General features: G+C 42.1%; 2 long non-coding RNA genes across 6 annotated transcripts; one reads left to right on the forward strand and one right to left on the reverse strand.

The window, feature by feature from the left end:
- Positions 1 to 33,750: 33,750 nt before the first annotated feature.
- LOC138356370 (uncharacterized) lies at positions 33,751 to 60,436 on the reverse strand. 5 transcript variants are annotated; one of them, XR_011224399.1, is made up of 5 exons: positions 60,336 to 60,436; positions 49,112 to 49,273; positions 47,448 to 47,611; positions 46,105 to 46,203; positions 33,751 to 36,515 (listed from the first exon to the last, which is right to left on the reverse strand). It is a non-coding gene; the product is annotated as an uncharacterized lncRNA (long non-coding RNA). The 5 variants fall into 5 exon arrangements; XR_011224398.1 differs by lacking the exon at positions 60,336 to 60,436 and adding an exon at positions 59,931 to 60,057; XR_011224396.1 differs by lacking the exon at positions 60,336 to 60,436 and adding an exon at positions 57,291 to 57,430.
- On the forward strand, positions 34,030 to 36,591 carry LOC138356371 (uncharacterized). Its single transcript, XR_011224400.1, has 3 exons — positions 34,030 to 34,085; positions 35,836 to 35,911; positions 36,456 to 36,591. It is a non-coding gene; the product is annotated as an uncharacterized lncRNA (long non-coding RNA).
- Positions 60,437 to 62,801: the final 2,365 nt, after the last annotated feature.

Raw genomic sequence — 62,801 nt, forward strand, 5'->3', positions numbered from 1 at the left:
CTGTGGGTGTGTGTAAGTTCCCACTATACTGTGGGAGTGTGAACAGTTCCCACTATACTGTGGGAGTGTGTACAGTTCCCACTATACTGTGGGAGTGTGTACAGTTCCCACTATACTGTGGGAGTGTGAACAGTTCCCACTATACTGTGGGTGTGTGTAAGTTCCCACTATACTGTGGGAGTGTGAACAGTTCCCACTATACTGTGGGAGTGTGTACAGTTCCCACTATACTGTGGGTGTGTGTACAGTTCCCACTATACTGTGGGAGTGTGTACAGTTCCCACTATACTGTGGGAGTGTGTACAGTTCCCACTATACTGTGGGAGTGTGTACAGTTCCCACTATACTGTGGGAGTGTGAACAGTTCCCACTATACTGTGGGAGTGTGTACAGTTCCCACTATACTGTGGGAGTGTGTACAGTTCCCACTATACTGTGGGAGTGTGTACAGTTCCCACTATACTGTGGGAGTGTGTACAGTTCCCACTATACTGTGGGAGTGTTTACATAATATCTACTTCTGTTTTGTGTATTAAAATGACTACTTTTTATGTTAATTTCTTTCTGTAAATGATGATGATGATAAAGTTCAGTAAATGTAAGTAAGAACATAAGAATGAAGGTAACTGCAAAAGACTTATTGGCCCATACGAGGCAGCTCCTCGTATGGAGCTGCCTCTGATAAGTAATTACCAAAGAAGGCACCAAGCCGGGAAGGCTGTGTAGCACAATCAAATAAGTCAACTGCTCCTGAAGAGGACGGTATTACTTACAGTTTACTGAGATTAGTCTCACAAGTACCAGGTAATCCACTTTTAGTGTTGTACAGAATGAGTTTAAGTGAAGGAGTATTACCTGATGATTGGACAGTGTCATTGTTCCCATCCCCAAAGCACACTCAGATAAGCACACCTTTGTAAATGCACGTTAATGACACTATGTAAAGGACACATCGAACACTTTATGTAGGGCATACGTAAATCTGTGTATTTATGTATTTACGTATGTAGCTTAGCCTAGCATTTTAAAAGCACTACAATCACCTTCTGTGGTTGATTGTTCAATAAATCCCTGAACTATATGTTTAACAAATCTCTAACCCTATCCATGGAGTTAGTTAGTTTAGTTCTTATATTATGCACCCTATACCCATCTTGTGGGCGGTAGTGGAAAGGGTTAGAGTCCATGGCGGACAGAAGAAAATGTATATATGCTGGTTAGCATTGTTAATGTGTGGCCACGTCTGTGGTAGAAAATAATACAAAAAATCAAATAAAGGTATTATTGAAACTTTATAGGAAAACATTAAATCCTAAATATATCTTTAATATTATACTTGAAATATTGTATACTTTGCTCTTTCCATCGTACTTCTGCACCTGCTGGCGTTTTTTTTTTTTTTTTATAAATTACACAAATACAAGAACACACAAAACAACGAAAACCTGTACACATCAAGTATACCAATGAAGGAACAGTACACAGGGATAAACAGTCTGTACACTAAACAATAACAGTAACCACAAAACAAACACAAGCACTGAACAAAATAAAAATGCATTGAAGCAATGGGCTAAACAGTACAGGGAATTAAGTGCTAAAACAGTACACGGAAACAATAGGCTAAACAGTTCATATCTACATAGCAACACAGAACATGGCAAAGAAAATTACATGAAAAATAAAGAAAACAATAAAGTACATAAATAACATTTAAACACACCGGGAACCAAGAACACAAAACATACACAGACGTGGACATAGAATCACGTGCACAAAACCACGCCTACCACACACACAGAAGAACAAAGGAGCATAGGACCATACACGCGCTACCCGGGAAAATGACATACACTAAATGAGAAGAAAGTATGTACACACACACTAAACACACTCTAAACAACAAGACAAACACACTCATACCACCCACACCACCACGGCACACCACACAGCACCCAAGCACGCAAAATAATGGGTCACAGGCCAAAGCGAAACACGGCCACAAAAAAAACAGTACAGCAGAAAACCCAGGCCCACGCAGGAGCCAAAACCCCCATCAAAACCACACACCCACACGCATACGGACACAACCGGCACCCGGAGGTACGGAAACACACCACACACACACAGGAGCAGCAGCATCTCAAGGGGGGAGACACACAATCACACACAACCCCCGCCAAGGACACCCAAAGAAGCGGAAAGGGAGCGCATAGCAAAGCAAACCCCAAAGCAAACCCCGAAACCCCCCAACCCTTCTAAACCCCCATCGACACCCCAACCCCACCCAAGACGAGAACATCACCTTGCCACCAAGGCACCCGCCGACCCAAAGGCAACCCCACGAACATAGGCATCTGTGAACCACCGACCAAACTCCTCCGGAAAAGCGCGCTGCAACCACCACCAGGTAAACCGCATGCGCCCCCGTAAAAATCCTAAAATTCGGGCAATCCCAAAACCCTCCCGCCTCCCAACCCACACACAAAACACATAATCAGCAACCAAAACACATAATGTATTACGCACCCGCAGCGGATAAGCCGGAAAATACAAAAACAAAAACTGCAAAACACCACCCCGACAACCCGGACCACAAAACACCTCCAGGACATCCCGAAACCAGTCCACCAACCCCTGTAACCGGACACAAAAATAAAATACATGCACCTGCGATTCACTTAAACCACAATGAACACACGCCCCAGAATCACGCAAGCCAAGCATACACAACCGCTCATTTGTCGCCAGCGACAAATGCAGAACCCGAAGCAGCAATTCACGCTGCTGAGGCGCCAAGAACCGTGCCCCCAAACACGACCACATACCACCCCAATCCCAACACGGGAATAAGCCCTCCACTCGAGGCCGCACCCGGGGCAACAACACCCCATACACAGCCTCGCACGAGAAGGACAGAAACCCAGGATGGCGGCAGAGCTCCCGAAGAATCCCCACGGCCCAAGAATAAACAGGGGGGGTAAACAAGGCCACCTCCTGACAAACCCCCAAATCAACCAAAAAACTGAAGCGAAGCGAGCAGAAAAAAACACCCAGCGTATTCAACCCCCCACCGAGAGCCAGCCCCCGACGCAACGAGACCCAGAAGAGGGCCTTGGCCTTCGTGAAGACGTCAGGAATGCCAACACCCCCCTCTCTCACCCCTAACACCAACGTCGAACGGCGCACCGGTTGATAACGCCCACACCATACATATCTATACACCACACTCTCCAAACTCAAGGCCTTCCGACGATCCAACGGGAAACATCGAGCCACAAACCAGACACGCGACAAGACCTTACACGCAACAAGCAGTCCCCTCTGATAAATCGTCAAGGGACGACGCGACAAAAGGCCAACTGCAACACCAACCGACCGAGAGACAGCACCCCAATTCCACTCCAAGGAGCGGTCATAGGAGGCAAACCAAGTAACCCCAAGAACCCGAATCGAGGAGACCACCGGAAACCACGACCTATCCCACACCAGGCGGGAGGCCCACGCACCGATCCCCATCAACCCCGACTTCGCCCGATTAAGAACGGCCCCCGTAGTGGACTCAAACCGCAGGAGAACGTCCTGGACAGCTTCAACAGAACCCTCCGAAGCTACAAATAGAATGGTGTCGTCAGCATACCCGCAAACGGGTAGCCGGAGATCGGACGGCAGACAAGGAGGCACAATCAAGGAACACGCTTTCACCGCCCGGAAAAGAGGTTCCTGAAAAATCACATACAAAAGCATGGACATGGGACACCCCTGACGAACGGAACGGCAAATAGGAAAAAATGAGCTAAAAAACCCATTCACACAAACGCGACTGCGACTCCGGACATACAACAAACGGACCCACCCCACAAACACCACCGGAAAACCAAGCCTCTCCATAGCACTAAAAACAAACTCTAAAGACACCCGATCAAAGGCCTTGGACCAGTCCAAGCTGGACATAGCCGCCGAAAGCCGATACTCGGACGCATAGAGAAGCACGTCACGAAGTAAGGCATTGCAATGCATCAGGGCACGGCCAGGCACACCACAAAATTGCTCCATAGAGACCACCGACGCAACGACACCCCGACATCGACGCGCTAAAACCTTAGAAAGAATTTTATAATCAACATTTAAGAGCGTAATAGGCCTCCAATTGGAAAACAACTGCAAATCGCCCGGCTTAAGGAGCAGCCGCACGATCCCGTCACAAAAGGAATCAGGCAGAGCACCCAAATGCAAACATGCCTGCACCACTTCCAAAAGCACCTCCCCCAACACATCCCAAAAGGTAAGGTAGAACTCAATGGGCAGGCCATCCGCACCCGGCACTCTCCCAGAACGAAACGACCGAACCACCTCCAGGAGCTCCACCGGGGAAATATCCTGCACCAACCGGTCACACTCCGAGCGCGACAAACCGGGGAAGCACCTGTCCAAAAAGGAACCCGCGAGCACACTATCCCCATGCACCTCCCCATAGAGTGCCTCCAACTCCTGCCGCGTGGTAAGCAGAACACCCTCTGTGCTAGAAATCACAGACCCATCAGGCCGCCGAAGGCCCTTGAGAAGAACGGAACCCCTAGCAGCCTTCTCCCTCCCTAAAAGAAAGGGAGAGAGCCTTTCCCCATCCACCCGCTCAGCTACACGAGCACGCACGCGAACACCGTCAGCCAACACCGCACGCAAATCACAAATACGCTCCTTACACTCAGCAATCACACTAAAGCAGTCAACCCCAGCATTCAACTGCACATATAAAGAAGACAAACGCGCCTGAAGTAACCGCAGCAGACCAAACCTCCCGGCAGCCTCCTGCTTAGCAACAATCCCAAAAAACCTCCGACACTCCACCTTACACCACTCCCACCAAACGAACAAAGAGGAGAAATCAGCCTTCCGGGCAACGATGCCAACCCACCAGGCCCAAAACTGTGCACAAATATGTGGACAACGCAATAACCGACAATTAAGTTTCCACCACCCAGGCCCCACCCGCACCTGACTCCGGACACCAACCCGGACAACCACCAAACAATGATCCGAGAAAGCCACCGGGACCGTGCGAAAATCAAAAACCGAACACTCCCCACCAGAAACATAGAACCTATCCAACCCAGAACTCGCCCCACGCGCAGCAAAGGTATACTCCAACGAGCCGCCACACAAAACAGCCGCATCGCGAAACCCGCACGCACGCAAAACCTCAATTAAAGCGGCCGAAACATTCCGAGGGTGAGCACTAGAGCAATCCCTCACACACGTAACACAATTAAAATCCCCCCCAAAGATCAAATCCCGCGTATCATGCCGCAGGTATGGCAAAAGCCCCTCCCGAAAAAACAGCTCCCGGTCCTGACGATGCGCCACCCCAGAAGGAGCGTACACTGTCAATAACGGAATCACAACCCCCAAATACTCAGCCCGAACAAACAAGACCCGCCCTTCTTCATCCATTTCCGTGTGAAGCACAGAAATAGATGCCCTCCGCAAAAACAACATCAGCGTTCCCCCAAAGGACGTCCTCGGCGGGTTCAACAACATGATACTCAGCACACAACCCCTGCAACACAGACACATCCCGAACATTGTGCTCTTGGATCAGAGCCACATCCACCCGCTGCTCCCGAAGCACATCCACAAGGCCCAATTGGACCGCCAAAGCATTCAGACCACGAACATTCAAAGACGCACAAACAATAGCAGGCGCCATCGAACCCATGAATGACCCCCAGCCCCTCCAGGACTACCAGAGGGCACAGAGCCACCCACTGCAGAGGCGCCGTCATCATCCTGAGGCTCAAACTGCCGCCGCCCCACCGTCGGGGAATCCACCATAATGCCGGGCCTCTGATCCCGCAGGAGGCGGACAGTGCCGGCATCACCCAGCGAAGCACGCCGAGACCCCGCTGCCACTGACCAGGTATCACCAACGTCCACCACCGACGAGGAATTCTTGCTGCCAACCGGCACTGCATCACTTCCGGAATCCATATCAGACACAGGAGAATTAGGAGGAGGAGGGGGGGGCACCACCCAAGGCACAACTCCGCGAAGCCTCAATCCGTTTGCCAGGGGGCTCTCGACTGCGTGAGCGCGCCCCCGCAACGCGCTTCCGGCGAGGAGCAAGGGAGGTCAACGCCCCTTCATGGAACGCACCCTCAGGGGGAGCAGAAAGCGGACTCGCAATGCATGCATCAGGAACGCCGGCACCAACGACGACGCTTCCATCACCCTCAGCGAATGCATCGCCTACAACGGGAGGCACCGAGACGACACTCCCAACACCACGCCCATTCACCAACGAAGCACCAGGAACAGGATGCACCTCCACATCCACCAGAAGTAGAAGACGAGAATCAGGAGCAGCCACGTCCTCCACCACAGCTGGCACAGGAGACACTACAGGCACAGACGAACCAGCAGGCGCAACAGTCGCAGGTGCACCACCAGGCACAACAGTCACAGGTGCACCACCAGGCACAACAGTCGCAGGTGCACCACCAGGCACAGCAGTCGCAGGTGCACCACCAGGCACAGCAGTCGCAGGTGCACCACCATTCACACCCCCACGCCGAGGACCGGCCAGGGATGCACCATCCTCACGGAGGGGGGGAAAATCCCCCACACTGAATACAGAAGCAGTCTCCATTCGAGGAACCTCACACTGGGCAGTGTCATGGCCCTCCTCCCCACAGCGGAAGCACGTGCGGGCCTGCCCTGGATAGAAAACTCGGAGCGGAAGACCACAGCACATAACCTTGGAGGGGATGGGCTCCTTGAGGCGCATATGCAGCGTGCGAGTACCCAGCCGGAGGCCCCGCAGCCGCCCGGCACTAAACAAGTTGTACCGATGACGCAACACCGTACCATACCTCGTAAACACAGAAGAAAGCTCCACCTCAGGAAACGTAATCGGTACCCCGTGCACGCTCACAAAGGTCAGTGGACCCCACGGATCAGAGACAGTCACAGACACAGCTGAATGAGGAAGGGGAGTCGTCCGCTCGTTCCAACACCCCACAAACCGCTCGTATCTAGGTGACGTGGCAAACGTCACCGCCACGCGAGTGGGAGAAAATTTCTCGAGACCGAGGAGATCCTTAATATCCACCTGAAGGACATCCAAAAGCGCAGCCGCCACTAGTTCCCAATCCACCGGCGCAGAGAACTCCAGCCGAGCAGTATTCACACGGCGGATGCGGCCACCACCTGCCGCCGCCATATTGCTGACCTCTGCCTCAGTCAGCTAGCGCCCCACAGCAACGAGCAACCACCACCAGTCATCGACAAACAGCTACTGGCAGCCAGAGCCCGACGTCCACGCCCCCCAGAGGCAGAGGACGGAATCATGGCGGACAGAAGAAAATGTATATATGCTGGTTAGCATTGTTAATGTGTGGCCACGTCTGTGGTAGAAAATAATACAAAAAATCAAATAAAGGTATTATTGAAACTTTATAGGAAAACATTAAATCCTAAATATAATATATCTTTAATATTATACTTGAAATATTGTATACTTTGCTCTCTCCATCGTACTTCTGCACCTGCTGGCAAGTGGTGAGGTGCAGTGTGCAGGTGATGTTCATTACTGGGTGAACTGGCAGGTGGTGCTCACCTGCCAGCTCACCCAACGAAAATTTGGTTTTTAATACACTTACACATTTATTGGGTCTTTCCTTCACCTTCATTCAAGCACTAGGGTATTACAGTAAGTGTTTTAATTATAATATTTATTAACGTTATTATTTTTAATTTTTATTATTATTAGTATTATTATTAACAGGAGAGGAGTGTGTGTGTGTGTGGGGGGGGGGGGGGTATAATGGTACACATGTCCACATCCCAATGCCTCCCTTCCAGGACTGGGGGTGCGGGGGTGTACAATAAACTATACCCACATCCGGCGGCAGCTTGTCGAAGGCGGAAGTGTAGCCTAGACAATTTGTCATGATAATTAGTGATGACTCTTATTTTGATTATGGGTCCGTAATCCAGTTAAGCTTTTATTCTTAATTTATATTACAATGCTGGTAAAATACACTTCTTGATGATGAGTATGGAGTACAATTGAACTCATTGTGTACCCAAGTTCAAGTTCAAGTATGTTTATTGAGATAAGCAATAAATACATCTCAAAGGGATAGAGTAGCTTAGGCTATTTCAACCCCCCTCTAATTCGAGTCCCTCAAGGGGCGCAAAAATGCTGTGAGTACAAATAGACAAATAACATTACAAGAATCCAAACAAGAATTGTGTACCCTATACTCACAGGATGAATATAGGGTACACAATAAACTACCACTCACATCATGGGTATGGGTTGCACAAGAAACTATCGCGCAGAGGATGAATATGGAGAGCAAAGTAAACAAAGATTCACACGATGAGAAAGGGTTGCGCAATGTCCTATGACTCACAGGATGAGTATTAGCTGCACAATAAACTACAGGTCACAGGATAAGTATGGGTTGCACAATAAATTACAGGTCACAGGATGGGTATGGGCTGCACAAACTACCGGTAACAGGATGAGTATGGGATGCACAATAAATTACGGGTCACAGGATGAGTATGGGGTGCACAAACTACCGGTAACAAGATGAGTATGGGGTGCACAATAAATTACCGCACAGAGGATGAGTATAGGGTGCACAAACTGGTTGGGTAAATGGAAATGGTTGGGTACATTTCCTTTCACCTAATGCGACTATTCATGTGTCCGGACACCGGCGATTGTGTGGTATTGGCTATTTATTTAACCATAACTTTGCATTCATTTAATAATTATATTAAGATATGTTTTCCTTGAAATGTAGTTACATTATCGTCTACATGTCTTTATTCTGACATAAAGACCTATGGCGTTACTTTGCATATATGCAAAGTAATTATAAAATTGATTGGCTTGTGTGGAGGCCTTCACACTCCTTGAGCGAGCCATCAAGTAACTATAAAAAGGCATATATCTTCACTTTCACTTCAGTTATATTTATGCCAAAGTATTAACATGCAGCTTATATTTATGTCTTTATGATGACATAGAAAACTTCGTTTATTACAATATCTAGATTAAATTAACATTGATCTTCGGAAGGTCATAGTTCCCATATCGGTGTTCCGAACCTTAATGGAATCTGACCCATATATCAATCAGGTCAACCCATGTGTTGCGTTTCCAAAAGGGTCGCCCATGTTAGAATCGGTGAACGCCCTAGTAATATTGTTGAAAACATCTTAATAACTTATTAAACCAAAGGTCTTTTTATGTCAGAAGAACGGCAGAAACTGGATCTATATATGAAAACTCTTTCAGGACAAAATTTAAAGTAAAACTAAAAATATTTGTAGCTTCTGCCCACCCTTATTGCCTTATATCTTTCAGCCTGGGGGAGGTGATCTACGCGACAAAAAATCGACGCACGCTCCGACTGGACCAGGTATCGCTTACATGGTCAGGAATCAACACTCTTCGGATCCTACAAGCACAGCGCAGGACGCACGCATACCCTAGCCCAGCGAGCGCCCCCCGGCAAGTTCTACCCGGCCCGTGCCCCAAGGAACAGGCAACACTTCTTCAGGGCGATTAATTCGCGCCGCCCTCGCAGAGCTAGGCTCGCCTTCAGCCGACCACGCCCTCTTACCTTTAGAATTGACAGGGCCACTCGGCTCTCTTGACGGGCTCGCCATCGGAGATAATGGCGGGTCCAGCAACCAGCTGGAACACCCAGCTGACTACGTCCGGGACGTTGTTGCTCTGCCACTCTGAGGCCTCCTTGCGGCCAACGGGCCTCGCCCTTCGTGGGGGGGGGGGGGGGTCCGGCCGCTGGCCTGCGGTGGGGTGCAGCGCCGGTCCCCAAGTGTCCCGCTGTCCGCAGCTAATCCTTTGCCCAGTCTAGGTGCTAGTAAGAGTCAGGAAACACTTCTTATTCCTTGGAGGCCGGCCTCACGCCCTGGGAAAAACTTCTCCCATTTGTCATATCAGTTTTCCCCAGTCAGGCCGGATTCAGGAAGGTACTTACGAAGGTTTTTCCTCTTAGCTAAGAGCGTTTTCCGTCTTAGCACCTTCGTGGCGGCTACGTCCGTATTCAATTAACTACCCTAAGTGGAAAAACCTTCGTAAGTTCATTCCGGGATTTAAGTGTGGTTTCGACCACTCGTAGCTTTACGTAAACTGGATATAAGTCATTTTTTCTCTACTACATAACACTGGGATCGATTTATGATATTGGAACATGACCAAAATATTATAGCTGGTAAATCTAGTGAAGAGGAATCCTTCGTGTTAGTTATATATGCATTCTCTGCTTGAAACTTGAAGTAAATATGTGTTTGATGATAGTAGAATTAGTTTTATCATAGCAAGATATTATACCAGTAGTTATTAAGTAAATAAACACTGGTGAACATGAAATATGAGAGAAGGTGATGAGCCCTGCCTGATGGGATCATTTACTATCACCAAATGCCCCTGTTCACCTAGTAGTAAGGGTGTACCTTAGCTATACATACCCATTTCTAATTTATTTAGTTTGGTTTTATTTTGAAATTAAATCTAGGTGAGACATAAAATAAAAATATGCTGCACAAATGATGTTAGGTAAGGAAAAGGGTAAAAATGTCAAGAACTTTATTCATTGAATACTTAAAGCTATAATTATGACTATATAGATTATTAAAAAAGAGAGGGAAGTAGGGGTCCAAGACCTCTTCCTGTTATACAATTTGGGTGTGGAACAAGTAATTATCAAAAGAAGGCACCATGCCGGGAAGGCTATGTAGCAGTAAGGCAGTGAGGTGAGGCAGCTACTTATTTGAGAAATGCTTACTTTATTTACCTTATAAGCTGAGGCAACTTATTTTATTTGAGGAATACTCAGCTGATTCCTCTACATTTAGCATGGAACAAATTTGTGTCCAAGACCTCTTCCTGTTACTCAATTTGGTTGTGTGTAACCAAACTAGAAGTGCTCTACAAATCAAGGGACCCAGAATGTGGAATGACCTCCCGAATCATGTCAAAGGCTGTACCTCTCTCAACCAGTTTAAGAGTTAAACCAAGTACTACCTAATTAACTCCATGTAACCTAACTTACCTCCTAAATGTCAACCCATGTCTTGCTATTTTTTAAACAACGCTGTTCACCAACATGTGCAATTGCTGATTTATGCTATGTTAACCCCCTTTATGTATTTTTTATTCCTTCTTTCAACACAATTTATACCTAATCCCGATTACTATTAAGTTTTAGTCTGTGTTTTTTTCCCCCCACACCTTGCCCGAAATGCTATGAGTATTAGTGGCTTTAGGTATTGTATGTACTAGCTCTGCCTATAAATCCAACATTATGTTTGTAAATCAACTGTATGTACTTTTCCTGAATAAAATGTATTTATTATTTCTTTTTTAATCAGTAAGTATTAAAAGAAGGCACCAAGCTGGGAAGGCTATGTAGCACCATTGTGTGTAACAATAAACCAAATTTTTTTTAACAAATAATGCACCTGTATGGGAAAACAAATCCTGTCAGCTGTAAAAATATTGATGCAGTTATTTAAATGTAAAATATAATGAAAGAAATATTACTGGTTTATTTTTATCCTATCTTTTTGTACTGTACAGTATATCCAAGGAAGTGAAAAATTGAGACAATGCACAATTTAATGAATGATTAGCATGGATTAGCAGTTCAAAAGAAATATGACTTGTATTACATATCAACATGAGATCTTAATGATCCATCGTCAACATGATTTAATAAGGATAATACAGTACTGTATTTGTAATAATACTAACTATAATTTAAAATCTTTATTACTGATTTTTTTTATTAAGAAGATTTGGTATACACAGCAATGTGCTGCTACCCTATTCTATATGGAATATTACACAGTGTAGATAAAAAACTAGCTATAAGTTTATCTAATACTCCCATCTCACAGGATGGTTAGACATACTGTACATGGAATCAATTTAGAAAATACCAGCCTCAATACAAAAAACAAATCAACTCTGACTAAACAACTCTAAGCAATTTTCACAAGAGGTAAGCACTGAATCATGGAAACATTATATTATAATTACTCTTACCAGTTTCTACAAAACTCCTCTCAAACAATGTATTTTTAAACATGTTTAGGTATACACAGCAATGTGCTGCTTCCCTATTCTGTATAAAGGACCACACAGTGTAGATCAAAAACCAGCTACAAGCTCATCCAACATCCTCACCTCACAGGATGGCCAGTCATACATGGAATTAGGAGAGAACAAAATACTTAATGCTGATCTATTAGCCTCCACTGGCAAAATCTGGGTGCAGCACAAGAATATCTTCCAATATTCCTGAGTGTATGAAGTAATTACAGAGCTCAAAATACCTCATACCATTTGGTATGAAGTCACTGATAACAGGACAATCACAGATATAGTGTTGGAGAGTATGTTCTCTCAAGTAGGACTGAAAACAGATGTTTTTTTCCACCAAGAGAGCTATAAACCCATGGAACCGCCTACCCGCTGAAGCCGTAAATGCCAAATTCCAGCTAAAAAATATCATTAAGACAATTGGCGGGCCCTTTAACAAGCCGCCGGCTTTCTGTCCTTTTCGAGGTCACTAGATAGTTAGTGGCCCTTGGGTAAATTCAGTAAATATATACAATAATTGTCAGCGCATCTTCCGAGCAACAAGGACAGCTACACAGTATCTCTTAGAATTACGTAGCTAAACAACAAATGTAACATATTTGTTTACTACAATGTCGGTGCTGGCTGTAGAAGTTGAAAAAACATTGTTTTACTCCGAAATATGCTAATTTTATAAGAAAATTCGACGTAAATAGGAGGTTTGTAGAGCTAAGATAAGCCAGCGCTAAATCTTCAATACGAAGAATGTTGCTGCTCTCTGATTGGCCAAACGAAACACGGTAGTGACCTCTATCGGCACGCAGGTGAACCAACAATTTTCTTCCTAAGAGCACTAGAGCAAGTGAGGGGTCATTTATACGCCTTAAGCATAGACACTGTGTCTTCCCATATTAACAGGGACTTGATGAAATAAACGTATAAATGACCCCTCACTTGCTCTAGTGCTCTAGGGTCTGAGCAGGTGGTGGAGCGGGTTAAGGCGTACCTGTTATGCCAGTTGCTGGAAGGCTTCTGTGCTGGCTAGGGTTCGAGTCTCCTGGTGGGAAAGTGTTCTAAAGTTGTATACTTCACTCTCGTGTTTAGGAGAGTTGTGCCTTATATATATATATATATATATATATATATTTTTTTTTTTTTTTTTTTTTTTTTTTTTTTTTTTTTTTTTTTTTTTTTTTGAGATATATACAAGAGTTGTTACATTCTTGTACAGCCACTAGTACGCGTAGCGTTTCGGGCAAGTCCTTAATCCTATGGTCCCTGGAATACGATCCCCTGCCGCGAAGAATCGTTTTTTCATCCAAGTACACATTTTACTGTTGCGTTAAACAGAGGCTACAGTTAAGGAATTGTGCCCAGTAAATCCTCCCCGGCCAGGATACGAACCCATGACATAGCGCTCGCGGAACGCCAGGCGAGTGTCTTACCACTACACCACGGAGACTGCATATATATATATATATATATATATATATATATATATATATATATATATATATATATATATATATATATATATATATATATATATATATATATATATATATATATATATATATATATATATATATATATATATATATATATATATATATATATATATATATATATATATATATATATATATATATATATATATATATATATATATATATATATATATATATATATATATATATATATATATATATATATATATATATATATTTACTCAGTATTAAAACCCCAATATAAGACTGTTAACAGTTAACAGGCATATAGTTATTAAATGAAGTTGAGTGATGTGATGGACATTATCTTGGCTTCATAAGACCGACGCCCGCCAGTGTTTACACTTCGCATCTCAAGGCCCACAAACATGGTCGAACGCACAAAATACTTGACTGGCCAGTTTTTGGGTGGACTCCTATTACATTTACTGTGTGATAGTTACACTTATATATAATAATATGTATTAAGAGTAAACGCTTAACATGTAATAATAATAAAAACAAAGTCAGAAGCTACACGCCTGTCTCTACATGTCTTATGTGTTAATTTTAGGCGCTCCTGTACTTATGCGCTAGCTGGCGTTCACAACTGATGATACAGCGATGACATATTTGTATGTGTGAAAACCCTCCTGGAATTGTCGCTATTAAAGGATCTACTTATCCGGAACTCAGTGCTTAACTTTACCCATTAACTAGGCATTGATGGTACTCTCTCTTTCCTCCATGTCTACGTGAGAACATAAAACAACTTTCACCACAGAAGATTATACTAAACCCACCAACACTAATAATAATAATAATAATAATAATAATAATAATAATTTTTATTTAGGCAAAGGCACATACATAAAGAGATTTTACAAAGTTTGCCGGCTCCATAGATAAGAGCTAGCACATACAATGCCTAAAGCCACTATTACGCAAAGCGTTTCGGGCAGGAAAAAACACTACTGACTAAAGCTTAAAACTAATGGTTAAAAAGAAAAAAATGCGTTGAGTACAAATAAAAATAGAGGTAAAAGAGGGGGGAACATTGTTGAAAAAACAGCACAAATACAATTACAAATTATTACAGAAAATTACATTAAAACAGCGTTGAATTGTAAAAAAAAAAAAACATACATGGGTTGACAATAGAGAGGTAAGGTAGGTTACAGGGAATTTATTAGGTATAGCTTCGTTTTTAACTTAAACTGGTTGAGAGAGGTACTGTCTTTAACATGGTTGGGAAGGTCATTCCACATCCTGGGCCCCTTGATTTGTAGAGCATTTCTGGTTTGATTAAGTCGTACTCTAGGAATATCAAAACTGTATTTATTTCTGGTGTGGTGCTCATGGGTTCTGTTACAACCTTCTATGAAGCTTTTGAGATCAGGATTGGCATTACAATTTAGCGTTTTGTATATGTATAGTACACATGAGAGAATGTGCAGTGACTTAATGTCTAACATATTCAGGGATTTGAATAGGGGTACCGAGTGATGTCTGGGGCCAGAATTGGATATTGTCCTAATAGCAGCTTTGTGTTGAGTAATTAGAGGACGTAAGTGATTTTGGGTAGTAGAGCCCCAAGCACCAATACCATAGTTGAGATATGGATAGATAAGGGAGTAATAGAGAGTCACCAGGGCAGGGCGTGGTACATAATATCTGATCTTAGAAAGAATGCCCACAGTTTTTGAAACTTTTTTTGATATGTTTAGAATGTGTCCCTGGAAATTCAGCTTGTGGTCAATGAGAATGCCAAGGAATTTGCCATCTAATTTGTTACAAATTTGGGTATTGTTTATTTTGAGATTTATTTGATTAGAGGATTTATTGCCAAACAGAATATAGAAAGTTTTGTCAATGTTAAGGGTGAGTTTGTTGGCAGTTAGCCACAGATGGACTTTATTTAGCTCAGTATTTACTGTGGCATTTAGAGCAAGGGGATCAGGACTGGAGTAAATGAAGGTTGTGTCGTCAGCAAATAGGATTGGTTTGAGGTGTTGGGAGGCATTTGGAAGGTCATTAATGTAGATGAGAAAGAGGAGAGGGCCAAGTATGCTGCCCTGGGGAACACCAATGTTGATGGGTAGGGTGGGCGAAATTGTATTATTCACAGAAACACATTGGAGCCTGTCAGTAAGGTAGGATTTGAGGTATTGTAGGGAGTGTCCTCTGACACCATAATGATGTAATTTAAGAAGAAGGTTTTGGTGGTTGACAGTATCGAAAGCTTTACGCAGGTCCACAAATAACCCAACAGGGAACTCATTTTTATCAAGAGCTGTATGAATCGAGTTAAGCATACTAATAAGTGCATCGTTAGTGCTTTTTTTGGGCCTGAAGCCATATTGGCAAGGGCTAAGTATATTGAGTTTGGCTAGATATGAGTAAAGCTGCTTATAGATTAGTTTTTCAAAAATTTTTGACAAGTTTGGCAGGATTGATATAGGTCTGTAGTTGTTAACATCTGTGAGATCACCACATTTGTGGACAGGCGTTACTCTCGCTTTTTTTAGAATATCTGGAAAGGTTTGGAGTTCAAGTGACTTGTTGAAGAGCAAAGCAATAGCAGGGGCTAAAGATCTGGAGGCTTTTTGTAGATTAAAGTTGGTATCTCCTCAAGGGCACCAGACTTGGTTTTAAGGGAAAGGATTATCTCATTGACGTCAATGGAATTAATAGGCTTTAGGTACAGAGACTGGGGATTGTTCCCTGTAAGATAGTCCTTAATGTCAGTACTGGAAGATGGAATATCATTAGCAAGGGATGAACCAATGGAAGAGAAGAACCTATTGAACTCAATAGCAGAATCAGAGGCTGAAAGCTGACCATCGTTATTAGACAGGAGAGTCGGTTTGTCATTTAAAGACTTTTTTGATCCCAATATTTGTGAAATTGTTCTCCATGTTTGTTTAATGTTGCTCTTTATTTGGGTAAATTTATCTTCGTAGTATTTAGTTTTGGCTCGTCTAATTATCTTAGATAGCAATAATGAGTAATTCTTTGAGAATTCTTTGGAGACAATTCCTAACCTATACTTTTTCTCAAGGTCATGTTTTTTATTAATAGATTTAAGTATTCCCTTTGTAAGCCAGGGATTGTTAAGCCTTTTGGTTGTGACTTGTTTTGTAAGCATAGGACAGTGGGTATTATAAAGGCTAAGAGTTATTTGAAGAAAAGATTGAACTGCTAGGTTGATGTCCTCTATGTTACCTAACTCGGACTCCCAGTTGACATTATCAGTAGCAGTTATAAAATTGTCTATAGCAGTTTCATTGTGTAGTCTAAAACGTATCTCTCTTGACTCAAGAGGTGGTTTGCTAATGTTAGTTAAGAGAAATGTGGGGTAATGGTCTGTAGTGCTATCGGTGCTAGTATAATACACTGGAATGTGTATTAATGGTCAGACAGATATAAGAATAGTGGAACGCAATTATACTCAGAGCCCTTACTGATTGTTCTTGCTGGTATAAAATCTACAAGGAACTGGAGAAAAACCTTCAAGTATTAGGTATACGAATTGAGAAATCAGCACCCATATCAGAAGATATTTAGAAAAATTGTATAAGACGCTCTCCATTAGGAACCGTTTTCCATTTGTAGGTAGTAACTAAGTGACTGTAACCTATCCACCGCTGCCCACTGAATGGGGGGCGGTGTGCAGGACAAACATGTCAATTGTGACATTAGCTCTCAACATATGTCAGTTGCTTAATTTAGAAACTGTACTTATGATCGATCTCGAACCCATTAATTATGTGACGCTTATACTGAATTTTGTAATTAGCTCATCAAGACTGTAAATTGCTTAGCTAAATGAATTGTGGGGTTCAGTCCCTGAGCCCATTATGTGCCTCTGTAACCCTTTCCACTACCGCCCACAGAATGGGTATGGGGTGCATAATAAGTGACCTAGGCTAACAACGCTTTCCATAAAACTATTACAAAATCCACTATGAGCTCTTTTTGATGGCAAAGTTTAGCCATTTTGTGTAACAACTGTTATAATCTCATCCCTTTAATAATCATAGTAACCGAAATATTCATATTTTTTATATACAAGAGATGAAACAGAAAGTCATAAGCTAGATCTGTGTGTCGCTCTTGAAGACGTCAGTAAGGAGACGGAGTTTTAGCAAATACCTTCCTGTGATTGGCTGTTGCTGGGAATGCCAACATTCTTTCTATAATTAAATGCAAACTAAGAAATACGTCTTTTTGCACAACAATATCTTTATTTCAAACACAACCTCTTTGTTTTGTACAAGATAGAAACTTCCATCTAACTGAATAATCGCGTCAGTAAGAGAACGAAGCATTGTATCATCGATATTATTCGCGTCAGGCCACCCCACTGATGACGTCACAAGCTAGGTAGCCAGCCCATGTTTCTGTAACACTCGTTACATCCTGCAGTATTTAATTATCACTTTATTAATGCTTTTAAATACTTAACCCTTTACTTTTTATGTAGATTAAAGTTGAAGCAGAATGTCATAAGCAAGGATGGTGTGCGGAATAAAGGTGATTTATTAAGTGGATGGAGCCTTTAGCTGATCCCTTCCTGTGATTGGCTGTTGTGTGAATGTCAACAAAGAGTTTCTACCAAATGATATGCCATTTATTATGCACCCCATACCATCTGTGGGCGGAGCTTGGAACCTCCTACCCGAGCACAACAACCCGCCTTATGGGTTGCTGTTTGGCTATTTGTAGTGCGTTGGAAAAAAACTAGATGGCGCTAGTTGTATTTTGTGGGGTAATTTGTTATAAGTGTAATTTGATGTCAACAGATGGCGTAAGCTGTACCTTATGGCCACTGTTGACCAGCCAGTTGATAGTGTTCTCCTCTGCCGACAGGCCCACAAACATAATCGAACGCACAAAATACTTGAATGTGGCCAATTTTTGGGTGGACTCCTTTACATTTACTGTGTAATAGTTATACTTGTATATAATAATATGTATTAAGAGTAAACGCTTAACATGTAATAATAATAAAAGCAAAGTCAGAAGCTACACGCCTGTCTCTACATGTCTTGTGTGTTAATTTTGGGCGCTCTTGTACTTGTGCGCTAGCTGGCGTTCACACCTGATCTCGCCTGCAAGGACTAGATTTAGTCAATCATAATGATAATAATGTGCATTTATTTAGGGGAATAAATTTTTGGGCCCACTCGGAAATAATGGGGCTCAGAAATAATCGAAACATTATAATAATTAATTTTTGTTGTATTAAAAACACAAAAATACCATAGGGAAACATCGCATCTATTGAAGATACAGCGATGATATATTTGTAAGTGTGAAAACCCTCCTGGAATTGTCGCGATTAAAGGATCTACTTATCCGCAACTCAGTGCTTAACTTTACCCATTAACTAGGCATCGATGGTACTCTCCCTTTCCTCCATGTCAACGTGAGGACCTAAGACAACTTTCACCACAGAAGATTATACTAAACCCACCAACACTGGAATGTGTATTAATGGTCAGACAGATATAAGAATAGTGTATTAAACGCAATTATACTCAGAGCCCTTACTCATTGTCCTGACTGGTATAAAATCTACAAGGAACTGTAGAAAAGCCTTCAAGTATTAGGTACACGAATTGAGAAATCAACACCCATATCAGAAGATATTTAGAAAAATTGTGTAATACGCTTTCCATTAGGAACCGTTTTCCATTTGTAGGTAGTAACTAAGTGATAGTAGCCTATCCACCGCTGCCCATTGGATGGGGGGCGGTGTGCAGGACAAACATGTCAATTGTGACACTAGCTCTCAACATATGTCAGTTGCTTAATTTAGAAACTGTACTTGTGATCGATCTCGAACCCATTAATGATATGACGACTTATACTGAATTTTGTAACTAGCTCATCAAGACTGTAACTTGCTTAGCTAAATGAATTATGGGGTTCAGTCCCTGAGCCCATTATGTGCCTCTGTAACCCTTTCCACTACCGCCCACAGGATGGGTATGGGGTGCATAATAAGTGACCTAGACTAACAACGCTTTCCATAAAACTATTACAAAATCTACTATGAGCTCTTTTTGATGCAAAATTTAGCCATTTTTGTCACAACTGTTATAATCTCATCCCTTTAATAATCATAGTAACCGAAATATTCATATTTTTTATATACAAGAGATGAAACAGAAAGTCATAAGCTAGATCTGTGTGTCGCTCTTGAAGACGTCAGTAAGGAGACGGAGTTTTAGCAAATACCTTCCTGTGATTGGCTGTTGCTGGGAATGCCAACATTCTTTCTATAATTAAATGCAAACTAAGAAATACGTCTTTTTGCACAACAATATCTTTATTCAAATACAACCTCTTCGTTTTGTACAAGATAGAAACTTCCATCTAACTGAATAATCGCGTCAGTAAGAGAACGAAGCATTGTATCATCGATATTATTCGCGTCAGGCCACCCCATTGATGACGTCACAAGCTAGGTAGCCAGCCCATGTTTCTGTAACACTCGTTACATCCTGCAGTATTTAATTATCACTTTATTAATGCTTTTAAATACTTAACCCTTTACTTTTTATGTAGATTAAAGTTGAAGCAGAATGTCATAAGCAAGGATGGTGTGCGGAATAAAGGTGATTTATTAAGTGGATGGAGCCTTTAGCTGATCCCTTCCTGTGATTGGCTGTTGTGTGAATGTCAACAAAGAGTTTCTACCAAATGATATGCCATTTATTATGCACCCCATACCATCTGTGGGCGGAGCTTGGAACCTCCTACCCGAGCACAACAACCCGCCTTATGGGTTGCTGTTTGGCTATTTGTAGTGCGTTGGAAAAAAACTAGATGGCGCTAGTTGTATTTTGTGGGGTAATTTGTTATAAGTGTAATTTGATGTCAACAGATGGCGTAAGCTGTACCTTATGGCCACTGTTGACCAGCCAGTTGATAGTGTTCTCCTCTGCCGACAGGCCCACAAACATAATCGAACGCACAAAATACTTGAATGTGGCCAATTTTTGGGTGGACTCCTTTACATTTACTGTGTAATAGTTATACTTGTATATAATAATATGTATTAAGAGTAAACGCTTAACATGTAATAATAATAAAAGCAAAGTCAGAAGCTACACGCCTGTCTCTACATGTCTTGTGTGTTAATTTTGGGCGCTCTTGTACTTGTGCGCTAGCTGGCGTTCACACCTGATCTCGCCTGCAAGGACTAGATTTAGTCAATCATAATGATAATAATGTGCATTTATTTAGGGGAATAAATTTTTGGGCCCACTCGGAAATAATGGGGCTCAGAAATAATCGAAACATTATAATAATTAATTTTTGTTGTATTAAAAACACAAAAATACCATAGGGAAACATCGCATCTATTGAAGATACAGCGATGATATATTTGTATGTGTGAAAACCCTCCTGGAATTGTCGCGATTAAAGGATCTACTTATCCGCAACTCAGTGCTTAACTTTACCCATTAACTAGGCATCGATGGTACTCTCCCTTTCCTCCATGTCAACGTGAGGACCTAAGACAACTTTCACCACAGAAGATTATACTAAACCCACCAACACTGGAATGTGTATTAATGGTCAGACAGATATAAGAATAGTGTATTAAACGCAATTATACTCAGAGCCCTTACTCATTATCCTGACTGGTATAAAATCTACAAGGAACTGTAGAAAAGCCTTCAAGTATTAGGTACACGAATTGAGAAATCAACACCCATATCAGAAGATATTTAGAAAAATTGTGTAATACGCTTTCCATTAGGAACCGTTTTCCATTTGTAGGTAGTAACTAAGTGATAGTAGCCTCCACCGCTGCCCATTGGATGGGGGGCGGTGTGCAGGACAAACATGTCAATTGTGACACTAGCTCTCCACATATGTCAGTTGCTTAATTTAGAAACTGTACTTGTGATCGATCTCGAACCCATTAATGATATGACGACTTATACTGAATTTTGTAACTAGCTCATCAAGACTGTAACTTGCTTAGCTAAATGAATTGTGGGGTTCAGTCCCTGAGCCCATTATGTGCCTCTGTAACCCTTTCCACTACCGCCCACAGGATGGGTATGGGGTGCATAATAAGTGACCTAGACTAACAACGCTTTCCATAAAACTATTACAAAATCTACTATGAGCTCTTTTTGATGCAAAATTTAGCCATTTTTGTCACAACTGTTATAATCTCATCCCTTTAATAATCATAGTAACCGAAATATTCATATTTTTTATATACAAGAGATGAAACAGAAAGTCATAAGCTAGATCTGTGTGTCGCTCTTGAAGACGTCAGTAAGGAGACGGAGTTTTAGCAAATACCTTCCTGTGATTGGCTGTTGCTGGGAATGCCAACATTCTTTCTATAATTAAATGCAAACTAAGAAATACGTCTTTTTGCACAACAATATCTTTATTTCAAACACAACCTCTTTGTTTTGTACAAGATAGAAACTTCCATCTAACTGAATAATCGCGTCAGTAAGAGAACGAAGCATTGTATCATCGATATTATTCGCGTCAGGCCACCCCACTGATGACGTCACAAGCTAGGTAGCCAGCCCATGTTTCTGTAACACTCGTTACATCCTGCAGTATTTATTTATCACTTTATTAATGCTTTTAAATATTTAACCCTTCACTTTTTATGTAGATTAAAGTTGAAGCAGAATGTCATAAGTAAGGATGGTGTGCTGAATAAAGGTGATTTATTAAGTGGATGGAGCCTTTAGCTGATCCCTTCCTATGATTGGCTATTGTGAGAATGTCAACAAAGAGTTTCTACCAATGATATGCCATTTATTATGCACCCCATACCATCTGTGGGCGGAGCTTGGAACCTCCTACCCGAGCACAACAACCCGCCTTATGGGTTGCTGTTTGGCTATTTGTAGTGCGTTGGAAAAAAACTAGATGGCGCTAGTTGTATTTTGTGGGGTAATTTGTTATAAGTGTAATTTGATGTCAACAGATGGCGTAAGCTGTACCTTATGGCCACTGTTGACCAGCCAGTTGATAGTGTTCTCCTCTGCCGACAGGCCCACAAACATAATCGAACGCACAAAATACTTGAATGTGGCCAATTTTTGGGTGGACTCCTTTACATTTACTGTGTAATAGTTATACTTGTATATAATAATATGTATTAAGAGTAAACGCTTAACATGTAATAATAATAAAAGCAAAGTCAGAAGCTACACGCCTGTCTCTACATGTCTTGTGTGTTAATTTTGGGCGCTCTTGTACTTGTGCGCTAGCTGGCGTTCACACCTGATCTCGCCTGCAAGGACTAGATTTAGTCAATCATAATGATAATAATGTGCATTTATTTAGGGGAATAAATTTTTGGGCCCACTCGGAAATAATGGGGCTCAGAAATAATCGAAACATTATAATAATTAATTTTTGTTGTATTAAAAACACAAAAATACCTTAGGGAAACATCGCATCTATTGAAGATACAGCGATGATATATTTGTAAGTGTGAAAACCCTCCTGGAATTGTCGCGATTAAAGGATCTACTTATCCGCAACTCAGTGCTTAACTTTACCCATTAACTAGGCATCGATGGTACTCTCCCTTTCCTCCATGTCAACGTGAGGACCTAAGACAACTTTCACCACAGAAGATTATACTAAACCCACCAACACTGGAATGTGTATTAATGGTCAGACAGATATAAGAATAGTGTATTAAACGCAATTATACTCAGAGCCCTTACTCATTGTCCTGACTGGTATAAAATCTACAAGGAACTGTAGAAAAGCCTTCAAGTATTAGGTACACGAATTGAGAAATCAACACCCATATCAGAAGATATTTAGAAAAATTGTGTAATACGCTTTCCATTAGGAACCGTTTTCCATTTGTAGGTAATAACTAAGTGATAGTAGCCTATCCACCGCTGCCCATTGGATGGGGGGCGGTGTGCAGGACAAACATGTCAATTGTGACACTAGCTCTCAACATATGTCAGTTGCTTAATTTAGAAACTGTACTTGTGATCGATCTCGAACCCATTAATGATATGACGACTTATACTGAATTTTGTAACTAGCTCATCAAGACTGTAACTTGCTTAGCTAAATGAATTGTGGGGTTCAGTCCCTGAGCCCATTATGTGCCTCTGTAACCCTTTCCACTACCGCCCACAGGATGGGTATGGGGTGCATAATAAGTGACCTAGACTAACAACGCTTTCCATAAAACTATTACAAAATCTACTATGAGCTCTTTTTGATGCAAAATTTAGCCATTTTTGTCACAACTGTTATAATCTCATCCCTTTAATAATCATAGTAACCGAAATATTCATATTTTTTATATACAAGAGATGAAACAGAAAGTCATAAGCTAGATCTGTGTGTCGCTCTTGAAGACGTCAGTAAGGAGACGGAGTTTTAGCAAATACCTTCCTGTGATTGGCTGTTGCTGGGAATGCCAACATTCTTTCTATAATTAAATGCAAACTAAGAAATACGTCTTTTTGCACAACAATATCTTTATTCAAATACAACCTCTTTGTTTTGTACAAGATAGAAACTTCCATCTAACTGAATAATCGCGTCAGTAAGAGAACGAAGCATTGTATCATCGATATTATTCGCGTCAGGCCACCCCACTGATGACGTCACAAGCTAGGTAGCCAGCCCATGTTTCTGTAACACTCGTTACATCCTGCAGTATTTAATTATCACTTTATTAATGCTTTTAAATACTTAACCCTTTACTTTTTATGTAGATTAAAGTTGAAGCAGAATGTCATAAGCAAGGATGGTGTGCGGAATAAAGGTGATTTATTAAGTGGATGGAGCCTTTAGCTGATCCCTTCCTGTGATTGGCTGTTGTGTGAATGTCAACAAAGAGTTTCTACCAAATGATATGCCATTTATTATGCACCCCATACCATCTGTGGGCGGAGCTTGGAACCTCCTACCCGAGCACAACAACCCGCCTTATGGGTTGCTGTTTGGCTATTTGTAGTGCGTTGGAAAAAAACTAGATGGCGCTAGTTGTATTTTGTGGGGTAATTTGTTATAAGTGTAATTTGATGTCAACAGATGGCGTAAGCTGTACCTTATGGCCACTGTTGACCAGCCAGTTGATAGTGTTCTCCTCTGCCGACAGGCCCACAAACATAATCGAACGCACAAAATACTTGAATGTGGCCAATTTTTGGGTGGACTCCTTTACATTTACTGTGTAATAGTTATACTTGTATATAATAATATGTATTAAGAGTAAACGCTTAACATGTAATAATAATAAAAGCAAAGTCAGAAGCTACACGCCTGTCTCTACATGTCTTGTGTGTTAATTTTGGGCGCTCTTGTACTTGTGCGCTAGCTGGCGTTCACACCTGATCTCGCCTGCAAGGACTAGATTTAGTCAATCATAATGATAATAATGTGCATTTATTTAGGGGAATAAATTTTTGGGCCCACTCGGAAATAATGGGGCTCAGAAATAATCGAAACATTATAATAATTAATTTTTGTTGTATTAAAAACACAAAAATACCATAGGGAAACATCGCATCTATTGAAGATACAGCGATGATATATTTGTATGTGTGAAAACCCTCCTGGAATTGTCGCGATTAAAGGATCTTCTTGTCCGCAACTCAGTGCTTAACTTTACCCATTAACTAGGCATCGATGGTACTCTCCCTTTCCTCCATGTCAACGTGAGGACCTAAGACAACTTTCACCACAGAAGATTATACTAAACCCACCAACACTGGAATGTGTATTAATGGTCAGACAGATATAAGAATAGTGTATTAAACGCAATTATACTCAGAGCCCTTACTCATTGTCCTGACTGGTATAAAATCTACAAGGAACTGTAGAAAAGCCTTCAAGTATTAGGTACACGAATTGAGAAATCAACACCCATATCAGAAGATATTTAGAAAAATTGTGTAATACGCTTTCCATTAGGAACCGTTTTCCATTTGTAGGTAGTAACTAAGTGATAGTAGCCTATCCACCGCTGCCCATTGGATGGGGGGCGGTGTGCAGGACAAACATGTCAATTGTGACACTAGCTCTCAACATATGTCAGTTGCTTAATTTAGAAACTGTACTTGTGATCGATCTCGAACCCATTAATGATATGACGACTTATACTGAATTTTGTAACTAGCTCATCAAGACTGTAACTTGCTTAGCTAAATGAATTGTGGGGTTCAGTCCCTGAGCCCATTATGTGCCTCTGTAACCCTTTCCACTACCGCCCACAGGATGGGTATGGGGTGCATAATAAGTGACCTAGACTAACAACGCTTTCCATAAAACTATTACAAAATCTACTATGAGCTCTTTTTGATGCAAAATTTAGCCATTTTTGTCACAACTGTTATAATCTCATCCCTTTAATAATCATAGTAACCGAAATATTCATATTTTTTATATACAAGAGATGAAACAGAAAGTCATAAGCTAGATCTGTGTGTCGCTCCTGAAGACATCAGTAAGGAGACGGAGTATTAGCAAATACCTTCCTGTGATTGGCTGTTGCTGGGAATGCCAACATTCTTTCTATAATTAAATGCAAACGTAGAAATACGTCTTTTTGCACAACAATATCTTTATTCAAATATAACCTCTTCGTTTTGTACAAGATAGAAATTTCCATCTAACTGAATAATCGCGTCAGTAAGAGAACGAAGCATTGTATCATCGATATTATTCGCGTCAGGCCACCCCACTGATGACGTCACAAGCTAGGTAGCCAGCCCATGTTTCTGTAACACTCGTTACATCCTGCAGTATTTAATTATCACTTTATTAATGCTTTTAAATACTTAACCCTTTACTTTTTATGTAGATTAAAGTTGAAGCAGAATGTCATAAGCAAGGATGGTGTGCGGAATAAAGGTGATTTATTAAGTGGATGGAGCCTTTAGCTGATCCCTTCCTGTGATTGGCTGTTGTGTGAATGTCAACAAAGAGTTTCTACCAAATGATATGCCATTTATTATGCACCCCATACTATCTGTGGGCGGAGCTTGGAACCTCCTACCCGAGCACAACAACCCGCCTTATGGGTTGCTGTTTGGCTATTTGTAGTGCGTTGGAAAAAAACTAGATGGCGCTAGTTGTATTTTGTGGGGTAATTTGTTATAAGTGTAATTTGATGTCAACAGATGGCGTAAGCTGTACCTTATGGCCACTGTTGACCAGCCAGTTGATAGTGTTCTCCTCTGCCGACAGGCCCACAAACATAATCGAACGCACAAAATACTTGAATGTGGCCAATTTTTGGGTGGACTCCTTTACATTTACTGTGTAATAGTTATACTTGTATATAATAATATGTATTAAGAGTAAACGCTTAACATGTAATAATAATAAAAGCAAAGTCAGAAGCTACACGCCTGTCTCTACATGTCTTGTGTGTTAATTTTGGGCGCTCTTGTACTTGTGCGCTAGCTGGCGTTCACAACTGATCTCGCCTGCAAGGACTAGATTTAGTCAATCATAATGATAATAATGTGCATTTATTTAGGGGAATAAATTTTTGGGCCCACTCGGAAATAATGGGGCTCAGAAATAATCGAAACATTATAATAATTAATTTTTGTTGTATTAAAAACACAAAAATACCATAGGGAAACATCGCATCTATTGAAGATACAGCGATGATATATTTGTAAGTGTGAAAACCCTCCTGGAATTGTCGCGATTAAAGGATCTACTTATCCGCAACTCAGTGCTTAACTTTACCCATTAACTAGGCATCGATGGTACTCTCCCTTTCCTCCATGTCAACGTGAGGACCTAAGACAACTTTCACCACAGAAGATTATACTAAACCCACCAACACTGGAATGTGTATTAATGGTCAGACAGATATAAGAATAGTGTATTAAACGCAATTATACTCAGAGCCCTTACTCATTGTCCTGACTGGTATAAAATCTACAAGGAACTGTAGAAAAGCCTTCAAGTATTAGGTACACGAATTGAGAAATCAACACCCATATCAGAAGATATTTAGAAAAATTGTGTAATACGCTTTCCATTAGGAACCGTTTTCCATTTGTAGGTAGTAACTAAGTGATAGTAGCCTATCCACCGCTGCCCATTGGATGGGGGGCGGTGTGCAGGACAAACATGTCAATTGTGACACTAGCTCTCAACATATGTCAGTTGCTTAATTTAGAAACTGTACTTGTGATCGATCTCGAACCCATTAATGATATGACGACTTATACTGAATTTTGTAACTAGCTCATCAAGACTGTAACTTGCTTAGCTAAATGAATTGTGGGGTTCAGTCCCTGAGCCCATTATGTGCCTCTGTAACCCTTTCCACTACCGCCCACAGGATGGGTATGGGGTGCATAATAAGTGACCTAGACTAACAACGCTTTCCATAAAACTATTACAAAATCTACTATGAGCTCTTTTTGATGCAAAATTTAGCCATTTTTGTCACAACTGTTATAATCTCATCCCTTTAATAATCATAGTAACCGAAATATTCATATTTTTTATATACAAGAGATGAAACAGAAAGTCATAAGCTAGATCTGTGTGTCGCTCCTGAAGACATCAGTAAGGAGACGGAGTATTAGCAAATACCTTCCTGTGATTGGCTGTTGCTGGGAATGCCAACATTCTTTCTATAATTAAATGCAAACGTAGAAATACGTCTTTTTGCACAACAATATCTTTATTCAAATATAACCTCTTCGTTTTGTACAAGATAGAAATTTCCATCTAACTGAATAATCGCGTCAGTAAGAGAACGAAGCATTGTATCATCGATATTATTCGCGTCAGGCCACCCCACTGATGACGTCACAAGCTAGGTAGCCAGCCCATGTTTCTGTAACACTCGTTACATCCTGCAGTATTTAATTATCACTTTATTAATGCTTTTAAATACTTAACCCTTTACTTTTTATGTAGATTAAAGTTGAAGCAGAATGTCATAAGCAAGGATGGTGTGCGGAATAAAGGTGATTTATTAAGTGGATGGAGCCTTTAGCTGATCCCTTCCTGTGATTGGCTGTTGTGTGAATGTCAACAAAGAGTTTCTACCAAATGATATGCCATTTATTATGCACCCCATACTATCTGTGGGCGGAGCTTGGAACCTCCTACCCGAGCACAACAACCCGCCTTATGGGTTGCTGTTTGGCTATTTGTAGTGCGTTGGAAAAAAACTAGATGGCGCTAGTTGTATTTTGTGGGGTAATTTGTTATAAGTGTAATTTGATGTCAACAGATGGCGTAAGCTGTACCTTATGGCCACTGTTGACCAGCCAGTTGATAGTGTTCTCCTCTGCCGACAGGCCCACAAACATAATCGAACGCACAAAATACTTGAATGTGGCCAATTTTTGGGTGGACTCCTTTACATTTACTGTGTAATAGTTATACTTGTATATAATAATATGTATTAAGAGTAAACGCTTAACATGTAATAATAATAAAAGCAAAGTCAGAAGCTACACGCCTGTCTCTACATGTCTTGTGTGTTAATTTTGGGCGCTCTTGTACTTGTGCGCTAGCTGGCGTTCACAACTGATCTCGCCTGCAAGGACTAGATTTAGTCAATCATAATGATAATAATGTGCATTTATTTAGGGGAATAAATTTTTGGGCCCACTCGGAAATAATGGGGCTCAGAAATAATCGAAACATTATAATAATTAATTTTTGTTGTATTAAAAACACAAAAATACCATAGGGAAACATCGCATCTATTGAAGATACAGCGATGATATATTTGTATGTGTGAAAACCCTCCTGGAATTGTCGCGATTAAAGGATCTACTTATCCGCAACTCAGTGCTTAACTTTACCCATTAACTAGGCATCGATGGTACTCTCCCTTTCCTCCATGTCAACGTGAGGACCTAAGACAACTTTCACCACAGAAGATTATACTAAACCCACCAACACTGGAATGTGTATTAATGGTCAGACAGATATAAGAATAGTGTATTAAACGCAATTATACTCAGAGCCCTTACTCATTGTCCTGACTGGTATAAAATCTACAAGGAACTGTAGAAAAGCCTTCAAGTATTAGGTACACGAATTGAGAAATCAACACCCATATCAGAAGATATTTAGAAAAATTGTGTAATACGCTTTCCATTAGGAACCGTTTTCCATTTGTAGGTAGTAACTAAGTGATAGTAGCCTATCCACCGCTGCCCATTGGATGGGGGGCGGTGTGCTGGACAAACATGTCAATTGTGACACTAGCTCTCCACATATGTCAGTTGCTTAATTTAGAAACTGTACTTGTGATCGATCTCGAACCCATTAATGATATGACGACTTATACTGAATTTTGTAACCAGCTCATCAAGACTGTAACTTGCTTAGCTAAATGAATTGTGGGGTTCAGTCCCTGAGCCCATTATGTGCCTATGTAACCCTTTCCACTACCGCCCACAGGATGGGTATGGGGTGCATAATAAGTGACCTAGACTAACAACGCTTTCCATAAAACTATTACAAAATCTACTATGAGCTCTTTTTGATGCAAAATTTAGCCATTTTTGTCACAACTGTTATAATCTTATCCCTTTAATAATCATAGTAACCGAAATATTCATATTTTTTATATACAAGAGATGAAACAGAAAGCCATAAGCTAGATCTGTATGTCGCTCTTGAAGACGTCAGTAAGGATACGGAGTTTTAGCAAATACCTTCCTGTGATTGGCTGTTGCTGGGAATGCCAACATTCTTTCTATAATTAAATGCAAACTAAGAAATACGTCTTTTTGCACAACAATATCTTTATTTCAAACACAACCTCTTTGTTTTGTACAAGATAGAAACTTCCATCTAACTGAATAATCGCGTCAGTAAGAGAACGGAGCATTGTATCATCGATATTATTTGCGAAAGGCAACCCCCATTGATGACGTCACAAGCTAGGTAGCCAGCCCATGTTTCTGTAACACTCGTTACATCCTGCAGTATTTATTTATCACTTTATTAATGCTTTTAAATATTTAACCCTTCACTTTTTATGTAGATTAAAGTTGAAGCAGAATGTCATAAGTAAGGATGGTGTGCGGAATAAAGGTGATTTATTAAGTGGATGGAGCCTTTAGCTGATCCCTTCCTATGATTGGCTATTGTGAGAATGTCAACAAAGAGTTTCTACCAATGATATGCCATTTATTATGCACCCCATACCATCTGTGGGCGGAGCTTGGAACCTCCTACCCGAGCACAACAACCCATCTTATGGGTTGCTGTTTGGCTATTTATAGTGCGTTGGAAAAAAAAGAGATGGCGCTAGTTGTATTTTGTGGGGTAATTTGTTATAAGTGTAATTTGATGTCAACAGATGGCGTAAGCTGTATCTTATGGCCACTGTTGACCAGCCAGTTGATAGTGGAGGATGACAGTCATTCATGAGGGCATAGCTATACCTGACGAATGTGACTGTCCCTTCACCGAATAGGAACTAATCAGAGCCAAAAAAGGTGGTAAGGACACTGCACCAGGTGCTGATAACATTACATGCTCAATGATCGCACATGCAGGTCCTGCTGGAGAACAAGGAATATTGGACGTCATCAATGCATCTTGGCAGCAAGGCACACTACCAACCTCTTGGAAGAAAGCAGACATCATACCGATTCCTAAGCCGAAAGAACCTGGCAATTACAGACCCATTTCATTAACATCATGCATTAGTAAAACTGCGGAACGGATGGTCTTAAATAGGCTACTGTGGAAGATTGGAGACCTTCATAAACACATATTTGGCTTCACTAGAGGTGTAGGTACTGCCAACTGCATATAGCAACATTACTAGGAACAGTTAACTCGGGTCCAGCTATAGTGGTCTTCCTTGATCTAGAAAAAGCATTTGAACTTGCAAGCCCGCAAGCAATACTACACACCTTAGTTAAAAAAGGTGTAAAGGGAAAAATGCTAGCATGGATTCAAGATTACCTACGTCACAGGTATGCCAGAGTAAAGTTGCAAGGACAAGTGTCGGACTACCACTTGCACGAGAATGGGACTCCACAAGGAGGAGTCCTCAGTCCTAGTCTTTTTAACATCCTTATGGAAAACCTTGTTACCATGACCTTTACAGAAGGGGTTAAATTGCTAAGCTATGCTGATGATATAGCATTAGTCATTACAGGTCCTTCACTTCTAAATAAAGCTCAAGGTGCTTTAGATAAAGTGACATCTGAATGCAGTGTTTTAGGGCTAAAAATATCTGCACAGAAGTCTAAGGCAATGAGACTAGGTGGCAAGGCTCCAGACAGGCACCTACGCATTCAGGACATTAACCTTCAGTGGGTTACACAATATCGATATCTCGGAGTGTGGATTGATTTTAAAATGACATTCAATAAGCAAATTCAATATCTAAAGGAGAAAGCAAAATCACGAATAAATATAATGAGAGCAATCACAGGGCCCCGTCACAGAGTGTTGAGAATGTTTTACATACACGCCGTTCGTTCCCTGGTTGATTATGCAGCGCCTGCCTTACTCACTCTTTCTCCTGGTCAGTGGGCAAACGTTGAGGTTCTTCAAAATGATGCATTGCGAATCATAACAGGTGCTCCCAGATGGACTAAAATACTGAACCTAAGACTAGAAACAAAGCTAACGTCGATTGAAATAAGGGTAAAGGGGATTGCTGCGTGCATGCTGACCAAGATATTGACTAGACCTAGAATCAGTTCCCTTAAAGATATAATCACTGGAGCACTATCTCTGGACAGAAGAGCCTCCAATGGCAACAGGTGGACCCATTGTGCGATAAACACCATCAATACGTTCGATATGGCAAACACAGTCACTGAGAGGGGTGTCGACGACATACATGCAGACTTTGTTATACAAGCCCCTTGGGAATCTCTGCCAGCAGACTAAGATTATGGCTCTTGAAGAAAAGAAGACCCAGACAAATCCTCATCTGCTACGTAACATTGCACAGATGGGTGCTGTGGGTGCAGTTTATAGAATTCCTAACACTGATGTGTCCGAATTCAACTCAAACCTTAGAAATCTAATACTTGATAACAGACTGAACAAAAACCACCTAATTATCGCAGGGGACTTTAATATTGACCTCTGCGAGCCAGAACACCCTACTGCTGTTAGCTTCCTCAACTGTATGAATTCCTGCTTCCTCATACCCTTAATCACTAGACCTACTAGAATCACTGATAGCACTGCCACGACTCTAGATCACATCTGGACAAACATAACCTCTCCGCTTACTTCAGGTATAATCACAATCAGGTATAGTTTTATTACTAAATGTTCATGGATTAGGTTGCATAGTTGAGGAAATGGTGATAAGGTTTGTGATTTTGTGTACCTTGACTTCAGCAGATTTTGATAGTGGTGCAAAATTGATAGGGGCTCGGATCATTGGGAATGTTGACTGAAGTTGATTAGGTCATGGCTATACCAAAGGAAATTAGTATAAATGGGGTTAAGTTGGGAGAAGTGTTGTAAGTAGTGCCTAAAAGCTCTCCTTGGACCTCGGTTATTCGGAAGATTATGGTTTAGACTGCAATAGTTGCAGAATTGGCAAATAAAAAATACCGATGCCCTATATAGTTTTGAAATGGTTAAGACTACCAGAGGCAGTTTAATGCTGACAAATGTAAGGTTTGGGGGCTAGGTAAAGATGAGATAGATGTTGTAGATTGTTAAGAGTATTAAATTTTTTGCAGGTGGTAAATTCTCCCCGAGCTGGCACTGCTCTCCAGCCTGGGATGTTGATTGGTTAGTCTTCAACTGCCTCCCAACATGGTAGTGAGGAACGTGGAAAGCTTCGTGAATTGGCACATGGTATGCCTCCCTTTCAAACCAGCAGCTGGCACAAATGTTGCAGATAACATCAGAATAGTGGATGAAGCCCACACTAAAATGTAAGTGGTACAGTAAATGGACACCCCCCCCCCCTCCCTTTTGACACTGAACAGTTGGGAGGAAGGGGGGGGGGGAGAAAATTACTAAATTTAGTAAAATCACATTGTCTTGGTAGTATAGTTGGGTTAATTATGAATTTTCAGACTAAAAAGCTTGGTACATCATTCAACAGAATAAATTTGTCCCCCTAGTAGTAAGCAGTGGTTGCAAAAGAATAATAATTTGTATATATATTTTGTATTGCTTTTATTCAAATGTTATACATGGTTGTTAAATTTAAAGTTTGTTTGCAATGTTCCAGAAAAATGTTCATGACTAAAGTTGTTGGAAAATAAAATTTGTATAGTATGTTGACTTGAAATGACTCTAGCTTTGTAATTACTAAAAATGGGACAACAAGATGCTTAGTGTGCCATTTAAAACGGCAACTGTTAAACTGGTGGTACAGGTATGAACAAAATAACATCGCTATGCAAATAACTTTTTAGTAATATTTACTGTTCACATGACAGGTTGTGGAATGTCCTGGCAACAAAGAGCTGCAGGAAAATACTTGCAGATCTACAGTAAGTAGTGTTGTGTACATTGGAATTAGAGGGTAGAAGTTAATTGCTAAAAACCTATTAAATATTAGGGTATGGAAGTCTAGGCTTAGGCTAGTCCTTTCAGGAATGTATTGAATAGAATGGTATGTTGAAATTGTGAAAATTGTAATGTGGGGCATTAGATCTTAAACAGCATAGTTGAGGGTGTTTTATTAATAATTGTAATGAAATATAAATCTTGTTTAATTAACATTAAATGTTTGTTAAATAAGCTTTAATCTATAAATGTATAACACTGTTAAGGGGGCATATTACGGGTTTCGTAAAAATTGTTAAATTTGTTTATAAATATATTTATGAAATGGTTATAGAAAGAGCTGCAACTGGTCAAAGTTTCAGCATCACACCCTAAACAGAAAAGGAGAAAAAAAATACACAACGTATTATGCAACGAATTTTCAACATTTTCAAATAATTTCAGGGAACACATGTGTCAACTAAAATCATTTCTATAACACTCAGATATTAAACTAACACATAATAATAGATTGTATTGATCAGTTTTATCAAAGTGTTTAGTGCAATAATATAATTTTTCAAAGTTACCCTTCCAAAAATATGCAATATATGATGTTTATAAATTTTTATAAAATCGACAAATGGACTTTGGACTAAAATGTCTCGATAGGTTTGTAGAAGCACAAACTCTACATATAAGGTGTAATTTGCATGTAAATTGATTAATAAATGAAAGCTGAGAAACGCCTTGAAGTTGTAAATTACTTTCCAGAGTAAAATAAAGATCCAAGTTCGGCCACCTGTAGCTGAGCTTGACTTCGACAGATTTCGTTCATAATTGGCACCCTTGCAGATAGGCATCCATTGAGCAAGGTGTGCAAGTTTCATGCAAATCCCTTGATAACAAACGAGAAAAAAAAATTGGCCAAAAAAAAAAAAAGAGAAAAAAAAATTTTACATATAAATATTTTGCACATACATATTACAATTATTACAAGAGTTTGTGCTTCTACAGCACATAGTAGACATTTTAGTTGACACATGTGTTTCCTGAGATTATTTGAGAATGTTGAACATTCGTTGCATAATACGTTGTGTATTTTTTTTTCTCTTCTGTTTAGGGTGTGATGGTGAAACTTGGACCAGTTGCAGCCCTTTCTATAACCATTTCATAAAAAAATTCATAAGCAAATTGAACAACTTTTAATTTAGTGTGATAAGCCCCCTTAAGGGTAATCGTGAGTCAAAGTTAATGGCAGGAAAAGTTTTGTTCTAAGTGATGGTATTTTTCCCTTGAAAGTAAAAAAAATATTCAATGTTTACTTTAGCTTGGTTTTAAATTTATATAGTTTTCCAGAATGTGGTTTGGAAAGTCCGGAAGTCCCTCTGTCAGTTGGAAGAGTTAAACAGAATCAGGCGAGTTGTAGTAAAGGTTAATCTGAATAGATCTGCATAAAAGTAAAAAAATAGTAATAACTTAAATATAGCATTGGCTAAAGATAAATGTAAATTGCCATTGAAGTGCAGTTGTGGATAGTTTCTCAAATGACATTTACTGAAACTTGGCAAATTGATGCCATATATATTTATATTGCTAAATTAGATCTTTACTACTGCTACTAGAATATGTAGGAAAGGTAAATTCCTTAAAGAAATTTTTTCCATCTGAATTTGTAAAGTACTGAATGCTAATTTGAAAAGTAAAGCAAGATTGGCTTTAAATCTGAAATTAATTTGTTGAAATATTTTTCAGGTGAAAGTGATTATGATGCATGGACTGGCTTGGAGTGAGGCTCCTTTACTCTGCAAAAGGAAATCTACAAAAGTGGGTGAGTTTGAATTTGATGTTTTAGCTATATCAATGACCTAATCTTAATTCTCTTATCTAGTCCATTTATAGGGGTGTAACCATGTCCTACTGTTACAACCCACAGGGGATGATGCAGTTTGTACTGATCCTACCCCATTTCATAAAAGGGGACCAGGCAGTCCTGCAGACTTCCCTGGCTTGGCTTTTTCAGAGCTTTGCTCTACTACCCATCTAATAGATGGACTAGATTTGCATAGGTTTAGGGACCCTTAACAATGGTTACATTGTTAATTCTCACAGGGCTTGTTTGCTGAATGCATCTAAAACTTTAGTGCCTGGCATGCATTGTACAGTGCTTTCAGTAAAGCATATGTACACTGTGTTGATGGCACTAAAGTGGTGGATGTAATGCACCCATTCAGGGAACAAGCTCTGCACTGAAACCAGAGGAAGGGATAGGCTCAGCAAGGCCATCTTAAAAGATAGGCTGTTAGGATTTTTTGGACTTCTTATTAGGCATTGGTGATAATAAGTAGTGTCTCTGTTTAATTTTTCTTTTACAGGTGATTGGCTCTGGAGTTGTCTTGGATCTTCTGTTCATCTAGGAGCATCTGTCCCACAACCTGAAACAGTAATAAATATTAGATGTATTATAAATACTATATGTAAAACCTATTAAATAAAACAATTTTAATGAAACTACTTTATATACCTTATCCTGAAATTATGCTGGATATTATTGTTTACTACTATTGATGCAATGTTTAAACATCTGAAATTTTTTTACTTAAATAAATACTTGGTAAAATTTACACCTATTTGTAACTTGTTACATAGGTGCATGCAAAATGCATTGAAAAGATGTAAAAGTGGACTACCTATTCAATTTACATAAACTAACAAATATTGCAAATCAGTCTGAAATATTAAAGTGGAAGAAACTTTAGTCAATATTTTAGTTTTCATATTTGAAAGTAAATTTAAAGCTATGCAACACCTAAGCTTTGTACAAATTATAATTAAATTAACTAAAGATCATTGTTAAATTTACAAAACATTAGAAAAGTGACACTGAAGCACCTAAACAACATGGTTTTCACAAAGTCTTTGGTAACTTAAATTTAATCAAAGCTCTTAAATGATTTGTCTGCCAAACTTCAGATATTCTGAAATATTTTACCTAGATTAAAACCATCATTGTTTGAAAGGGCAAAACAGATTACTGTCAATTAGTTTGACCTAACATCTGCAAGGTCCTGAAGGAATGGAATTTTTTTTGTAAAACTTTGTTTGCTAAAAAAAACCCTGCCTAATGAACCTGCTCATTTTTTTTTAGAAATGGTAATTGCAACATTACCAAAGGCCATTGTTTTAATGGACAAAGTACCAAATGAAAGACCAAGAAGCAACAAACAGGTACATGGTAGAAAGGACAAAAGAATGGTTACGAGGACCCTTTCATTTGTTAACGAAATGACTGGGAAAAATGCTGTCATACCACAAGGGGTCTTAACCCTTGTCATATACATCACTGACATTAATCTAAATATTACCAACCACAAAAATTGCTGATAACATGTTATAAAAAAAATAAAGAATATAATATTGAGGCCTTAACCCTTAAACTGCGCATGGCGTATATATACGCCCTGAGTAACATGTCCCATGGTGCGCATGGCGTATATATACGCCATAGGGTGCCAGGCCTGATTCAAATGGCCCACGGCTACACAGGGTTCACAGTAGCTTCCTCAGGGCTCTTGTAAACAGATGCCATTTTAAAAAAAAATCGTGGGCAATATTCTCAGGTGTGAGAGGCAGGACTGTTGGAGCAACCAAGGCCGGCGCACGTAGCATGAGCGAACAGCATTGATGTTCAGCTTGTGACCACAGCATCGCCGAAAAATGTCAAAATAAATATATAATTGTTATTATTTAGCGATGACAATATTACAGATGACCAATGACTGATATAAATAACCAGGGTTGTGATAATAGTAGGATTGTTGTAATAATTAGCGCTGTGGGAGGAGTGATGCTGAGAGACGGAGAGAGACAGCATCGTTTACTGACTGTGTGGCCACCTGTTATTGTTTGCATTCACCATACCAGGTCAGTGGTTCTCTATGGTGAACACAAATGTAGATACTTATATATAATGTGTGTATTAGTGTAATAACAGCAAAAGGATTATGCTGGGATGAGCCATATGGGTGACGGAGGTGACGTCGTCGGCAAGATTTGTCTAGCTGTTTAGAGGGTGGCCACTATGCTCTTTGGGCGCACTACATGCTTAGGTGTACAGTTACGGTGCATAAAACATGTAGATATTTATATATAATATGTGTATATAGGGTAATAACACTGCAAAAGGTATTGTTGGGGGAGAAAGTTTAGTGCGTGTGACCTTGAAAGAGTGAGGGAGCCGCCAGCCGCCATCTGTGTATAGCGACGACTCTTAGTGCCTGAACTAACTATATCAGCTTAGCTGTACAGTTGTGGTGAACAAAATATATACATACTTATATATAACGTCTGTATATAGTGTAATAACACCACAACTGGTATTGTTGGGGGAGAAAGTTTAGTGCGTGTGACCTTGAATGAGTGAGGGAGCCGCCATCTGTGTATAGCGACGACTCTTAGTGCCTGAACTAACTATATCAGCTTAGCTGTACAGTTGTGGTGAACAAAATATACACATACTTATATATAACGTCTGTATATAGTGTAATAACACCACAAATGGTATTGTTGGGGGAGAAAGTTTAGTGCGTGTGACCTTGAATGAGTGAGGGAGCCGCCAGCCGCCATCTGTGTATAGCGACGACTCTTATAGTGCCTGAACTAACTATATCAGCTTAGCTGTACAGTTGTGGTGAACAAAATATACACATACTTATATATAACGTCTGTATATAGTGTAATAACACCACAACTGGTATTGTTGGGGAAGAAAGTTTAGTGCGTGTGTTGAGGGAGTGGCAGTGAGTGGCTGGCTGGTGTGTGGCGGTAACTCCTCGTTGCTTTTCGACTCTCAATACCAACTTAGCGGTTCGTTATGGTGACCAAAACATGCCAATACTTATATATAACCTGTGTATAGAGTGTAATAGCAGCAAAACTATTTGTTTATAGTTTTATAAACATAATAATTGAATCACTAATATGCACATCATACTTTTGAGTATAGCGATTATTAACCACTTTTATTATATAAATATATTACAATACACACTATTGAATAATATTACTGCAAAAAAACTAAGAAAAAATCAATCGGAGACATTGAAACAATTAGGTAATAATATCTTTGTGGCAACTCCCATCTGTCAACGCGGGTGACGCTGACCGGGTCTGACGACCGCTCTGTCAACGCCCACTTTTTGCCAGACTTCCTCGGTCAATTGCGCCCAAAATATGTCACCTACGATTTTTTTTTTTATTTTTTCCGTGCTCAGGGGACATAAATTAACGTGTTTAGAAGAAAAAAAATTTTTGAATTTTTTTTTTTCTTGCGCACAGGGGTGTAAATGTCCCAAGGACCCCTGAGCAGTGTAAGGGTTAATGCAGATCTCTAACTACAAATAGTAACAAGACTGGCAATTTCTTAATATAAAACAGAAAAAATTCCAAGACCTTGCATGTGAGCCAGAACAATCCATATCACAACTACCACATTAAAATGAAACAACAATGAAGGTAAGGTAATTACCAAAAAAAGTCACCAAACCGGGAAGGCCATGTAGCACCATCAAAGTGCGAAATAATCAGAGGGCGCTAAATATCACCAAGAATGCCAATACGAGAACAAAAACGCGTAAGGCGAACGATATCAAAAGTATCCGATTCACCTAGAATTCTATCGAGGGACAAGTGACTGCGAGGGACGGTCGGAAAGCAAGACACACGCTCGTCCTGGAAGTCAGGACATTCAACAAGGATATGGACAACGCAATTCGGACAATAAGGAGCAGGGCGGCGCTCCATTAAGTGACCGTGGGTTAAGCGGGTATGACCAACCCACAGCCGTGCCAAAGCAGTGTCCCACTGCCGGTTACGGTGGTAGGAGGAAGGCCACGGGGACACACTAAGTTTGAGAGTACGCAGCTTGTTACCAACCACAGAGGACCAACAACCCTGCCAACGGGCAAGAATGAATAACAGGATAAAAGTCGGAATAAGGAATACACGTACCTTTACGGGAGATGGGACAAGAACGGATAGCTTCCTTAGCGGCAGCATCCGCACGCTCATTGAAACACCAATATGGCTGGGAACCCAGCAAAATTCTACTGATTTAAATTTACTAGAAATAAGAAACAGCCAATGTTGAATCTCAATGACCACCGGATGGACAGGATTAAAGGACCCTAGAGCCATGAGGCCACTACGAGAATCAACTACAACCACAAAGGAGGAACGAGAAAGCAAGAGACGAAGAGCATAGAGAATAGCATAAAGTTCTGCCGTAAAGACGCTAGCCTCCGAAGGGAGGCGACACATGTAAATACGGTCAGGAAAAACAACAGAGTAGCCCACACCATCCGCAGACTTAGACCCATCAGGGAAGATGGAAATAGAGTGGGAGTGCGAAGAAAAGTGCTCAAGGAAGAGGCTTTTCAGAATTGTAGGAGGGGTAAAGGCTTTAGTAATACAAGTCAAGGACGTAGAAAACTTGGAAAGGGGGACTCTCCACGGAGGTAATGAAGGAACAATACGAGGAGAAACATTAGAAATATGAACAGAAAGAGAATCCTGTAAGGGAGATAACTGGACAGAAAGTGGGAGACAATGAAGAGGAACAGGAACCACAGGAGGAGGAAAAGTCAATGCACGACAGAGGCGAGAGGAAGGATGTTGGAAGGACCGCGCAAGATAGTGAAGACAGTAGCGATCACGGCAGTCCTGAAGAGAGAGAAAGCCAGTGTCAACATACAAACTAAGGGCGGGAGTCGAACGAAAGCCACCAGAGCCGAGACGCAACCCAGTATGGTGCAAAGCATCAAGATGGCGAAGAGTAGAAGGAGAAGCAGAAGAGTATGCAGGGCAACCATAATTGAGTTTAGACAGGACGAGAGAGGAGTGCAAATAGAGGAGCGTGCGCCTATCCGCTCCCCAAGAAGTATGGGACAAAACTTTAAGGAGGTTCAGGGCCTTAGAGCATTCAACTCGGAGGCAAGAGATATGGGCTGACCAAGACAAACGAGTGTCAAAGACTAACCCCAAAAGCTTTGCGGAATCCCTGTACACAATGAGATGACCATAAAGCAACAACAATGAAGTAAAGGTCCTTTCAGTAAGAATCTATCATTCACTGAAAGTTGCTGCAGTTAAAAATAAAAGAAAATACAAGTCCCTAGAAATAAACAAGCAACCTTTTTGACTAAGGAAAAGAAGGTAGTTATTCTACTGTATAAATCTAAGTATTCACTTAGATAACTGTATCCAAGCATAGAGGTTCCCCCCCCCTTCCCTTTCAGAAAAACATCTACTTTCGAAAAAGTTTAACATTGGCCAACAAAAATTATTCCAGAACTAAATTGCCTAATACCAGGAACAACTGAGAGCCATGACAAACACTGCAACCCTCTCCTACCCCCAAGTCTTATGCTATTTATGATCCAAGGTAATTTGAGATACTATACTGTACTTCCTACAAACGAGTCTAGTGAGAAGGTGATCTCCTGGCGATTAAATTGAAGCACGATACAGGTGTCAACGAACATCAGTCAGCCCACTTGTCAGCACAGTGGATAACTAATGACATCATAATCTGCAGTGTTGTATGCCTCCCTGTGGCCATTTAAATCAATAAAACACAGGGTTGTGGCAATGTTTACAGCATAAGGCAAGGTATAGAGGAATCCTGGAATGCCATGTAATGTGTAGTCCTTGAATGTGTTTTAGGCAACCAAATAGAATAACAACATTTCTGGTGTTCGGCTATATAATCCGAGTTTCTCATTCGGTATAATGTTTTAAACCTAAATAGGAATTCACTTTAAAGGTCAATTTATTTGCAAAGTGCTAACCAGATTCCAAATTACTGAGTTCTGAAAGTACTACAAGGCAAGTTTAACCGAATGAGTGTTTGCCTATCCATACCCCCATGAGGTATGTGACAACACTGAATAAAGAAAGGGTCTTTGAGCATTCACTGTGCAGGTATTTGACATGACCAATATAGCCAAGTGTTAAAGATCATTCTAAGCAGTTCTGCACAATCCATATACTATCAATTAATATAATTGTACAATGGTGCTTGGTGGATGATATTTCCTATTAAAACTCATTGGACAACTGTTTGTATTAGACATTTTAAACCTACAAATGGTAGCCCTAGATATCGCACTACAGTATTAATTACAAGATGAACAATGTAAAATCAATACCACAACAGCAAAGGATGACAACGGCTTTTCAACAACCGACTAACACGCAGGTCTAACACCAGCCATCCCGAGAGAGGACGTCCCAAGCATGTACACCCCACAACTTTACATCACCTTTGCTACCTCACGCGAGCACGCAACAGCATGAGGATGCCATACTCCCAAACCAACTCCATGCACTTTGAGGCTTTAACAACTCAACATTTAAAAAGTTGATTTAAAAAATCAAACACCTGAATTTTTCCCTAATTAAATTTACTAGGGAAATGCACACCAAGCCATGAAACTTACAATGAAGATGAACAAACTACACACAACTGTCACCAAACTTCCACATACCACCCCCCCTCTCACTCCTGCCCTTCCTCCTTAGATGCTCTGATTGGCTGAGCACCTGAGCCACCACCACTCACCTCTTGTTGTGAGAGCCTAAAGCATGTTTGGTTGCACTTTAAAAGTTCCCGAGTGTACTCGCCTAATTGTGAGTACCTCCTGCCCGGTTCACCATTTTGTTTTTCAATCTACCTCAATTTACCCCTTTACAGTCAAATATTATGCAAAATTCTGTTTAAGACTTGTCCCTTCTTAATTTAAATAACTGCTTTGGCCATCTGCAATCTTTCTAGGTGGGTAAAAATGACTCTTGAGGCCAGAAAGGACTTATCAGACGGCAATCATAACAATACGGTACACACACAAAATCACAACCTGATATACACCAAGCAGAAAATCCACTGGAGCTGTGAGGCGACGTAAACCCTTGCCCAAGGCACTGGCAGCTGCATACTCTACCACAGTATATTACTGACTTTGTAAAAGTCTTACAACCGGATTTCCCCATAAATCACAGCAAATTTTGAGGCCCCTCCTTGAGTCAACGTCTTACGTAAGACCTACAAGCACTCGGGTGAAGGCTGAAGAAGCAGTTCAACACCATACGCCCCAACTTCAAATACACAGTTGAGAGGCGGGACCAAAACGTGATTTTCTGTGTGTGCCTGAAGTTGGGGCATACGGTCTTGCTTCACCCTTCACTTTACCCTTCACCGGCGTACTTCAGGGGTTTTATTTAATACTTGGACTGGCTTCAGTAGGGCCTCCAGACTTTCTGTGGCTTCACAAGTGTCACGTGAATCCCCTGCATAGCAGTGGAACTGCCTTTTCCCTTCACCTTCAATGCCTCTGCACTGGAAGTATTATACATCTACACCAGCCCAGAAGAGTCATCAGTCCTGCCACCTCTCCATACCCCCCAGGGCCTGGCACGGCCTGGTACGACTCAGAGGCAAGCCGGGCGCCACTGCTAATTGGCAGTTTGTCCCCACAAACAAGCAGTTAGCCGCCTTCAACTGACAGTGGTACAGCTCAACACAAAGGCACCGCCAGCCACAACGAGCAGTTTGCTAGTTGACCAGATGTCCACCTCGTGTTGACACTGGATGAGTCATCACCGCCGGACTATATAAAGAGCGCTGCCTCCCTGGAGAGGCAATCTCTCCCTTAGTGCTCTAGGATCACCTTGGTGTCTCTAACCCGTCGTCCACTTCCAGCCAACGTCGTGTGACTGATGCCATGGTGGTATGGTAGCTGTCTTCAGAACACCAGTATATCTTCATACTTTTATTCATTGCTTATAGTTTATTTTTTGCATTTAAGGTCATACTAACTTGTTCACCTTTGCATTACATGATAGTCAAGTATTGTCATGTGTTATTTTTGTTCATTACTATTTCAGTAAATTGTTTAATTATTTATTTGATAATTTTCATTTGTTTCCACCTGCAAGGCCAATAGCAGCATTTCTTTCATTTATGTGAGGGAGAGCCATACCATCTTGGTTCAGTATAGCTGTGATACCATAACCCGTCACACAAGATATCCAGTTGTAAGACTTTTACCATCAGTGGTGGTAGAGTATGCAACTGGCAATGCCTTTGTTACAGGTTCGCTTCATCTCACAGCCCCAGTGGATTTTCTCACACATTTGAATACATGAAACAACTTTATTTGATACATTCCAAACCAAAGTACTGTACAGTACAGTAATTATCAAACCATCAAATGTGTGGGATAATCATAGTGCGCTAAATATCACTAACGTCGCCAATACAAGAACAAAAACGCATACGGCGAACAATATCAAAGGTATTGAATTTACCAAGAATTTTATCGAGGGACAATTGACAGTGAGGGATGGTCGGGAAGCAAGACACGTAAGTCCTGGAAGTCAGGACATGTAGAGACAACGGTTTGGACAATAAGAAGCAGGGCAGCGCTCCATTAAGTGCCCGTGAGTTAAACGTGTATGACCAATATACAACCTCGCCAGAGCCGTTTCCCACCACCGGTTACGGTGGTAGGAGGAAGGCCACGGGAACACACTACTCTTAAGAGCACGCAATTTGTTACCAGTAACAGAACACCAACAACCCTGACAACGGGCAAGAATGGGGAAATGAATAACTGGGTAAAAGTCATAATAAGGAATACCTTTACGGGAGATGGGACAGGTGTCCCATCTCCCGTAAACAGCTTCCTTAGCGGCAGTGTCCGCACGCTCATTTAAGAACGCACCAATATGGGTGGGAATCCAGCGAAATTCCACTGTCTTAAATCTACTGGAGATAAGAAACAGCCAATGTTGAATTTCAACTACCAAAGGATGGACTGGATTAAAGGATTCTAGAGCCATGAGGGCACTGCAAGTGTCAACTACAAACACAGAGGAGGATTGACAGCGAGAAAAGAGTTGATGAAGAGCAGAGAGAATAGCATAAAGTTCTGCCATGAAGATGCTAGTCTCCGGAGGCAGGAGACACAAAGGTGCAGTCAGGAAAAACAACAGAGTAGCCTACACTGTCTACAGACTTAAGACCCATTGGTGAAGACGGAAATAGAGTGCAAGTGTGAAGAAAAGTGTTCAAGGAAAAGGTGATTTAGAACTGTAGGAGGGGTAAAAGTTTTAGTCATGTGGGTCAAGGCTTACAGAATTTAGGAACGGGGACCCCTCCATAGGGGCAAAGACGGAATGACACGAGGGGAAATATTGGTAACACAAACTGAACAAGCATTTTGTAAGAGAGACAACCGTACAGAAAGAGATAGGTGGTGAAGGGGAACAGGAACCACAGGATGGGTAAAGGTCAAGTCATGACATAAGCAAGAGTGAGGGTGCTGTAAGGACCGTGCAAGGTGGAGAAGACAGTAGCGATCATGGCGATCCTGTAGAAACAGAACGCCAGTTTCAACATACAGGCTTAGGGTAGGTGTCGAAGGAAAGGTACCAGAGCTGAGCCGTAACCCAGTATGATGCAGTGTGTCCGGATGGTGAAGGGTAGAAGGAGAAGCAGACGAGTAAACGGGGCCATAATCGAGTTTAGACAGAACGAGAGAGGAATGTAAAGAGAGGAGCAGTGTCGATTAGCTCCCCAAGAAGTATGGGACATGACCTAAAGTTAGTTAAGGGCCTTAGAGCATTCAACTCGGACATAAAAAATATGGGGCGACAAAGACAAACGAGTGTCAAAGATTAGCCCTAAAAGCTTTAGCAGATTCTTTGTACAAAAGGGGATGACCCCTGTTACCTAACAGTAAATAGGTATCAGGGAGTTAGCTGTTACAGGCTGCTTCCTAGGGGGGTGCGTGTGTGGGAGAAAAAAAAATTTAGTAGTTAACCACTGAACTGCTCTGTCTCCAAATAACATCCTGGTGCACAAGAAATAAATTCTTTCCAAAATTTTTTTTTCTCTTTTTATATTGTTAAAATGCAGAGTCTGATCACGGGGAAACTAAACAAAAAATATTGTATGTGACTTACTTTAGCTGCGATGGAGCTGGGAAGTTGAGCAAATTATGGGCGCTGAGCGTTGGAGCGATGGGGGTCTGTCGGCCCCGCCACCCCGTGCGACGGCAGTTGCTGCGAATAAAATGTTGCGCAATTATTTTGAAGTTTCTCATTCATTTCTTCTTTTTTTTTGCTGTAATATTATTTAAAAGTGTGTAATTTGTGGAATTTATATAATTCAAAGTATAGAACATCGCTATGCTCAAAATTATGGGCCTCATATATGCGACATATTCTACAATCAAACAGTGTTTTTGCTGTTATTACACTATATACACACATTGTATATACCCATCTACGTATGTATTCACCATAACGATCCACTATGTTGGTATGGTGAGCCCAAAACACATGAGTGAGCTGCCACACCCTGCCAGTCCTCCCTCCCTCCCTCCAACACATTACTCGCCAACATTCCTCCTCCCAAAATACTGTTATTGTGTTTATTACACTATTTACACACGTTATGTATAAGTATGTACATGTTTTATTCATGTACATACGTACATACTTGCCATCTCCTCACCTCTCTCTCTTGCCTACTTAATGCTCTTGCTTCCCTCATCTCATCACAATCGACTTTATAATGGTCCAGGACGGATCGAAATGTCGTCTATTCAATTTCCAGTGTGTGGTTTGGTCAACAATGAAATCTTCATGCAAGATCTTATAAAGAAAACCCCTAGAACGAGTTTTGCAGATACGAAAGAGTTTAAGGTGAGTAGGGGATGGTTTGAGAAATTTTGAAAAAAGACGTGGTATTCATAGTGTTGTGAGGCATGGTGAGGGTGCCAGCTCAGACAAAGTAGGGGCTGAAAGATTTGTTCGTGATTTTAAAGATTTTGTAGATACTGTATTGATGGATATATTCCACAACAAGTGTTTAATTGTGAGGAGACATGGCTATTCTGGAAAAAATTGCCAAAGAGGACATACATTACCCAAGAGGAGACGTCACTGCCCGGACACAAGCTAACTTGGGCTAACTTGTGTCAGGATAGGCTAACTCTTGTGCTGTGTGGCGATTTGAAAATTAAACCCTTGCTCGTGTATCATTCCGAAAATCCAAGAGTTTTAAAAAATATATAACGTGCAGAAAAACTGTGATGTAGAGTGGTTTGCCCTGCCATCAAAAAATATCTGCAAGAGAAAAGTTTGACACTAAAGGGCCTACTTCTCGACAATGCTCCTGCTCATCCTCCAGACTTGGAGGATGCATTGTTGGGGCCACTTTTTTTTTTTTAGGGATATTCCTGCATGGGCCCTAAGTTTCTGGCTAATGAACCAATGACATGAAGGAGGAGTTTTCAACCTACCTTGTGTTAGGTGTGCAGGGGTCAATAGGCTGAACATAGTGTCAGGAGCAAAGGGGGGCGTTTGCCTCTTCAAACACAATTGTGACCATCTTCATCTCTTCGAACTATCCTAAATGCTCTCTTCACCTGTCTGACCAAATTGGGTGTCCAGACCACCTTTGAATCTGAAATTGTAAAATTAATAGTGATTTCAGAATATTCAGTCCATTTATACTAACAAAATTATATACAGTATACTGTAATTGAAATTTTACAGAATGATAAAGGCAATTTAGTAACATTGTTAAAATGCACATGGGGGAAATACATGAAAATAGGTTAATATTGTTTGTAAGGTTGATGGGAAATGTTTATTACTTTTATGATTTAAAAGATGTATAGCCCTGATACTCCATCCTGGGTGCATTCCACCAGGTAATGACCACAGCAAAAGTTTTCCACGAGGCTCTATTGTCACACAAACTTTTCACATTTTCAAACTTGATTCATCTTTTCCCCTTCGTTCCAGGGGTTTTCTTTAAAAGGTCTTCATGCAAATGCCTTGGTTTCTCACAAATGATGGCCTCTGAAATGCTATCACCTGCTAACTCTTTGTTGTGTATCCAAATTAATAAAAGCTTTTCAACATCCTCAAGTGTTTGTGTTCTTTGTTTCGGGATTGTTGATATGCCTTTTGCCACTTTAACGCTCATAATGTCCTTTTTCTTAGCAAGTACTGTACAGTGCATATTGTTGACATAGATTTGTTGTACTGCCTAGCTAGTTCAACAACCTGTGCACCGTTTTGATGTTTATGAATGCTCTCTTGTTTTTCCTCTATGGTCATTCTCACATGTGTTTTCTTGGCTTGAACCTTACCACTGGCTTTCTTGAGACTCATGGCAAGATATATAATAACAAATTTTATGTTCAAATAGCCAAAAATCCCAAAACAAATGTAATGCTTTATAAAGAATTCAGGCGCGATAGTTACTAGGCAGGAGACACTGGTAAACTGAGGTGCGATCACCATGCCACCACGCGCTAGGTCAGCCCATACGCATATCAACAAACTCATTTCCCGAGGCAAAGTTTGTAACCCGATTCAAATTTTTCAAAGAAATTAGGCTCGTAACCCGAAAAGTTCATAAATATTCATTCGTAAGCCGAGGTGACACTATATATAAGTAAAAAATTAAAATTTTTTAGATACACTGTGCTGTATTGATGGATACATTCCACAACAAGTGTTTAATTGTGAGGAGACATAGCTATTCTGGAAAAAATTGCCGAAGAGGACATACATTACCCAAGAGGAGACGTCACTGCCCGGACACAAGCTAACTTGGGCTAACTTGTGTCAGGATAGGCTAACTCTTGTGCTGTGTGGCGATTTGAAAATTAAACCCTTGCTCGTGTATCATTCCGAAAATCCAAGAGTTTTAAAAAATATATAACGTGCAGAAAAACTGTGATGTAGAGTGGTTTGCCCTGCCATCAAAAAATATCTGCAAGAGAAAAGTTTGACACAAAAGGGCCTGCTTCTCGACAATGCTCCTGCTCATCCTCCAAACTTGGAGGATGCATTGTTGGGGCCACTTTTTTTTTTTTTAGGGATATTCCTACATGAGCCCTGAGTTTCTGGCTAATGTACCAATGACATGAAGGAGGAGTTTTCAACCTACCTTGTGTTAGGTGTGCAGAGGTCAATGGTTGAACATAATGTCAGGAGCAAAGGGGGCGTTTGCCTCTTCAAACACAATTGCGACCATCTTCATCTCTTCGAACTATCCTAAATGCTCTCTTCACCTGTCTGACCAAATTGGGTGTCCAGACCACCTTTGAATCTGAAATTGTAAAATTAATAGCAATTTCAGAATATTCAGTCCATTTATACTAACAAAATTATACATACAGTACTGTAATTGAAATTTTACAGAATGATAAAGGCAATTTAGCAACTTTGTTAAAATGCACATGGGGGAAATACATGAAAATAGGTTAATATTGTTTGTAAGGTTGATGGGAAATGTTTATTACTTTTATGATTTAAAAGATGTATAGCCCTAATACTCCATCCTGGGTGCATTCCACCAGGTAATGACCACAGCAAAAGTTTTCCACGAGGCTCTATTGTCACACAAACTTTTCACATTTTCACACTTGATTCATCTTTTTCCCCCTCGTTCCAGGGGTTTTCTTTAAAAGGTCTTCATGCAAATGCCTTGGTTTCTCACAAATGATGGCCTCTGAAATGCTATCACCTGCTAACTCCTTGTTGTGTATCCAAATTAATAAAAACTTTTTAACATCCTCAAGTGTTTGTGTTCTTTGTTTCGGGATTGTTGATATGCCTTTTGCCACTTTAATGCTCATAATGTCCTTTTTCTTAGCAAGTACAGTGCATATTGTTGACATAGATTTGTTGTACTGCCTAGCTAGTTCAACAACCTGTGCACCGTTTTGATGTTTATGAATGCTCTCTTGTTTTTCCTCTATGGTCATTCTCACATGTGTTTTCTTGGCTTGAACCTTACCACTGGCTTTCTTGAGACTCATGGCAAGATATATCATAACAAATTTTATGTTCAAATAGCCAAAAATCCCAAAACAAATGTAATGCTTTACAAAGAATTCAGGGGCGATACTTACTAGGCAGGAGACACTGGTAAACTGAGGCGCGATCACCATGCCACCACGCGCTAGGTCAGCCCATATGTATATCAACAAACTCCTTTCCCGAGGCAAAGTTTGTAACCCGATTCAAATTTTTCGAAGAAATTAGGCTCGTAACCCGAAAAGTTCATAAATATTCATTCGTAAGCCGAGGTGTCACTATATATAACTAAAAAATTAAACTCAGGATTACTTTCAACCCCCACCCCTTTTGCTCTACTCCATCGCCACCTACCTTCACACCCCCTCCCTTCTCCTCCTCCATCGTCACCTTCCTTTCACCCTCCTCTATGATGTACTCTTTCATAGACACCTACGTTCACTGCATATAATGCTCCCCTCTACTCCTCCATCGTCACCTACTTTCACCCCCCCCCCTCCGCTCTACTCCTCCAGGGTCGCAGACAATTTCACGAGCGTGAGAACTACGAGTTCTCTAACCACTCTCACACTCCTACTCTCTCACCAGTGAGGGGGAGGGAAGGAGGGAGGAAATGAAGGAAGAAAGGTGGGGGAGAGAGAATAGGCAGGGGGGAGGAGGGCCTAGATACATTTCTTCCATATAGATAGGTAGACTGAGGGAGAGCTGCTTGCCAAGAGCCCTATTAGACAGGCTTCCTATTCCTCAACCCTCCCTAATATGCCACATCCTGGTCAGGACAACTTGCTCGATTGTTATTCTTGGTGTGACTTGAGAACTGACCTCGAGGCGGGGCATGGGCATGGATTATCTCCCTGGGGCACGCACCTCCCTGCCCCAGCTCTCTCTCTCTCACATAATCTATCAAGGGTCTAACATGAGGTCATTGTGCCTACCAGAAGTGTATATGTCCAAGGCTGGCCACCTGTCTGGACCATTCAAATGTATAAACACGTAATTAGTCTATTAAAATTATATATAATGCTACAATTATAAATTAATTTGTTCATGGTCATTCGTTTATCAGTATTTTAATATGAGGTATATATACGCATGTATGTATACGTTGACGTACACATATATGATTATGTGTATAGAATGATTATGATTATGTGTAATCATATATGATTATATCTAATGGAATGCATTAGTAAGTGATGTGGTGGAGGCTGACTCCATACACAGGTTCAAGTGTAGATATGATAAGAGCCCAATAGGCTCAGAAACCTGTACACCTATTGATTGACGGTTGAGAGGTGGAACTAAAGAGCCAGAGCTCAACCCCAGCAAGCACAATTAGGCGAGTATATGAACGAATGCACATGTGCACTTTCAAATGAATTAAGATACCTTGAGATACACAATGACTTAGTTTAAATAGTTTAAACACATTATGGTACTGATTTTGACATGCTGATGTCTGGAAGGGAGAGGGGGTGTGGGGGGTTATTGTCTGAGGTGGAGGACCAGAGGAGGGGTCAGTGGAAGGATGGTGGCTGGAGGGATGCCATTGTTCTAATGGTTATGAAAACAATTATTGATGGCAGGAATTCAGTGGGTGTGTACTTCACCCGCACCATCACCATACTGTGCCCTGCTACAACCCCCCCCCCACTCCACCCATGCTGTGCGGGGCGTATTACACATTATGGGATAACCGACTGTCTGTTCATTCCTGTCTGCTCGTTATGCTGCTCTTCCTTTTGAAAATTGTCTGCTTTATCGACTTCCTTCAAGACCACTCGTTAGCCTCTTATCGCGCCCTCTTACCACTCTCAGGGAGCCGGCTCTTCTATACAATAGTTACCACTCAGTCCCCAAGGTGAAAGAGTGTCCGGGCATATGACTTGTTACGTGTACTTATTTGCGATTCGTTTGGGCTGTCACGTGTGGTGATTAGTGTTGGGTAAGGCTAGGTCAGGTCAGGTCAGACTAGGCCAGGTCAGGTCAGACTAGGCCAGGTCAGGTCAGACTAGGCCAGGTCAGGTCAGACTCGGCTAGGTAAGGCTAGGCCAGGTCAGACTCGGCTAGGTAAGGCTAGGCCAGGTCAGGTCTGGTCAGGTCTGGCTAGGCCAGGTCAGGCCATTAGGGTAGCAGCACATTACTGTGTATACCTAAGCTTGTTAATAATAACAAAAAACCAGCGTTGAATGTAATGAAACGCCATTTTCTGGGTGAGACCCGGAGGCTCCCCGGAGCTTTACCGGCTGATATGCTAATGTCAGACTTTGGCATCAGTCATGTGTATGGAGTTCTAGGGCCTACCAGGGACCACGAGCCAGAACCTGGCCCCCTCAGAGAGGCAAGGGGAGCAATGGCCTATAGAAACCCCCGTGTGGTTGGAAGCATTCTATGTCTGCCATCGACCGGGTCAAGCATCCAGAAAGGTAAGCATTCCAAAACAAACCCCTATTCTGGTGAAAATTGCTACCTAAGCCGAACTAGTGGATAGAACTCTTCAACAGAAAACAAGGAAACTAGTATGACGTCATACGTCACCGCGCCGCTGTCTGCGCAGCTCCCCCCTCCCCAGGAGGGGGGAAGGGGGAGCCCCAGACCTCCCACGCCGGCTATCCACCCATCAGTTCTGAGGCTGGATGTCAAAACACGCGAAAAATGCCGACCGGAGGGAGGGAGGGTTGCCGGGGAGCCTCCGGGTCTCACCCAGAAAATGGCGTTTCATTACATTCAACGCTGGTTTTCTGGGGGAAGCCCCGTCGGCTCCCCGGAGCTAACTACCCACAGAGGAAGGTCAAAGGGACAGAACCGGGAGGCGGACACCACGCACCCCCCAAGGAGGCGAGACAACCGGCAGCAAACGCCAACCCAAGGCGCCACAGCCCCGAAAATCCCGGGAACACGAGAACCACGAGCAGCAAGGCCCCTGCACGGACACCAAAAATCCATGCCCGAAAGACCGCAAGGCCACGTCGCCCACACGGCAGCGAGAGCAGCGAAGCCACGAATGCCACAGGCATGAGGGAAGAACACAGGCAGCTTAGCCGCAAGAACACTGCTGACCACCCGGGACACTATCACCCGCGAACCGGGAAGAACAGAACCGGATCAACGCAAAACGCGCTCCGGACCCAAACGCCGTGGCACGCAAACAACAGCGGAGGGCTGCCACTGAACACAAAAAGGACACACCCCCGGCCCGACCAACGAAGCACCAACAATCCCCGGACCCCTCCAGAATGCAGCAGCCCCACCCCGCGCCAGAAAAGATGGAGACTGCTGCCACCAAACAACCAAAACGCTAAAACCGAAGGAGCAAGAAAACTCAGCGACTCGACCCCCAGAGGCAAAGGCCCAAAGGAAAGAGCCAACGAAAAAACACACCGGAACCGAAGGGGCACTACCAACCGAGGAGAAGACAGAGCACGCTGACCAGAGACCAGGATGGTGCAAGCGGCGCACGAACAGGCCGGAGGTGAAACGACGCACAAGACAGCTGACTAACGGTGCAGAAGCAACACCAAGACCGAAAGCAAGCTGAAGCGGCTCCGCCTGCGCCGCACGAAAAGAGGCGACAGTATGTGGCAAGACGACGGCCCCCAACCCCCACTAGAAAACCAAGCCGAGAGTAAACCAAGCTAACAAGAGTAACCACCTAAGAAGGGACAGGAAAAGGAAGGACCGCCAAAATACCCCATACTGCCGTCAAGAGAAGCACGCAGGTGGGACACCTACCACGAAGCCACCCGACCACCAACCGGAGGCGAGACCACGAGGCAGAACATAAGCAGCCCCGACAAGGCCCCTCCGAGCCCAGGAAAAAGGCGGAGCCGCGAGAAGATCTCGGGCGCGACCACCGAAACCCAGGCGGCACAAGGAGATGGAACGTCTGCCGAACAGAAAAACTCCCCAAAGCATGCAAGCCCGCCAGGAGTTCAGAAACGACGGGTCCGACGCGAGACATCGCAAGACCCCCCCCCCCCCAAAAAAAAAAAAAAAAAACGGCAGGGCAAGCTAGGAAACCAAAGAAGGCGGAAGGGTCGCCGCCAGAACAGGACCCGAACCAAGGGGCACGAACAACTGCAATAGACCGAGACAAAGAAGCACATCACAGGACACAGGCTGACCAACGCCTAAGAACACACGCAGAACATCCCTGCTGCAGAGGAGGCAGGAAGAAAGAGCAGAAGCACAAAAAACCCCAGGAGAACAACCAGGGGTGGACAAGCAGGCAGGGACAAAAACCCCACGCAATCCCCAGGCACAAAACGGCAGCAAAGTGCCACTCCACAACCGGACACAGGAACAAGGACACGCCACCGTGAAACACGGTACCAATGCACACGTGCAGCAGCAGCAGCAACAGGCACCACTGCAACATGTAAATAGCAACTCCCCTCTGCAAAGGCAGAGAACGGAGCAGGCAGACCCCAGACAGGGCCAACGGAGACACGACAAAACCCTGCAGGCCCAGAAACCTGCACCAGGCGACCGACGGCGGAGAAACCCCGCTCGATACCTGCTGGATGAGGTACTGGGAGTTCTTTTACACCTGAAGCCCGGCCCAAGGTCAGGCTAGACCGGCCAGAGGATGGCCCACCAGGCAGCTGCTAGGAGCAGGCCACCGGCCCACATACCCCCACAACCAGGACGGGCCGGAACTGCCATACGAAAACAGGCCAGTGCGCCCTGGAAGTCCACGGACGAACCAGCAAGAAGGCTTATGCTCACAAGTAGGTCGTGTAACAAGCACAGACCTCTGATGGTAATACAGTGTTCCCCAAAGGTGCCAATAGCACCACTGCACTCCACTGGTACTATCCCGCAAGTTCTACCAGATAGGCGGGACCCAAGAGCCAGAGCTCAAATCCTGCAAGCACAGCCAGGAGCCTAACCAGGTGAGTACAGAACCAACCCTACAACCCCCACACCTCACAACATTAAAAAAGGAGGGTCCTCTGAATGACTCCAGCATGGGTTGGACATGCACATGAGGGGGACAGGAAGGGGTGATAAAGGGACAGTCACTGGTGTGCGAACGGTCTCAGTCGTACAAAAATATACCTAAATAAAGACAGGTATATAAACACCGCCGCATCCAGCGCCCGGCCAAAAGACGCCAGACCGCAGAAACTCACCTGGCGAATGGTGGCACGAACTTGACACGACTCAACCGTGCCCAGAAGAACTTGGGAGCACCGCCAGGTGAAGACGCCAGAGCCGGACCCTGCCGGACCCGCAGGAGAGCAGGGAGAGGCGAAGGAGGCGGTCCACACCCATGACACAGGGAAAACCGCGGTGTCCTCCCCACAACTGGGAACCAGGACACCCCCGGCGCGAAGGGGCACATACCGCAGCCAGGGAGAAGAACGAGAGGCGAAGCACTGTAGCAAAAAAGGGCGCAAAACACCAGCACTGAAACACCGCCCAGACCAAAACAAACTCCACGGCGCATGCGCATAACACGCTGGCCGAACCGCACACCCTCCCTGCGGGAAGGCGCCAGCCAGGACTACTGCACGAGAAAAGTAGCCAAAAGAGGAAGCAGGAACAATAAAACCGGCCAAAGAAGCAAAGAGCCCAAAAAGGAACCCAACCGGGCGACAAGTAGCCCAACCGGGCGACAAGTAGCCCAACCGGGCGACAAGTAGCCCAACCGGGCGACCAGTAGCCCAACAGGGCGACAAGTAGCCCAACAGGGCGACAAGTAGCCCAACAGGGCGACAAGTAGCCCAACAGGGCGACAAGTAGCCCAACAGGGCGACAAGTAGCCTAACAGGGCGACAAGTAGCCCAACAGGGCGACAAGTACGAGGAGCCAACAGACGTACCAATAATGCAGGAAGTAGCGAAAAACCATCCCGTACCCTCGAGAACACAGAAGCCAACACTAGTCCTGAAGGCACACGAAGGCGCACCCGAGATCAGAAGTCACGCAGAACCCCATCGAACGGGGAAACATGACTAAAACACCGTCCCAAAAAGGGGTGGGAGGAAACATCCACCCACAGGACGGAACCAACCGACTCAAAGGCCAAGGAACCGAGCCCGGGGAGGGGCCGACGTCCAACAGCACGTACGGCGAGTGGGGAGGAAAGACCCCACTCCGCGTAACCGCAAGCCCCGCCTAGAGGGGGATAAAAACCCCCACGGGGTCTAACGGGGCCAAGGCCCCCCCAAGTCAGCCCCTCCCCAGCCCCGGGAACCTACACGACAGGCCCCGGGGCCGAGCCGTTCCCCCAAAGCCCCGGCCGTACCAGAAAACCGGGGCAGCCGTGAAAACACTAAGGAAGGGAGCCCACTGGCAGACTCATACAACACGGCTGGAGGAACAGGCTCAAATGCCCCCCGTCACTACCCCGGAAGGGGAATTCCCCGAGACTGCCCGAGTCTCAACACCAAAAACCCCGCCCCGAACCTACAGACGGTAAGAAACCGGATGCAGGCAGGAAGGGTGAACCAGGGGAAAGACAAGGGGGAGTGGATGGAACCGAAGCAACCAACACCCCCAAGTCCCAAAACGAACTACAACGGGGCAGCCCCGGGGCTCCCGGGGAGGAAACCACGAGAACGTTGCCACCACCAAGGCTCAAGTGCAACGCCCCTGCTGCCCGCACCCGCTTTGTTAGCACAACTGGGTAACCGAGCCACAACGAGCAACCAAACTTGCAGGACTCCGGGTCGAAGGTGTTACCGACCCCACAGGCAGCAGACGGAGGCAAAACAGAGTCACCCAGAGACAAAGGGTGAGAGCAACTCTCAAACTCGCTGGAAGCGAGGGGGGGGACTCTGGGGTCACATCCATCGGACCCGCGCGCCCCCAGGGGTTTCCCAGGGTCCCGAGCGTTTACTTTAAGAGGACTCGCGCTCAGGTAATCCCAGGCAGGGTACTGCTAACCGGCACCCAAAGCTACCAAACAACTTTCTAAGAGCTGAACCCCCGGGACGTGTACACTCACGGGGACCTAGCAGGGGTACCACCAGAAAATACTCAGAACACAAGGGACACAAAGGGCAAGAACGAAGGCAGACCCCCCCACCAGGTAGATAAACAAAAAGAAAAAGAAAACCCCGCAAGAGGACAGCGTACCCAAGCGGAACAGAGCCGGCCGCTATGATTGGTAAAGACAAGCTGCACAGTACCCTGCGCCCCACCAGTGCAAACACTGCCCCTTACTCTAAGGCGAACAAGGGAGACAGAACACCCGAGCACACAAAGAGCGGCCGAAAACCAAGCAGTAAACGGCCAAGAAGGGGCAGGACCCAAGGAACTTGTGGAAGGTGGCCCCAAGCCCCAAGGGCAGTACTTACAGGGCACCTAGGGAAGGGAACCTTAGGCGCATGCAGCCCGAGTACTGGAGAATCACTCCCGGCTCACGCACCACCTAGAAAACAGACACCACACTAGGTACAGTGCTGAAACAACCACTGGAGCCGGAGCACATAACCATTGCCTATAGCATCAGCCGAAGAACTGATGGGTGGATAGCCGGCGTGGGAGGTCTGGGGCTCCCCCTTCCCCCTCCCGGGGAGGGGGGAGCTGCGCAGACAGCAGCGCGGTGACGTATGACGTCATACTAGTTTCCTTGTTTTCTGTTGAAGAGTTCTATCCACTAGTTCGGCTTAGGTAGCAATTTTCACCAGAATAGGGGTTTGTTTTGGAATGCTTACCTTTCTGGATGCTTGACCCGGTCGATGGCAGACATAGAATGCTTCCAACCACACGGGGGTTTCTATAGGCCATTGCTCCCCTTGCCTCTCTGAGGGGGCCAGGTTCTGGCTCATGGTCCCCGGTAGGCCCTAGAACTCCATACACATGACTGATGCCAAAGTCTGACATTAGCATATCAGCCGGTAAAGCTCCGGGGAGCCGACGGGGCTCCCCCCAGAAAAAAAAGTTAGTTTCTATCGATAGGGAGAGCGATGGTTCAAAAATCCTTCTTTAAAATATGAATATCTTTCCTATCTCACTAAGATCTAATCTCTGTGATTAAAATGCAAAATTGACTTTGTCACTGCCTTTTTGATAACGAATACAATCATAAGCTTATTTGTGAATCTCTATTAAACAGTAAATCAGAGAGCGTGTAAGGTTCCATGTTCCATGTCCGTAGAAACAGGGAGATTTTACATAAATACAGTACATGATAGTTTAAGTAGCGAACACATACCAACAAATAACGATTAGTATCTATAACAAAAATATTGTTCTATGGAGTTGATTTAACTTCCAACCATGTATTTTTAAATAATCTTTAACGTTTTCTGGCTAGTTATGTTAGATTTGATTAAAAATACGCATTCTACTTGTTAACATCATAAATTAAATTTGCGATAATTTGAGCAGAGAAGTTCGACGACTGGATCACTGTGTACAGAAGGTTGATATGCCAGCAAACACTTTCCAGAGAGCAATATATCTTGGATAAGTCGCTCCACGATATTGTTGCTTGGACCATCGACTTCCTTTGATATTACATATTTACATCTTATTTTGTTATGAAATGATATTTTTTCAGAGTAAAATTATGTTTTCTCATTTTCTGCATCCAGCATCCACATTATAGTGAGTAAATATACCATATTACTTCATTGCTTACGTAATGCTAGGAAGGTTTGAGTAGCTTTGGGTCTTTAGTGGACAGAATCTCCAATAGATGGGGCAAGAGTCGCCCCATCTCTCTCGACCGGGCAAGACTCGAAACTTAAATTAAAATTGCTATATCATTGGTCTCCAACATGATATATTTTCTTTGATGCACTCACAATAACGATTATAGCTCTGTCTTTCTGGAGGCATGTAATATTTTAGGCTTTATTAGCGTATCTTTGTTAATTACACAACATATTGGCAAGTGCGTAGGCGTCTGCACTCCATGACCGAAAAGCTACTGAACGCCACTATAAAACATATATATCTTCACTTGAGCTTTAAATATGTCTAATGTAATGTATTTAAAATAAAGCTTATATTTCTATCTTTCTTAAGACGTGTAAAACATTTGTGTTTATTAACGAATTTACGTAAAATAAACATTCTTCTGAGAGAGTTGCTCTGTCGCTCAGTCTATGCGGGGGTCGGAGCTCGGCGATTATTAAAATACATGAATCTTCATTAGAACTTTAATTATGTCTATGGTAAAGTGTTTAAAATGAGCCTTATATTCCTATCTTTCTTGAGGCATATAAAAAATTTACGATTATTTACAAATTTACTTGAAATAAGCATTGTTCTGAGAGTGAGTTGCTCCGTCGATCGATCTGTCCGGAGTCGGAGCTCGGCTATTATAAAAGTACACGTATCTTCGCTTTAAATTTAAATATGCCCATGGTAAGGTATTTAGAACGAAGCTTATATATCTGTCTTTCTTGTGACATATAAAACTCTTACGTTTATTAAGGAATCTGCGTGAAATAGGCATGGTTCTGAGATGAATGCTGCGGTTTTCGAGTTTGACGAGCGATGAAAACTGCCACTTTTATACAACTACAAATATCTTCGGTTTTACTTAAAATATTTGTCTGGTAGAAGTTTTACATATAGATCGCGTTTCTGTCTTTCTTCTGACTTATAAATAATTTTGGTTTAATCAGTTATCAAGATGTTTTCAACAATATTCTTTCAGCGTTCGTCTTTTCCAACTTGGGCGACCCTTTTGGAAGCGCGATACTTGGGTTAACCCATCCTATAGTTGGGTCTGTTTCCAACTGGGGTTCGAATATCGGTAAGGAGAGCGTCGGCCATGAAGCCTTGTTTAAAGTATGAATATTTTTCCTCTCTAATAAGGTATAATCTCTGTGATGGATTCACAAAAACTATTTTATATCTGCCTTTCTGATAACATATACAAATATAATCTTTATTTGTGAATATTTGTTAATTAAGCAATATATCAGAGGGCGTGTAGGGTTCGGTGTTCAATGAACGAAAAGGACTGGATCACTGTGTACAGGAGGCTGATATGGCAGCAAACACTCTCCAGGCGACCATATATCTTGGATAAGTCGCTCCACACAATTGTCGCTTGGACCGTCCACTTCCTATGGCGTCACCTCTCACATATTTACGTCTCATTTCATTATGAAATTAGATTATTTCAGAATAAAAATAGGTTTGATCATGTTCTACGTGTAGCACCAACATTATAGTAAGTAAATATACCATATTTCTTCATTACTTACGTAATGCTAGGACGATTTGTGTAGTTTTGGGCCGATATGGGCTGATTTGGGTAATTCTATGGACCGGTTCCCACGGGTCCATAGAATTACCCCAATCATCCCAAATCAGGCCAAAACTACCCAAAACGTATTAGCATTACGTAAGTAATGAAGAAATATGGTATATTTACTTACTATAATGTTGGTGCTACACGTAGAACATGATCAAACCTATTTTTTCTCTGAAATAATCTAATTTCATAACGAAATGAGACGTAAATATGTGAGAGGTGACGCCATAGGAAGTCGACGGTCCAAGCGACAATTGTGTGGAGCGACTTATCCAAGAAATATGGTCGCCAGGAGAGTGTTTGCTGCCATATCAGCCTCCTGTACACAGTGATCCAGTCCTTTTCGTTCATTGAACACCGAACCCTACACGCCCTCTGATATATTGCTTAATTAACAAATATTCACAAATAAAGATTATATTTGTATATGTTATCAGAAAGGCAGATATAAAATAGTTTTTGTGAATCCATCACAGAGATTATACCTTATTAGAGAGGAAAAATATTCATACTTTAAACAAGGCTTCATGGCCGACGCTCTCCTTACCGATATGGGAACTATGACCTTCCGAAGATCAATGTTAATTTAATCTAGATATTGTAATAAACGAAGTTTTCTATGTCATCATAAAGACATAAATATAAGCTGCATGTTAATACTTTGGCATAAATATAACTGAATTGAAAGTTAAGATATATGCCTTTTTATAGTTACTTGATGGCTCGCTCAGGGAGTGTGAAGGCCTCCACACAAGCCAATCAATTTTATAATTACTTTGCATATATGCAAAGTAACGCCATAGGTCTTTATGTCAGAATAAAGCCATGTAGACGATAATGTAACTACATTTCAAGGAAAACATATCTTAATATAATTATTAAATGAATGCAAAGTTATGGTTAAATAAATAGCCAATACCACACAATCGCCGGTGTCCGGACACATGAATAGTCGCATTAGGTGAAAGGAAATGTACCCAACCATTTCCATTTACCCAACCAGTTTGTGCACCCTATACTCATCCTCTGTGCGGTAATTTATTGTGCATCCCATACTCATCTTGTTACCAGTAGTTTGTGCAACCCATACTCATCCTGTGACCCGTAATTTATTGTGCATCCCATACTCATCCTGTTACCGGTAGTTTGTGCAGCCCATACCCATCCTGTGACCTGTAATTTATTGTGCAACCCATACTTATCCTGTGACCTGTAGTTTATTGTGCAGCTAATACTCATTCTGTGAGTCATAGGACATTGCGAAACCCTTTCTCATCGTGTGAATCTTTGTTTACTTTGCTCTCCATATTCATCCTCTGCGCGATAGTTTCTTGTGCAACCCATACCCATGATGTGAGTGGTAGTTTATTGTGTACCCTATATTCATCCTGTGAGTATAGGGTTCACAATTCTTGTTTGGATTCTTGTAATGTTATTTGTCTATTTGTAGTCACAGTATTTGTGCGCCCCTTGAGGGACTTGAATTAGAGGGGGGTTGAAATAGCCTAAGCTACTCTATCCCTTTGAGATTTATTTATTGCTTATCTCAATAAACATACTTGAACTTGAACTTGGGTACACAATGAGTTCATTTGTACTCCATACTCATCATCAAGAAGTGTATTTTACCAGCATTGTAATATAAATTAAGAATAAAAGCTTAACTGGATTACAGACCCATAATCAAAATAAGAGTCATCACTAATTATCATGACAAATTCTCTAGGCTACACTTCCGCCTTCGACAAGCTGCCGCCGGATGTGGGTATAGTTTATTGTACACCCCCGCACCCCCAGTCCTGGAAGGGCGGGCATTGGGATGTGGACATGTGTACCATTTCCCCCCCCCCCACACACACACACTCGATCCTCTCCTGTTAATAATAATACTAATAATAATAAAAATTAAAAATAATAACGTTAATAAATATTATAATTAAAACACTTACTGTAATACCCTAGTGCTTGAATGAAGGTGAAGGAAAGACCCAATAAATGTGTAAGTGTATTAAAAACCAAATTTTCGTTGGGTGAGCTGGCAGGTGAGCACCACTTGCCAGCTCACCCAGTAATGAACATCACCTGCACACTGCACCGAACCACTTGCCAGCAGGTGCAGAAGTACGATGGAGAGAGCAAAGTATACCATATTTCAAGTATAATATTAAAGATATATTTAGGATTTAATGTTTTCGTATAAAGTTTCAATAATACCTTTATTTGATTTTTTTGTATTATTTTCTACCACAGACGTGGCCACACATTAACAATGCTAACCATCATATATACATTTTCTTCAGTCCGCCGTGGACTCTAACCCTTTCCACTACCGCCCACAAGATGGGTATAGGGTGCATAATATAAGAACTAAACTAACTCCATTGATAGGGTTAGAGATTTGTTAAACATATAGTTCAGGGATTTATTGAACAATCAACCACATAAGGTGATTGTAGTGTTTTTAAAATGCTAGGCTAAGCTACATACGTAAATACATAAATACACAGATTTACGTATGCCCTACATAAAGTGTTCGATGTGTCTTTTACATAGTGTCATTAACGTGCATTTACAAAGGTGAAATTGAATT

Source organism: Procambarus clarkii, chromosome 72 (genome assembly GCF_040958095.1).
Source record: "Procambarus clarkii isolate CNS0578487 chromosome 72, FALCON_Pclarkii_2.0, whole genome shotgun sequence".
In the NCBI taxonomy this organism is placed as follows: domain Eukaryota; kingdom Metazoa; phylum Arthropoda; class Malacostraca; order Decapoda; family Cambaridae; genus Procambarus; species Procambarus clarkii.